Source organism: Urocitellus parryii, chromosome 7 (assembly GCF_045843805.1).
Source record: "Urocitellus parryii isolate mUroPar1 chromosome 7, mUroPar1.hap1, whole genome shotgun sequence".
Lineage (NCBI taxonomy): Eukaryota > Metazoa > Chordata > Mammalia > Rodentia > Sciuridae > Urocitellus > Urocitellus parryii.
The window spans coordinates 133,321,755-133,393,201 of record NC_135537.1 but is presented as its reverse complement, the minus strand read 5'-3'; the positions used below and the strand labels follow the sequence as shown (position 1 = coordinate 133,393,201).

General features: G+C 49.0%; 1 protein-coding gene across 2 annotated transcripts; it reads right to left on the bottom strand.

Annotated features, from left to right (window-relative positions):
- Positions 1-19,291: 19,291 nt before the first annotated feature.
- Wscd1 (WSC domain containing 1) lies at positions 19,292-63,918 on the bottom strand. Of its 2 annotated transcripts, none has more exons than XM_026393946.2 (9): positions 63,856-63,918; positions 52,815-53,516; positions 45,912-46,026; positions 44,234-44,418; positions 39,843-39,964; positions 27,031-27,190; positions 26,002-26,166; positions 22,764-22,964; positions 19,292-20,291 (listed from the first exon to the last, which is right to left on the bottom strand). In XM_026393946.2, the coding sequence occupies exons 2-9, from the start codon at positions 53,230-53,232 to the stop codon at positions 19,939-19,941; spliced, it is 1,719 nt and encodes a 572-aa protein (XP_026249731.2). In that variant the 5' UTR covers positions 53,233-53,516; positions 63,856-63,918; the 3' UTR covers positions 19,292-19,938. The 2 variants fall into 2 exon arrangements, with proteins under 2 accessions (XP_026249731.2, XP_026249730.2); XM_026393945.2 differs by lacking the exon at positions 63,856-63,918 and adding an exon at positions 62,526-62,779.
- Between the last annotated feature and the right edge of the window lie 7,529 nt (positions 63,919-71,447).

The window sequence follows — 71,447 nt, the reverse complement described above, 5'->3', positions numbered from 1 at the left end:
TGATTGATTTGAATGCTTTATAAACATTCTAATGAAAATCTATTCTTCCTGGTCCTTTGTCTTATGACAATGGAAAGAGAGATCAGAAGGAATCTGCCCAGCATGCCATTCCTCTTGGCGTAAAGTCAGCTTGGACTAAGTTCTGCCGATTGCTAGCCTAGCCATGCTCGGCTGAGCACACCAGGATTTAACAAGGTCTGAATTGTTTCAAGGAGTGTTTTTAGCAAGTTGTAAATGTATTTCACCAAGTCCCATTGCTGAATATAATTGATGCAGCTGATGAAAAGCAATCACGATCCTGTGAATCATTTCTGCCTGTTTACAAGTGCATTTCGTTCCCCATCTTCCAGAAGGATGCACAAAGCACACTTTAAAGGAAAATGTATTTGATATTGACATATGGTAAGACTGTCTTGCATTGCACTTCTTCACTGGCTGATGTGATCTGTGCAAAAGAAAAAGACAAGCTCATAATTACTATAGATTTTTTTTAACATACTCACAGATAATTGCTTTTAAGTATAAACAAGGGCTTTTGCAAGAATGATCATTTTATCTCCACTTGGCTTGCTTTAGGGTAAGAAATATGGCAGGTATCTTGGGGTGTAAATATTTGTGTATATGGCTTTCTCTGTCATGGAAAGGGGTGAAATGTATCTCTTTCAAAAGTATAACTACCCCTTACCTGGCCTCAGTGCCTTTGCTAAGATTTAACACAAGTAGTCATTTGTTGAATGTATGAACAAATGAGTGGAAGAAGAAATAAACCTTCTGGAATAAGTATTTTAAAACCTTGAAGGGAAGGTTTTCCTTGTTTGTAATGATGGTTGAAGTTCTCTAACTCGCTGTATTAATAGTTGGTCTTGCTAGGGTTCAAGTACTTGAAGAAGCAAGATGGATTAGTTAGCTGATTCTGCTGATTCTGCAGAAATGCTACCCAAAAAACCAACCCCAAACTCAGTGGCTTAAAATAAGTATGCCTTTTTTTTTAATGGTTTACAGTATAGCTGATCTAGCTGGGCTCGGCTTTTTTAGTGTTTACAGTATGGCTGATCTAGCTGGGCTCAGCTGGGTGGATTTGCTTCATACTACAGGTTGGCTGACAGGGCTCCAGGCTATAGGACAGACTTGGGTCTAGTCACATGTTTCTTCTGGGACCCAGTCTGAAGAAGCAGCATCTCCCTGGCACATAATCTCATGGTGGATTACCAGAGTATAGAAAGAGAAAATTCAATTACACAAGAACCTTTGAAATCTCTGATTGCATCGATTCACTAACATCTCATTAGCTCAAACAAGTCCTACAGTCAACCCAAAAGTCAAGAAGGAGGGAAGGATGCTCTTTAGACCACTGGACCATGGAAAGGGCATGCAAGTAAAATCCTATTAAAAGCAGTGAAGAGCTGCGAGAGGTAGCACATGCCTGTAATCCCAATGGCTCCAGAGGCTGAGACAGGAGGATCATGAGTTCAAAGTCAGCCTCAGCAAAAGCAAAAGAAAGGCTGCTAAGCAGTCCATGAGACCCTGTCTATAAATAAAATACAAAAGTAGAGCTGGGGATGTGGTTCAGGGGTTGAATGTCTCTGAGTTCAATCCCCAGTACCAAAAAAAAAAGCAGTGAAGAATTGGAAACAAAATTTCAGTCAACCACAAAGAAAGCCATAGAGATAAACAGCCGGGGACAGAAAAGTGAGATAAGCAGAGAGAATAAGCAGACATTGCAGGGTAAAGAGAGAAGGAAAGTACACTGCGTCTAGGTGACTGAGTTGGACTTTGTGTCCCATGAAAGGTTGGGAAACACCATGGTAGACTTAGTCCAAGCCATCACAAAACTTGTCCAATGTAAAAAGCTGATATAATTTCCTAAGAGTTATTAGGTCTGTTAATGAGAATAAAGACCAAAAACACTAAGCAGAGGTGTGGACTGCAGGCATTGACTAGATCCATGCACCCGCTCTGTGGCTCAGCCTGTCTAGCCCCACTCACTCCTCATGCTACTGCCCCTGACCTCTGCCCTCTGGCTCTCATTCAGCCAGTAATGGTTTTCTCCATGCCAAATCCAATGGACACTTCCCAAACCTTCTCTTATTTTAATTGTCTATACCTTGTGACACTGTCACCTACTTTCTTCCTGAATTTTCCCGTTCTCTTGGATTCTGCTTTGTGATCCTCATTTGCATTCCCCTCCTGCCTCCCTGAGCAGTTCTTCTCAGCATCTTTTCTAGGCTCATTCAGAATTTCAAGAAGGAAAATGCTGGTGACTGAGTTAGAGAAAAAAAAAAGAAGTATTTGGCAGTAAATGGTCCAAAAGTCTTTGCCTTGGAAGCAACTAGAGCCTCCTGCGAATGATGCCTGCTGTGATAGAGACGAGGGATGGTGAGCTCATCTGGGACGGATAGCCACATTGAAACAGTGACCCCCTCCATCCCCTGATAATAAGTACAGAGATAAGTTCAAGCCAGTGTTGGCCACATCATCATTTCTTCCCTTCCCTTCTGGGTAGGTGGGGGGTAGGCTGGAAGCCTAAATCACCTGGATCTCTACATAGCCCCAGCACAGGGTCTGGCAAGGGGGCGTGCCACACTGATTGTGTCCATTCATCTTTATTGTATAGGTAGAAGGGAAGGCATGCTCAGCCTTGAGCTAAAAAATTTTTTTTAAATGTTTCCCCCACTTCATAGCAACCTTCAACTTTTATCCACTCCATCTTTCCCTTGTCTGCACCATGCCAAAATCATTGCCATGTCAGTCTGAGTGAGCCCACTTCTGCTTCAGCTCCTCAAAGTGACCATTTACCTTCCTACACACCACCCATCCCTTCGTACTTCACAGTTAAGCTCAGATTCCACTTCTCCCATCATGCCTTCCCGGATTCCCCAGCAGGAAGCAACCACATCACCTCTGAACTCTCTTAGCCCTGCTCTGCATCTCTCGCTGTTGACCCTGTATCACCCCCCATTCCCATTTCTGCCTACTGCTTATAGACCTACTTCCTTAATTGATTGCCATTTCCATGCAGTGAGGAGTTTGTTTCAAGTTTTGATTTACTCCAGTGTTTTGCCAATGGGTTTGAATAGAGCAAGGTCTCAATAAATCATGGAGCAATGAATTGGGGTAGGGATGGTAATCTGCAGGGGGGTGGGGGTGGTGGTGGTGGGAATCTGATATGTTCTTAAAAAGTTCTATCCCAAACTATAGTTGCAGAAAAGAGAAGAGTAAAAACCTTTTTTTTTAAATTGAATCCATCTCTTCTTTACAGGATTATTTTGTGGTCCCTTTCATTGGGCCAATTACATTTATGAAGATGAATTATGACAGGCGAGAACCCACTTGCATGTATTACTGTGTGCTAACTATGTAATTAGGGCCTGCGTCTAGGAAAGGAGTTTGTTAGATATTTCTATAAGGAAAAAAAACCCACATTATGATCCATAAAAAACAATGAGCAATGATAATTTCATTTTTATTGGTCATTTAAAAGCATTCGCTGATAATTCTCCCCATGCTTAATAGGCATATGTTTGCTTCTTTCAGAGTACACCCATAAACTTGTCGCAAAAAGCACTCTTACATAATCGTTCAGTCTGGTTTCCATCATGAAAGACTTTCAAAGACAGAAAGTGTGGAGTTTTGTTGAGGGCATTTAAACATGGGACACCAGTAAATCCTGAATCAGCAGGTCTTTCCAGACAGTCTGGCTGGGCCAGGCCCAGTGCTAACTACTGCATTATTCTCAAGCTCAGGGAGTTTCACACCTGAGAGGCTTTATCCCCTGGTTTGCATTTGAATTAGGAAAGGATGAGCCAGTAGCCCTCCCTTTTCATGGATAATCCAGAGGATGCTGGAAGTCCTTTCAGGGGACCTGGACCCCAAGGCTAGGCCAAAGGATAATAAATGGTAACTACATGAATGAATGAACAGAGGCTGTATGTGTGAATGAATGGTTAGATGGATAATGGATAAATGGATGGGTGGATGGATGGATGGATGGACAGATGACCAGATGGGTGAATTCAGTTGAATCAGATGAAACTTCTCCATCTTATGCTTTGAGATTTTGGCAGACACTTCAGACCCCACTGCCACTGGTTCTCAGCTTTTTTGGAGAGAGGACCAGATTCTTGAACACCCCACAAGATAGTTAACAGCCTCCAGAGCTGTCTCTTGAGTTCAAAAAGAAAAATACTTTCATGTATTTCCAAAAACACTTTAGGAAATTATTTCAATTTTCCTAACTGAAAATTAAATCCTCTGTATGAAATGCATTTTCTTTTCCTTCATGCCCCTTTTTTGGCCATGTAACTCTTTTCTCTGGCCCCTCATTGACCGCTGGCCTCAAGGTCAACTTTCCTATCATGTGCAAGGCCAGCAAGCCATCAAGAATGAAAATTAGGATTAAGGAGCTAATTAGCAGCCCCTCAGAGGGAAGAACCTAGTTCAGTGACCTTCGGAACATGCTGGTTTCTCTCCAGAAATGAAATCCATCCATTTACTTGTGCTTTGGAAAACTGACAAACTGTCAAGAATGTGGAGTGTGTAAGTATGTGTGCATACATGTATGATTATGTATGTGTCCATGCGGCCTGTGTGCGTGTTCATGTGTCCGTATGTGTATGTGTAAGGTAGAAATTGTGTCTCCTTTTGCGTATGTGCATACACATTTACACACTTGTGTATATTCAAGTATAGTAAATATATATGTGTGTGTGTGTGTGTGTGTGTGTGTGTACAGGTTTGTGTGTTTGGGAAATGTGGGAACAAATGTGTTTATGTCTTTAGGTGTGAGATAAAAGTATGTGTACGTAAGTGTGAGTGTGCATGTGAAGTTTTGTACATGTATGAATGTTTGTGTGTGTCTAAGAAAGTGTGTTTATGTGTGTGGTGCCCCTGAGTGTCCCTGTTTTCCTATGTCCCTAAATCTTCTCTAGGAGGGGCAAGAGGGAAGAAGGGATCTTGGGGATGCTGCAGGGCTCTCTCCCTCTTCAGAATACTGGGAAGGCTGGGCGACCACCAGCAGGTGGGTGGGCAGCACCCTGTCTGTCTCTGGCTGAGGCCCAGGTGATGTGTCCTTTCCCTGAATTAGCACATCTGCTCTCCCAGCACCACAGCTTCTCTGGGACAGACACTTGGTTAAGGGCTGAATCTCTTCCATTTTCTCTTCCATGCCCTCAGTTCTGTCTGTACCTGTGACTACTGAAGCCTGTGTCCACCTACCGTGGCCTGCTCATTCTCCACCCTTTCTCTTGTTTCCTACATTCACTTGGCTTTCTCCTGCCTGTTCTGCTCTCTAGCACTAAGTGGCAGCCTTAGGATTAGTGTTTGCCCCAGAGAACTACCTGAGGAGGTATAAATGAGCCTGGTCACCTACCTGCACTGGCCTGGGTGCAGTTCTAAGGCCCTGTCCTCCTGAAGATAGTCAGAGTTTGTCCTGGACCCTGAATGGTGTTTTGTATCTCTTGGAAATGTGTTAGGAAGGACACCCATTGGTGTGGCTTCTATCATAAGAATGCCATGCAGGTTTTCCTGAGCGGGAGGAAGGCAACCACTGACTGGTAGAAGAGAAAGCTATCATTGCTTGGATTCTAGGGAATGCTTTATTTGAGTCATTGGACTAATTTTAGTCAATGGACTGGATGATTTTTCTGGAACCATATGACTTTCCCCCCACCTTACTACTCATTTAATTATTAATGTGTTTACTCTTTCATTCAACAGACATTTAATGGGCACCATATAAAGCCAGTGGGTCAGTGTGGTTAGGTTGGGAATTGCCATTTTTCCTCAGAAAACCCATTTCCTTATCTGTTAATCTGCCTCATGAGATTCTTCTGGGGATTGAGTAAAATCGCTTTTTAAATCCTCCATAAATGTTCACTATTATTACTGAGGTTGATGTCCCTGTTGCTACTACTTGGAGACAATTGACAAGTGGGATGCTGTAGAAAAAGGAGCGTGACACAGCCCCTGCTGTAAGGAGCTCACATCACAGTCCAGTCACAAAGGCAGATAGGAAGAATCACCAAAGATGGCTCCCAGCAGAAGGATGGGGAGATGGAACTGTGGGGATTGAAGAGGAGAAGCCCATCAATTCTGCCTGGGAGAATAGCAAAGACTCTCTAGAGGCGGTAGGCCCATTCAAATTGGCCTTGAAGGCTATTTAAGACTCGAATAGTCAGAGAGGGAAAAAGACATTCCAAGCAGATGAAAGAGCTATCATATACAGTGACTGAAGCATAAATGGAGGATTACAGCCATGGAAAAGAGGGTTGTATGGGCAGGATGCAGAGGGCCCTGAAAGCCAAGCCAAACCCTTTGGGTTTTATTCTTCTGTCCCTGGAAGTGATTTCAGCATCTTAAGCAAGGAAACAATTGGATCTGACCATGGCCAAGGGTAAAAACTTGCCATTCTAAAAATAAATGCGTTTACTCAAGACTGAGAAATATTGGCAGGAATAAGTGGCCAGATCTCCAATTCTTTTGCCTGTGTGGATTTGTTTCCTGCCACAGGCAAAAGGGCCAAGAAGAATGATGTCACAGGGACTGTGGGATGCTTCATGACCAGAGTAGGCACGAAGCAGGGGAGACAAAGGAGAAAGCATTCAGCACCACACCAAGATTTCTCCAAACTCTGCAGTGAGTACCTAGAGACCTGGGGAATTGTAGATTGGTGCATAGGGACTAATAATGGAGTGAACTGGAGCTAGATGGGCTTGGTTTTCAATCTGTCTCTCTCTGAACTGTACCTGTGTGATCTTGGGGGAAAACAGCTTTACCTTTTTGGAAGCCTGGTTTTCTTATCTGCAAAATAGAAATAATAATGGCGCCTATATCACATGGCTCTAGGGAGAGAGTACATAGAAGGATCATCAGGCAGGAAGTGCTTGTTAAATGGTAACTGTTGGGAACAGCTCTGGAGACTTTGAAAAGGCTCAGTACATAAACCTTCCTAACCTCACATCTCCCCTTGCCCCCTCAGTGCTTATTGCCAAAATTGTGTCCTGACCAGGCTGTGATTTGTCCCAGGATGAGCTAGAAGAGAGTGGGAATAAAAAAAAAAAAAAAAAAAACACGCAGATCCCTTCCTGGGAGGATTTATAGTGATAAAACCCAAGCAGATCATGTTTTTACCACTTCTTCTAAGAGGGTAAGAAATGTATCATGCATCTTTTTTTTCCAGGACCTTTGAAATTTTAGCTCTAAGTGTAAAACACATCAATGAATTTCCCCATGAATATTTATTGAACTAGCACTTTTAATACAAAGCTCTTTGAAAAGTGAACCTCTAAGGAAAATGCATCTCATGCAGCCATTGATCTTAAAATATTTACTATGAATATGCTCATACTAGAAATTTTACATACTATTTTTTATTATTTGTTCTGGATGAAATCACAGGGATTTGGCCTCAATGTTTCTTACAAGCTGAGCAGTATTGGCAAGATGATCTTCTGGACCACGTTCAACTTTCTTTCTAGCCCTGGATTTGTTAAGTTTCTAGCAAATTTTCCCAAGATGTCTCTGAGATTCACAAACACGTGGTGAAGGGGGACTAACTCACACCTTCTAACAGGTGAGCTCAGAAACAGGCAATTAGAGAATCATGAATACTTTAGCTAGAAGGGAGGTCACTTTGTCCAATGCCCCTTCTCATAGATGAAGATACTCTTAAAGATGCTTTCAAATTGCATGCCATTTTTCAACCCTTCTGTTGGATTGGAAAAAATTGAAAAGAGTAATAACTCCTGAAGTCTGTAAAGATGCAGAAGAATAAGCATTCATATTTCATGGAAATATGAATTTCAATGAGACTCATATTTTCTTTGCTGGTGGAAATGTGAATTGCTACAGATGCTTTGGAGAGCAGATCAGAAATATTGATTAACATTAAAACTATGCACGCCCTTTGAATCAGAAATTTTACTTCTGGAAATCTATCCTATAGAATTCAAAACATGAAATATTATAAATGTCCATGTAGAGTGATGCTTGTTGTGTCATAGTTTGTAGGGATGCTTGTTTTAGCATCTAGAAATAGCCTGGATCTTCATTAAAAGGAAAATGTATGAATAAATTGTTTCCCGAGTTTGTGGACTAGTGGTCTCTAGGCACTTTTGATTGCCCACTTAATAATAACATCTCCCTTCAAAATACAGATATTTATTTGCATGTATTAATATCTTAAGCATAAGATAAATAATATAAATTTTTAAAAGATGAGATAAACAGAGATAGACCCTTGAATATTTTTCCTTGTGCAGTGGGGTATATTTTCCCTTTTTAGAGATCCCTACTGGATAATATTATGCTGCCTTCTAAAGAGATGAATACAGTGCATAATTTACCATAAAGACATTTAAAAACAAACAACTTCAAAGAAAAAAATCTGTGCATTGTATGATCACTTTTTTTTTAACAAAAAAAAGAAAAAAATGATGGTACTCTACATTTTATATCCATACAATATTGGGGGCCTGGAAAGGAAAGTAGAAAAAGGAGAGAAATTGAGGAAAAATATGTAAAATAAATACTAGAAAAATGGGAAAGCAATCATGATGTATCATGTCAAAAAAGAGTGAAAGTCGTTTATTCACTTATGTAGGTTAAAAAGTAAATGAGCCTGAAAAGGGGCCAGAAGATAGCATAGACAACTGAGGAAAGTGATTTGATCAGGTGCAGAACTTTCCTCTTAGATTGTGGTTGTCCTTATAACATTCATATTGACAAACACTGTCTCGTTCTCTCTGGATTATTTACCGATTGGTCTTCCTTTTCTCAGCACAGTGATGCCATCTGTTGCTCTCTGCAGAGACCTCAGCATGCCCATGTGCCTGCTCCATGGGCCCCTCATTCACATGTCTTCATTCCACACACCCGGCAGACAGGTCAGGAGCTCTCAGGCTCAAATCCCAGTGACCAAAAGAGAGATTCAGATTCGTACTGCCTCGGCTTAGGTCATGGGACTCCAATGGTCCATTGATCTCTAGCCAGCGAGAAAAAGTCATGAGGTCATATTCAGGTGTCAGCTCCACTACCATGTTTGAGTGACAGTTCTCAGGGAGGAGATGGTGTCTTCCAAAGATGCACAGCCAGTTAGTGGTTGTGGACCCCGAGTCTCCCTGATCTCAGGTTGGATGTTCTTTCCATTCCTTGGAGTTGCATTATTCTCTACTCCTAAGGACTGGTCTTGTTGAGTGACTTATGGGGTTAGAACGAGCTAGAGATATCAAAATAGTGCATCTCTGGGAAAATGGGAGAGTAAATTACATTCTGGGAAAGCAGAATATAACTATAGATGAGGAGATCTCTGGTTTAAGTCCATCTGTTGTTTTTTTTTTTTTTTTTTTTTTTGCAACTGAAAATCTGCATAAAACATTTTGCATATGGCGTCTACAGGTCAGTCAGACCTGAGAGTTTGCAGGCTGGCATCCAGTGCATAGAAGATTCTCTTTGTAGCCCCAAGCCTTAGATTGACCTTGAGCAGCAAAGCAAAACTCAGACCTCTAGGGGTCAAGGACAGAGAGTCGGTGGGAGAACAGGTCTTGGCAGAGGACCTGGCTGTTCCCTGTGGAGCAAAAGTTGGAGTGATCCCTGCTCAGTGCTCCGAGGGGCGGGAAGCAGCACCAGGTCCGGGTGACTTCCCAGCTCAGAACTCAACGGTGCCAGAGATGGCCTCACTGCCCTTGGCTACTGGCCGTTTGAGGGGAAAATTGAATTCTAATCCTAACATCCTTTGTACATCTGGAAATTTGTCATATTAATTAAATGCTAACAAGGCGAGTGAGATTAAATGGATAGTTTCCTTAAAGATTACACTTCACCACCCAAGGTCAGGTAGAAATTGTAAGTAATGTAGTGGTGTAGACAGTTCACTCCAGCTGAATAAATGTCACAGTGAAAGCAAGGAGTCGTTCCGTTTTCTATATTTGAACATCTCATTAGAGTCTATGTCATTTGAAGACATATTGGGTGGCAGAAAGGTGACATTTAAGGTCTCTCATGGTAAGCCAAGCCCTTAATTATCTGATGGAGGTTAATGTGGCCATGGAACAGGGAAAGCCTGGGCATAGGAGGGAATAAAGGATTCTGTGAAGAACAGGTTTCTTGGGTGAGTCATGGAGTGAGCCGTTCCATTAGGATATCTGGCCAGAGTTTTCCTACCTTGCCGGTTGTTCAACAGGCTGCATGTGGGGACCAGAACAGCGCTCTTGGTGTGAAGAACTGAGGGCCACAATTGTCAGAAAGGAGACTGGCAATGATGCAGGCGGAAGTCCAGTGCACTACAGGTCTGGAGAAGCTTTGCTGGGGTCGGGGAAGGCTGTGATGTGGCTGCTTGCAGGCTGGGGGAGTGTAGCCGCTAGCTGCAGGGTAGATGGCAACTCTAGCAGAAGAGACCCTCAATGGGCATATGGAAGGCAGCTAGGAAAATCCCTGATGCCCCCTGCCTTTGAGGATTCATCTTGATTCACGCCCTCCTCTGGATGTGGGCTGGACTGAGTGACTTGCTACCAACAAACACAACAGTGACATCACTTCCAAGATTAGGTTACAAAAGCCTGTGACTTCTATCTCGCTGACACTCTCTCTAGCTCTTGGCATTTGCTCAGTTCGATGAGGCAAGCTGCCATGTTGGGAGATGCCCTGTGGAGAGACCCAGATGGCAAGGCACTGAGGGTGGCTTCTGACCAACAGCCAGCAAGAGATAAGGACCTCAGTCCAATAGCCCACCAGGAATAGGATCCTGCAGCTCTGTGACATGAATTTGGGAGTCAGTGTCCCCAAGTCAAGCTTTCCAATGAGACTGCAGCAGCCCAGCCCAACTCCTTGACCGCAGCCTGAGAAGAGTCCCTGAGCTGGTGGGCCCTGTGCCTGGACTCTACCTACAGAAACTCTCAGTTAATAAATGTTTCTTTTAATTGTAGGATAACTTGTTACACATAAGTGGTTTGAGAATGTTTGATGCTCCTCGGGTGGGAGGCCCCAGGCTGGCCAGTAGGTAGGTTTCTTGCAGTGTCTCTGTGTTCTCACCCTTGCTCCATCCCATAGAAAGCAAGGCTCTTTCTGCACCAAACCTGGGAGTGGGGTCTGTGTTTCACTTTTGAGCCTAATACAGAAGGATGGTTTATGTTAAAACAAATAAACAAACAACAAATTTCACGATAGACTTAATAATTAGCTTTACGTAAGGAGCTACAGAGCCAGGGGAGGTAGAGAATCTGTTTTTCCCATCCTTAACCCAGGGCAGATCAGAACAGTGCCCATCTACAGTAGAGACTCTGATATAAGCCAAGGTTTGGATTGCAACACTAAACTATTGTTCTGAACATCCCCAAACAGGGATTTTGACAGATATCCTGCCAATTTGTATCCTGTTCTTCTCCAAGGGTTGGGAGCAGATGGTTGACTAAGAACTGGAGTGGTGGCTCAGAACAACTCTCCAGGAGAATTTGGTGGCTGCCATATTTCTTCACCGTTTGTACCTGCAGCACCAAATAGTTATAGCTGAACTCAGTCCCTGAGCTAGTCGATAAACAACAGCTGATGGAAAAACACAACCAAGTGTCTTCAGCCACATTTCCTAAATAGAAAAAGCATGGTATTTATGTCCCAGGATAATATAATTTTCTTGGAAAACTTTAAAAGCCAGGTGATTTGGAATTCTCCAACTCTCCTATTTTGCTGACCTTTCTTATGCCTCCTGTACACCAGCCCCGACCTTAATAACTATTTACCCAGGTAAATATACAACACCTTACTGTCTCTGCCAACACTGACTTAAAATTCTAATGAAGGAAATGTATAAATATAGTTTTTCAAGCAGATAAAAAATATTGGGAAATTGTTCATTAAATTTTTTAAATGATCAAGGATGAAAAGAACAACAAAAATATTTTCAGGGCTTTTTCTTTTGCTCAGGACACTATTCATTCAGGAGATGGGAAAACATAATCAATACTGGGAAACCAATCTTTGTGACATGAAATTCTGTCTGCTCTGATATCATTGTTGAGGGCCTATTTGGAGAAGGTACAATAATCATTTCTTTTCATGGAATTATGTGGATGAGATCAGTGATATTTTAGAATGACCAAGCCAGATGAGGATTCGGACAATTCTTATTTTAATTTTTTTTCTTTTTTTTTTTTTTTTAGTGAAGAAATTGAGATCAGGGAGGGACACTTGCCTAAGGTCACCTAGTAAGTTACACTTCCAGAAGAGAATCCAGTTCTTCTTGCTCTAATCCGGCATTCAGAGCATTGAAGATCTGATTTTTATGCACAAAGACCTTGTGATAGGTTAATCACCAAGGATGTGTTTTTCATGATGGTAGGTAAGGCAAGTACTCCCTTGTACCCTGAATCAAATCTATACAATGACATAATCATGCTTGGAAATGAGGAGGTAGGGGGCACTAGAGTGAACCCCAAACTGAGCAAAATTAGGAGAAAGCCAGAACTAAGGACACAGGTGGGAATTCTGCCTCAGAAATATCGCTGCCTTCTGCAGAGAGTTGACAGAATTTGGGAGCATGGAGTGGCCCAGGATAATTAACTTGGTTATTAATTAAGGCACCCTACTTAAGACAGCTGGGATGATTGACACCTGTATAATTTTCCTCACCTTTCATCAATATACAGTCATATTTTTTTTTAATTTAAAGCATTCAAAACATAGAAGAGACGGCAACAAAGGGAAAAATTTACACTCAAGGAAACTGAGCTAACAGAGCAAGCAGCACAGAACATTAACAGAAGAATATTCAGGAACCTCGGAGAGATAAGGAAGGGTATTTACTTATGAAACAAGTTCTGATTGTTACAAAAAATCTACTAGCAGTCTCAGGAATAAAAAAAAAATCTCATTATAGAAATAAAAATATGGGTTGGAGACTGGAATGTACACAGCAAAGAGCAAATTATGATACTTGACTATCAAAGTGAAAAATTCTCTAAGAACCCAGAACAAAGGGATTGAGAGATGGAAAGTATGAGAAAAGAGCTGCTATGTGGAAACTGGAGGTTGTTTTAAGTTGTTCAATATGTGCTCATTTGTTATGCAGCAAGAGAAAACGAGTGCAGGTGATTCTGGTGAGGTACCATTCCAACCTTTGGCAATGCCACGGCACAATTGGTTGGCTGAACGCTGGAGAAGTATCTGAACTTTGTTCTACTTCTCTGCTCTCCTTGATCTCCTCCAACACACCAAATATGTGCTCTGCCTTCCAAGAGTGGGAGTGGATTACTATGCCATATTCCACAGTTGACTGTGGGAAGGTTAGATATCCAAGTGACTTAATTCCAAAGGCCAGGTGACTGGGCTCTGGTCCCTTGTAATACTTTGACTGGCTGGCATCTGATTCAAAGGGCATTTGTCTGTTGGCAACTGGAGCTCACACCAGACTGCCAGTGCACCTGGAAACATACACTTGCTCTTGGACTCAGCTCCATCAGAGATGTTTGCCTCCTAATATCTTGGAATGATAGGACTTTAGGCCACCTGTGATGTTTGTGACTCAGGATGAAAACTCTGGAAAAGTACAATTATTTGGATAAGTTTCCCCTCAAGTCCAGCCCACAGCACTGTTGGGAGGTGGTGGAAACTATAAGAGGTGGGGTCTTCTGGTCATTGTGGGCCTGACTTCAGAGGGGGCTATTAGCACCCAAGTCCTTCTCCTTCTCTTTTGTTCCTGGCTATGAGATGAAGGGGCTTGTTCTGCCACACACCTCTGCCATGGTGTGCCACCTCATCATAGTCCCCGGAGCAACAGGTCCAACCTACCATAGACTGAAACTTCCAAAACCATGAGTCAAAATAAACCTTTCCTTTTTAAAGGTCATCTCGTGTGTTTTGTCTCAGTAACAGAAAGCGGACTAACTGCAAGCTATGGTCTGTCTCTTTGACTTCACTTCTGATCAGGATTCCAAGTACTGAGGATGCTTGATAAATGACCTTTAAAAGTGAACTCGGGGGCTGAGGATGTGGCTCAAGCGGTAGCGCGCTCGCCTGGCATGCGCGGAGCACTGGGTTCGGTCCTCAGCATGACATAAAAATAAAATAAAGATGTTGTGTCCACCGAAAACTAAAAATTAAATATTAAAAAATTCTCTCTCTCTCTTTCTCTCTTAAAAAAAAAGTGAATTCAAGGGCCCACCAAAAAGTATTTAGGCAAAGAATTAGCAGTGAAATTAATGGGGTCATTTCCAAATGAGCTGAACATTCACATTGGTCTCATTTCCAGCAACTTTGTGAAGAGTTACAGGGATGCATAGTGACAGGGACAATCAGGTGGTCTAATAGAGCCAATATTCCAGTCCTAGCTCCATCGCTCATTCTTATAGCATCACCTTGTACAAGACCCTCTCCATGCTGAGTCTCGTTTTTATAACCTGTAAAATAAAGTGCTAAACTTTGGCCAACTCAATCTCAAAAACTAAATTTTTTCTTCTCTCCCAGTGGGAATAATAATGTCTACCTCACCGAGACACGTGTGGAATGATCATACCATGGAACTCTGTGACCCATAGGGACACTATTGACTGTTCACTGATCATCAGGGGCCACACCTTTAAGGTATGGATTTGTCACCATGATACCTGAATATGGGGGGAAAAATAGATGTCTCAGATACTGAAGATACCCTGGAAAGTTAATTCATTCAGTTTGTGGTTTTGCTGAAATTCTTTTCACTTTTGATTAATATCAAGTTTCTTGATACTAGAGAAGCAATCTTGTTTACAATTTAAGGTGGATCTGCTCATATTTCCCATGGCAGAGGCCTGAGTTTTTCTACAATGTTCCTGAACCCTTGAAGTTCTCTAGAGGAGCCATGGTTGGCTATCTTCAGCCACAAATGCTGTAACTGGCAAATACACTTACTCAGATGTCCTGGGATCCTCATCGATCTCTCTCTATTGTACAGACCTCCACCTGGCATACAACATGACAGTCAATCCAATGAGACCTTGAAGATAGGGACCCCACATCACTAACTCTCTTTGTTCCTCCAATTTCTGGCACCCAGTGGGGTTAGAGAGGGAAAGACAGGACGGGACTCCTTGGTGGCACCACGTCAGCTCTCCTCCGGTGACAATTCGACTCTGCCCCAAGCTTGCATGTTCCATTCAAAACAAAACTCAAAGTTGTGTGGTTCACTATAACTGCCCTCCTCAGAAGGCAGTGTGTTGCTGATCTGCTGCCATCAGTCTCTGCTATCCCCTACAACTCTTCACCCCCAATCCAAGAAGCATATCAAACTCCTTCCAACCCCACCATGTATCCTCCATGAAAGGGCTATACTGGAATAACCATGAAAGCTTGGCATCCCAGTCCTCTCCTCTGTCAAGCAAAGATAATGATCGAATAATAACCTCACCCATGGGTGGATAAAGATCGAATGAGACAAGTGATGATCGGGGCTGAGCACCCAGAGGAATTATTTCCTGAGGGTATCTGGGGTGACATCCACATACTGACTTAAAAGTCTGACATGTCTGGGCTGACTGAGCACGGCTTTTTATTGAGCATTTCACACCCAGCTCCATTCCTGTGAAAGGAACCTCCCAGTCCTACCGGCTCATGGCCGTCTGAGTTTCAGGTGTTACCTACATTAGCTACAGAGACAGAAAGTCAGTGCCTCAGGGCTTTTCAATCCCAGCTCTTTGTACATTGCTCTGGGTTGTGAACAACAGAAGCCCAACTCAACCCCACTCAAACAATAAAGAGACTTTATTGGATCATGTATCAAAGAAGTCCAGAGGTAGGGCCACTCTCAGGCAAGGTTTGACCCTGGACGTGAACAGGGTCACCAAGGACTGGTTTATTTCTGCTTCTTGGACTCTCCCTCCTGGACTGCCAGCTTCAGGCTGAGAGTGATTCCTCACCATGGCACCATTTCAACCCATGCTTCCTTCTTCCCATCCAGCAGGTTGCTACCCAACATTCCCAGAAACATCTTAGAATTCCCTCTGGTGGCACAGACTTAGCTCACCTGGCCACATCTGGACCTGTTCTTCAGCCAGGGAGATGGAATGTGCTGTTGGCTTACCCTAAGTCAAGTGTTCCTCCCCCAAAGAGACAGCTCTACCAGATCACATGGGGCCCCAGCATGAATGAGGAAATGGGGAATGGATACTGGGGATGCAACCAATATCTATCCTATCCCTTGGTTTGTGGGTGAGAGACTGAAATGGAACAGAGATGGTCTTGTTCAAGATGGCAGCAGAGCTGAGAGCCACAGCCCAGTCTGGCCATCACAGACTCTCTCCTATTCCCATCCCACTTTTCTCTTGTTCAGGCCAGTGCCAGGTCCACGATTGAGGACCAGTGTGAGGTCAGACCAACTGATTTCTCCCTAACCCTCATGAACGTCTTTGGAATCACTGACTTTCCAATGCCTTCACTAAGTTTCCAGGTCAGAAGAAAACAAACCTGGGCCCCCAAGGATTCTTGCCATCATAAGGGTCATCTTCAACACTTTCCTTCTCCCCCTGTGAGGCCTCCTCAGAACCAAGTAGCTCTTGCTACTTTTAAGAGGAAAAACTGCATTCTGATGTGCAAACATTATCGCATATTCATGCACTCAAAATCTAATTTTAGCTGCAAGAAGCTTCATTATAAGATGCTCACATAATTAAGCAGCTTTCTTCCCAGGATTTGGGAGTCTGTCTATTCTTCTCCCTCATTTACACATCACTGGGATTATCAGAATGTGTTTTAGTTTTTTAAAATTATATATTTTGGTTTTTCCAAATTGATCCACAACAGGAGATAAAATCCATGAAAATTACATGTTTTAACACAGGTTTGTGTCACTCCATAGCTTTGCTGTTGAAGATAGAATCTGAAGACAGTGTTTTTCTCTTCTGTTCTAATTGGACCCTGATGCATTTGCCACACTTCTGCCCAATAAACAGGTCAGCTTTTACCCTTGGCTGGTTGGGACCGTGTCTTCTTTATTGAGCTGTAGATCAGACTTAACTTGGAGTCAAATGAACTTTCCCAAAAGGATGAGCAAATCCCCCATCCTGTTAATGAGTTATACTTAGGATGAAGGCTACTGAGGACCAGCAGCTGCCGCAGGGTCTTTGTGCTTCCTTGTTCATCCAACATCCAGAAGCATCATCTATCAAGTGTCAGGTGCTTTGCTATTTGGAGTGATTCAGTGTGAATGGGATGGACCCAGCCATCATTGCTCTACTCACCTGCACTACTAGCTATGTGCACCATCTACCACAGGCCATGCGAGCTAGTGGCATGCCACCTGAAAGCAGATGATGCTTTGGGGCATATGGCAACAGTGAATGTACTAACTCAGGAGAAACCTCTGGGGCCTTTGCTCATCCCAGACTCCTGTGATGGAAGGAGAAACACAGAGGGTCATGCCCTGGCTACAGGCCCAGTTAAGTATTCTCACTCCATCTTTGCCCTTCCCAGCCTCCATGGATTCAGCCTTCTGGATGACTTGGGAGATGAAGGCCTGAGTCAGGGAGCCTACCTTGGGAGGAGGCCTGCATTCCTATTCCTCAGCAGTCTGATGCTATGCCTATTCCTTTTTGTGAGACTCCAGGTTGGCTCTGGGATGCACACGGGCCCAGGCAGCACGGAAAGTCCCGTGGGCCTCAACTCCTCCTGCAACCCAAGGGAAACAACCTCAGGAGGAACCCTCACAGAACCGATGGGCAGAGCCATCCTGAGCCAATAATGAATGACCTGGCTATTCCAAATATTCAGATAAACTGAGTGATGCTGAGAGAGGACCAAGAACAGCCTGGCATCAGGAAAGACCTGGAGACTACCAGGATGCCTCAAGCCCCCCTGATGGCCGGAAGGACAGCTCCCCTGGGTCCTGTACCCTGGCTTGTTCTTACTTGGAGACAGCGGGGCCAGGGAACAAAGACTTGGAGTGCTCCACTGCCCAGTGCTCCCAAACTCCTCATCCTGAACCTCCTCCTGATGCAGCTTGGCTCTGGCTAAGGGAGGTCTCCCCGATGGCTTTCCCAGGATAGGCCCAGCCCACCCAGGCTCCTCTCCCTGCCAAGGCCAGAGTGCAATCCCATCTCCACACTCCTGCAGGCACATGGACCACCCAGTGTCTTGCACCCAGTCACCAACCTCTCCTAAGCCCAAGACATGTGGCACAGGGTGAGCCATGCAGGTCATTAGCATCAGCAGCACTCTAGTCTCAGGCTGGCAGGGTACAACACTGAGTGGCTGTGAGGACAGAGTGCCCCACCTCCATCCTCACCACCCCTCTGCTCCCCACTGCAGATGTGGAAAGACACTCCCACCCCACGCTCAACCATCTGCCTATTTTGCATGCAGGCCAGGGCCGCACAGCCCCTGAGCCTTTGTAGCTGCTGCTCTCTGCCTAGTGGGCCCTTCCCCTGTCCTTTGTTGGGATAATTCCTACAGATTCCTCAAGACACTTCAAAGCAGCTATGAGGCACTCCCCAAAGACCCTGGGCACAAGGGCGGAGTCCTCTCTGAGTCACACAGCACACGTGCTCCTCTGTGACAGTGCTCTGTTCTCTTGTGGCAGGGCCTCCTCTGCCCCAATAGATAGTGAGATGGGCGGTTCAGGAGGCAAGAGGGGCCTTTGGCCTCCGCCTTCTCAAGTGGACAGCACACAGCAGGCGTCAGTGTGTCTGACTTCCTTTCCCTTTGGAGGAAACGGATGAACAAGTGGGAACAATGTCAGCCTCCCAGAAACAGACAGAGGGTGTGGTGAAGATGCTGTCACAATGCAACAGTGACAGGAAGTGTCAGGGGGGAGTGAGTGACAGGGAGGGCTCTGCCACCAGGGCTCAGGCAGAAGCTGTGCCACAGCCTCTCCTGCAAAGGTCACATAGCACACCATCCTTATGATCCCCAGAGAGAGCAGGAGTTTGTCAATACATGTGGGTAATCCGTTCCAGGGGTCCCCAAGATACACCCCTGAAGTCCCCATGCCTGCCCCCAGCCCCCTCTTGTTGGCACATGAACCCGCTGATCTCAGGCTCCCTTAGAGGCCCAGCCCTGCCCTGCCCTGCCCCCTGGCACTCACAACCTGTTTCCTGGGGCAGGATGAATCCCCAGCTTCCCCAGAGGCCGTGGAAGACGGGCAAGAGGGCCCCACTCCAAGACTCCAAGGCACACTGATTTGGGTGAACTGAAAGCGGGTGGCAGCTCAGGAGCTGTTGCAGCTGCCTGAGGTCAGTATGTGTGCCCTGGCCAGGGGAAGGGGTGGGATCTACCCTACTCACAGTGCCGCCAGCCCACCCACAGAGCAGAGAGAGGCAGGGCTACAGTTGGCGGTGCCTGGTAGTCACAGCACACACGTTTATGAGATGTCAGACATGTGGTCAGGTCTCCACGGCCCGACAGCAATGATCTGTAGGTCCACCTCCATCCCCATGGTCCATGCTGCTCAGAGCACTAATACCTGGCCCTCCTGGCGTTCCACAGTCCAGGGCCTGGCAGGCAAGTCAGTGCTGGGGCTGCACACAGGAAGCCTAGGCTTCTTAGAGGCCAGGATGCATGTATGTGCACATGGGTGTGTGAGACAGACAAACAGACGACCTCTGGTGGCACACACCCTGGCCCATCACGTCTGTGTACACATCTCTGGCTGCGTCTGCCAGGCTGGGGGTGTCTGGCGCACCCTGCACGGGTGGTTCAGTCACATCCAAACAGGCACTGTGAGCGTCATGTCTGTGTGTGTGAGAACAAAAGTGTCTGGCTTGCAGTGTGCCTGTTTTTGTTTGTCTGTCTTGTGAGGTGTGTCTGGACAGATGCCGTGTCCAGGTCTCCCTGCAAGGAGGGCAGCACCCGAGTGGGCCTCCCTGCTGGCTGCACAAGCAGCCATGTGTCCCAGGGGTCCTCCAGCCTGGGCCTCAGAGCAGTGGTGAGCCCCAAGGTGTGACAGTCTATTCTCAGCAGCAGACCAGCTGGGGCCCAGGCCTATCATCTGGGCACGTACTCCCTGGGCAGCCCCGCCCAGTTGTGATCACGCAGGGCCTGGTCTACTGTCCGGATGTAGCCATTGATCAAGTCCTTCATCTCGGGGGTGAAGGGCTCTGGGTCCTGAGGGTGTCGGCCACGCCTCCGGAAGCTGCCCTCCTTGTTGTTCTCCACGCAGAGCAGCCGCTCCTCACTGACGGACACGTTGAGGAAGGCCACCATCTCCCGCAGCGTGGGCACCAGGCTGCGCCGTAGCTCCTCGTAATGCACCACCAGCAGCCGCTTCCCATACTTGAGCCAGTCCAGGACGTGCGAGGACCACCACGAGGCGTAGCTGTTCACAAAGTCTGGCCACTCTAGGATGGGCACAGAAGGGACACAGTCAGGAGCTGCCCTGCCAGGGGTCGCTGACCCCACTCAAGAGAGAGAACTGGCCAGGATTTTCCACGGCCCACTGCCCAGGGCCCACCTTCCTGGGTCCCCGTGGGAGCAAGATCCTTTGGTGATCTTGCATGAATAAAGGGTTAATATCAAGCTGGGCTCTGAGGAAGGAGTCCCAGGTCTGCCTGAGGGATAGTGACCTTGGGTCTGCCTTCGCCCAGCAGCGTTTCCTTGGAAACATACCAAGTGAAGACAAATGGGGCCTGCTGTGTGCCAAGAACTGGTTATCTCTTCTATTGTACTATGAGCTCTTTGACTTCAGGGACTGTATCTGGGCAGGGAGGGATGTGGGTGGACCCTCAGGTCTCAGGTCATCATGACACAGCAACATTCCTTTTATGTATACATCAAAATACCTTCTACTGTCGTGTATAACTAAAAAAAAAAAAAAAGACTGATGGGGAACCCAAGCAGGGCATCTCTGTTCAGATGAACCACAAACACCTTGGCCTGTCTTTGGCTATTCTGCACATCCAACCTCAAGGAGAAAGAGGTAACCAGGTTTTTTTCTATTGCCCACTACCTAGGGCCAACTTGCCTGGATCCCCCATGAAGAAAGACTGGGGGGCTGGGGTTGCGGCTCAGCGATAGAGCACTTGCCTAGCAAGATTGAGGCACTAGGTTCGATCCTCAGCACCACATAAAAATAAATACATAAAATAAAGGTATTGTGTTCATCTACAACTAAAAAAAAAAAATTAAAAAAAAAGAATGACTCCTTTTTTGTGACTGAGCAGCATTGGGAAGCTGCTGGGCCTCCGGGTGAGTTGCAGCTCTGTGTCCTGTGCGGGGTCCTCCTGTGAAACTAGGTTAATGTGGTACCTGATGGATGCGTATGGTGTCTTGTGAATTTGTTTGCCAAAATTTGAACCCGTGCCGGGAAAGTAGCATATACAATGACACCCACAGAAGGAAGTGGCCTCAAACTTCTTCAGATGATTTATTCTATGAGATGCCCTTTTCCAGAAAATTAAGAAATTAATTTTTGGGGGGAGGGGCGCTAGGATACAAATTTCATCACCACGAAAATAATTTCCATAATTGGGTTACTGATACACCTCGAATTCTGGAGCTTGCTTTCTCTCATTTTTTCCCTATGACCCTATGATATAGGGTCTAACCTAGTTTCTAAGATGGGAAAACAGTTCTGAAGAGAAGGTATGTCGCTTGCCTAGGGTCAAACGGTTTGCAAGAGGCAGAGGAGGGATCCAGGCTCAGCCTGTGTAGGATCGACAGTTTCATTTCTGACGACATTTACATCATTTTACCATCAGACCGGCATCTCTACTCTTCAATGTCAGAGGCTGGACATTTTCAGGGCTCATCTGGAAAGTCCCTCAAGGCAGGGAAGAGATCCTAATCCCTTCAGCCTGGGCCCCAGGGCCTGGAATAGTACAATTTCAATAACTCTGAGTTGGCAGACTGACTCCATGAAAAACAAGTCATTCTGAATCTGGGTGCCAGGGACAGAAAGTTTGGAGTTTCCCCAAAATCATATGTTGATGCCTTCATCCCTCATATGATGGTATTTGAAGATGGGCTTTGGGAGGTGATTTGGGTGAGATGAGGTCATGAGGATGGAGTCCCTGCAATGAGCCTCCAGAGAGCTTTCCTCTCTGCACTGTGAGGACACAGGGAGGCAGTGGCCCTCTGCAAGCCAGGAAGAGTGGCCTCACCAGGCACTGAATGGGCAGGCACTCTGGCTTTGGACTTCCGGTCTCCAGAACTGTTGTTTCGGCTATCCAGTCTGTAGTACTGTCGTGGCAGCCCCAGCTGACGAAGATTCAGGGCTTGTGACCGGTCTCTGCCACCCACCACCCAGGCCCGCTGGTCAAGTCACTTAGCCACATTTTCAGGGCTCATCTGGAAAGTCAGATGGGTGGCTATTCCCCTCTAGGACACTGTGAAGAGTCATGGGGGACAGTATAGGAGGCGAGTGGCATGCTGGGCACTGACCACAGAATGGGCATGCACTTTATCTCACTGATCACTGAATCCCCATGAGCTGCGGGTCTTGGCCTCATTTTATAATGGAGGACCCTGGTCCTGAAAACGCAGAGGAGGGCACAGATCAGGCCCAGGTGGATCCAAAGCCAATGTTCTTCTTCCAGCTCTGTATGAGTCTTCAGAATATGAGTAGGGTTAGAAAGGGGGCTGCAGATAACCCCACTACCAGCTCAGAGTGGGTAGAGATTCTTGGATGTCCAGTTGGCATCCATATAAAAACACTGGGATGTATGTACTGAGCAGGCTCAGAGGGGACAGAGAGGTGGCCAGCTCAAGCCAGGCACAGCAGCAACAAGCCCTCAGGACTGTAGGTACTGATCCTGAATCCCTATGGGCATCCTGTCCATACCTTTGAGACCCCCACCTGAGCAACCACTTACCTTTGCTCTTCCAGTTGCGGTCAGGTGCATAGCCTAGGTGCCCGGCACATTTCCTGTTGAATTCGGCCACCAGGGACCTGTAGGGATTTCGGATGAGCAGGATGGCTGAGTCGAACATCTCAATCTCCCTCTTTCCACTCTCGTGGGTCTTCACGCAGATGGTGCGCCGGCTCCGCCAGTGGTCCTTCTCACCCTTGAACCCTGCCCAGGAGAAGCGCGAGAGCACAGGTAGAGAGAGGCACCTTTGCTCCCCCAGGGGGCGCCGTACGTACACGGCGGCAAAGGTCTGATGCAGGGAAAGGTCTTTCTGAGGGAAAGTCAGCATCAGGGGCAAGAGAGGACCATGGGTGGCACCGCAGGGGACCCGGAAAGGACCTATGGATGGGAATAGGAAAGGAATCTACAGGAGTAGCCCTATCCCAGGGAAGGAGGGAGCAGGAGGTGTTTAAGAGCCAAGAAGGATGCTAACTGCTTAAGAAATAAAGCAAGTCACCTCCTGTAGCCCCCAGGGCTCAGGAGGCAGAAGGCCTAACCACGTACCCTTATGGACTCTCAGATGCACACATACATATGGGGCTTTTCCTGGAGATAACTTCACATGAGCATTGTAAATAGCCTTTGGAGTTAATCAGAGCTGCAGGCAGAGCTGGATGAAGAGATTTAGGCTCAGAGTGGGTATATGATGAACCCAAGATCACACAGCACATGAAACCAGTGCCCTGGCTCTCACCACGTGCCTTTGTATATCTCTGTGAGGCCCTCAGCTTCCATCCACCTCCCCAGAGTCGGGGCAGGAATGCCATCAGGCTTAACTGCTTTGAGCAACTGTCGTCCCACCCTCTGACATTATGCCAGAGCCTGTAACAAGGTCCAGCCTTAGATGTCAGGAGATTCTTCAGCTTAGGACTCAAAGCAGGTCTGGTCAAGGTCTCGTCCACAGTGTTTGAGCCTGGCCCAGAAGAACCCAAGGCTCAATTTCTACAAATGGAGACTTACTCCCATTGACCAACCTCTCTGGGGCCACCTGGGTGCTCAGAGACTGAATGAAAACTGGCTGAGAAAACAAGACTCTACCAGTCCACCCACAGAGGGTCACATGATTGCCTGAGGGCTGTGGTATGCCCACTGGGTTGGCCTTTTCCTCTATGATATAGGGATAGGACAGCCCCTGTCTTTTAGCTTACACTTTAGTAGGTGAAATGGCCTAAGCACAGAGCATAAGGACTTATGGGGATAATAAAGAGTAGGGGAGAAGGGGAGATCAAAGAGCAGGATGTCATAGAAGGATTCCTAGAAAGATCTCACCTGAACTTATCTTGGGCTCTTAGAAACTAAATGAGTCCTTCCATCTGCACCTTCTTCATAAATGGCTGGGAAGCCCTTAAGTCTATAGTAAGCAGCAGAGGTTTCTCTGATGCTGGGGAAATGTAAATCTCCTGAATTTGGAAGTCTGGGTTTATCCATGAAAACCAACGCACGTTTCAAACTCTGCCTAGACACTCGACTGAATCAGTCAGGGTTACTCCAGGGGAATTGGGCTGGCTACTAACTAACCACACAGAGACAGAAAATACCTTTTTGGGGGGTTCAGTGATGGTTCCTCGACCTCAGCTTCCATAAAGGAGGCAGGAGAGGCAGGCAAAGAGAGAGAGAGAGCATGCCTGAAACCCTCTTTATTGGGGGAAAGACACTCGAGAAAGTTCCACCCAAATAAGGCAAGGAATTGGGTTTCAGGGGGTGACTTGATGATGTCTTGCAGTCATCAGATTGACTGACATCTTGGAAAGCCACACCCATCTCAGCTGCTGGGTGGGACCATAGGTAGAGAGAGCAAAAAGGACACACATGTGTCGCACAGCCCAGTCAGAACAGCAACATCAGTCCAGTCCCCTCAAATGCACATAGATCACACACAAGGCCCATGTGGCTCGCCACAAAACTCATCACTGCCTTGGGTCAAACAGCAAGAGCCTTTGCTTTGATTCGTTTTCTCAAAGTAGCTGGGAAATGCCACAAAAGGAAGCATCAAAACACCAGCTAAATAAGCTTGAGTTTCTGACAATCCTGAGACCCTGGGTTCCTTCCTTGGTGCTTTAGCCCATTCCATCAGCAGCTATTCTGCCTTATAGCTCAGACCACATTCACTTGCCACAACAGGTGGGCATTCGGGCATTTTGGTGCTGTCTTGTGAATTTTGAAGGTGTGCGTGTCATCACTCAGTGCTCTGAGGTCAGCGGCCACATCCAGTCCTAAAAGGCTCAAAAATCCACTGGGTATCTCTAAAGTATGTTCGACTCAATATCACACCCACCCTCGTCACTCGCTATTCCAGTCTTTGGGTCAGACAGTCATAGGGAGACCAAAACCTACGGTGCTTCCGTAAGGGGAGGCCTTCTAGAGGAACACTCAGGTCACAGCAGCCTGAGCAGAGGTGACAGGCCAGAGTGGGAAGGACCACAAACTTATCTGACCACTCCCTCCCCCATCTGCAGGTGGTCCTAGCACTCCTGGGGCTGGATGACAGGAGCAATTGTGGCTTTTCCCCAACCAGAGAGATTGTTATGATTCCAGAACCTTCTGCTAAGCTCAGGATGTTTCTGTTTCTCTAGGAGGTTACTGACAGTTATCATCTTTTTCCTAAACCAAACTCTGGTTAAGAAACCCAGCAAAAATGCCATAACACTTGACAACAGATAAAGACATTTTGCCAAATTTAGATGCCACTTGACTTGTCTGAGGCTCTTCATTCTTAAACAGCACACAGTCTTGAACCATTTAAGTTAATTTACTTGGCATAATGAGGCCTCTTATTTCTACAAGGAAAAGATTAGAAATCATAAAACTCTTCGAGATTTTTGGACCTATTTAAAGAGAATTGCATTTTGATGAGCTACCCCTTGCCTAAAAAAAAAAGGGAAATTCAAAAAATGTTTATAGAGAGGGAATCCAAACTGCGAGTCTGACCCTTTGAATCTGTCTCATGAAGTTCCACCCTAAGTGGTCCCTCGACTGGCGGCATGAGCCTTCCCTGGAAGCTGGTTAGAAATGCACATTCCCAGGCCTCCACCCAGACAAACGGAATCAAACTCTGGGGTGTGGCCCAGGAATCTGTATTCTAGAAAGGCAGTCAGGCGATCCCCATGCATGCTCAAGGTTGACAGGTACGGCTCTCATGCCCCAGGAGGGGACAGTCTAACCTCTGGGAGCTCCTTTGCCCCTCCCTGCAGCTTCGACTTGCCTTTGTTGTAGAGGGTCCCGTCAAAGTAGTAGCTCCCTGTATAGAAGCCGGTGGCGTGCTCGATCAGGTGCCTGGCCCACGTGTTGCCGGCTCCCGGGAAGCTCGACAAAGCCACAAACACCTTGGATTTGTTGGGCAGGAACCTCCTGTCCGTGCACCGAGTATCTGAAAGTCCAGAAGTCATCACAGGGTTACTCCCCTCCCTTCCAGTTTCCCCAGGATGAGATCTGATGATCCAAGATTTCCATTTAACAGATGGGAAAACCAGGGCCCAGTGAGGTAAAGGCATTTGCCACCTGAACCTTGGGTGCGCAGGTCTGCAGCTGGCCAAAGAAAGCCACATGACAAGGCTGCTCTATCGACTTTCACCCCACTTCATGTCTACGGCCACAGCCAAACTCTGGCTTGTAGCATTTCCCAGATGACTCCAGATTCTAATAGCAGAGCCGGGCTGAGCCATGTCACAGACCACAGGGAACCAGGGCTGGCCTCATTGAAGGCGAGCAATTCTTTGGAGCTCATCTTCCTTTTCTAGCATGTGACATGGCCAGGAGAAAGTCCCCAGACCCTCAGGCCCTCAGGGCTGTGCTAGTCTGAGCTGATGCTCCAGAAGTTGGGAATCTTCCTCTCCACCTGCTTGTCCCCTCTCAGTTCTTAAAGTCAGCTAGAGCAGATGTGATGCTCACACCAAGGACGATACCAGGGTCTAGAGGCCTTAGAGATGGAGCTCTCTTCTCCCCAAGCCCCCCAACCCCACCACCTGCCATTGATGTCCCTCTGGGCCTGCCCTTCTTCCCCACTCTTCTCATCCTCCTGTTACCCCATCATCCCCAGAGAGACTCAGATAAAGGACCAGGGGTTCCTGAAACTGAGCCCTGGCGTCCATCTCTCACTGGCTCAGATGCTGGAGACTCAACACACACACCTTCCCCACCCAGTTCTGGGGGGATCGTCAGCATCTCCAATCCTGGGAACTCTCCCCATCTCAGACCCAAAGCCACCACTCCCAGTGATGGCTGCGGATCTCACCTTGCACTGGCGTCTGGTAGACCTCGCAGTAACTCGCCAGCCTCTGCGCCTCGGGGACCTGGCCACACAGCGAGCTGTCCACAGCATCCCGCAGATTGAACTGTGGGGTGGGGTAAGCACAGTAGCATTCCCAGCCCCGGAGGACAGCCAAGGGGAACTCCTGCCGGGGAAGGAGAAGAGGAGGAACTGGGGTGAACATGAGGGCCCCGCCTTCCCGCTGCTCAGGCTCCAGGTGGGACAGATGTGGGGACCGTCTGATGCCTTGGTCAACAGGGGTGACTGTCCTCCTTCCATGAGCAGGTGCTGTGCTCAAATCCAGGGAGACAAACTCAACAAGACATGGCTTCTGCCCTCTAGGAGCTCTGAGTCAGCACAGTGTAAGTGTGCAGAGGGGTGGGTGAAGGGCAGGAAGCAGGAAGCAGGGCCCGGAAGTGAGCTTTGAGAGGTCCAGGTGTTTGCCAGGGGTGTGGGCAGGGGAAGGGCAATGCAGAGAGGGGGCTTCACATGAGCTCAGGGGTCACAGTCACACCTTGGTCCGTCATTTCCCGGAAAGAGACTGAAGCCAACCCTTGGGCTTGATGTCCCACTGCAGAGTGGGGACATATTTCCACACAGTCATTGTTTTCAAAGATGGAACAGGTGGGGAAACACAGTCCTTGTTCCTTGTCCAAGGTGGCCCATGTGACGGGGGTTTCCTGAAAAAGGAGGGACCCTTCTGGGTTAGGAGAGAAGAAATGCCACCCTGTGGGGACCCAGCCAGCTCCTGGCAGTCTCTCAGGGGGTTCTGGTTCCAATTTGGTGGGGCTGCACCATCCAGTGGAGTGGGCTGGTTCCTGAAGACTGGAAAGCTACTTACACACTTGCTGGGCAACTTGGGTAAGAAACTGAATCTCTCTGAATCTCACCATTGAGAAAAGGTAATAAAATCCATCTTGTAGGTATATGGTGATGGCTAGACGAGACAGGTACAAACTGCCCAGCACTGGGCCTGGTCCACAGGAGCTGCTTCACCGAGGAATAAACCATCCTTAGCCTCACCCCTTTGGGCACCTGCCACAGCTCACTCAAAAATGCATCTACCCACCTTTTCCACCTATTTTTTTTGAGCACCTACTATGCACCAGGCACTGGGTAGGGACATTTAGCCCCGTTTCATCTCCACTCCTTCCTGTGTCTTTCCACCAGAGATGCTGGGTCCCCTGGAGCGTGGAGGGATGAGGGAGCCGTCCGTGAGCGTGTGCAAGGGAGGAAGGCAGTGGGTGGAGGGAACTGCTCACTGCCGAGGGAATCGCTGCACAAACCTTTTTATTTATTTTTTTGCCCACAGCGAGAAATCTCATAAATAAATAAATAAAAGAAAATCGATAGCATTTACTATGCACGGCTTGCTAAAGCTGAGGATCTCAGCACCCCCATAAGACAATGCAGACAGGGAGGGCCAGGCAGAGCCCCCGGGGAAGTGGGAGGAAATGCTGCTGAGTGCTTCTTGAACCCCAGGTTGAATCCTCTCCCAGGCCCGGCAGCCCCTGGGAAAGGTCCCCCAAGTCCCTGTCCCTCACCCTTCCTTAAACCAAGGAGGCCTCTGCGCTCGCAGGGAGAGTACAAGAGGCTGAGGAGCCCCACGTCTCCACAGCTAGACTCCATGGCCACTTCCTTCCCAACGGAAAGCGCCATCTGGGACCTGACCCTCAACCAGAACCCCGCTGGCTTTGCTGCGAGCAAGTGTCCACTGTGATGTGAATTCATGAAAAGAGATCTCAAGAAGTGTGACCTCTGACCCCTCTCACAGAGACCTCGTTGAGAGCTGGGAATGGAGCTCAGTGGTGGAGGCCTGCCTGGCATGCACGGGCCCTGGGGTTCATTGCTAGTACCCCAAACAAAAACCAGTCGAAAAAACCCCAAAACAACAACAACACAACAAGCCCTTGTCCCACCTTGTCCCACATGGACACCTCATGCCCAGGGAGAAACCAGCGGCCCGGCTCCCAGGGTGCAACTTGAGAGCTCACACAGGGGCCTGGCTGTGCCCCCCCACCCTCCACTTCCATTCATATTAACTATAATGAGTGGAACTATGTCCCCCAAATTCAAGCCCTGAAGCTCTAACCCCAGTACCTCAAAATATGACCTTATTGAAAAGATGAGCTTCATGGAGATAATTAAGATGAAGCCTTTAGGAGGGGCCCTAATGCAATATGACGGGTGTCCCTGTGCAGAGAAGAGGTTAAGACAGACAGCATACAGACCTAGGGACAACTATCTGAGGACCCACTGGGAATCGACCACCTGCAGGCCAAGGAGAGAGGTCTCAGGAGAAACCTTCTGACACCTCCAGATCTCTGAAGGTAAATGTGTGTCATTTAAGCCACCCAACCTGTGTCACAGCAGCCTGTGCACACTCAAGACAATGGCCTTCTTGCTGTTCCTGACCACTCTGTTCCGGCTCCTACCTCAGGACATTTGCATTTGCTGGTCTATCCTCTTGGGATGTTCTCCAGATACCCTTGTGGCTCTCTCCCCCTCACCGTCTTCAAGTCACTGTCTCAGCGCCACCCCTTTACAAGTTGCAGTGCCCCTCCCATCTTCCTCAACATACCCTGCTCCCGTGCTCTGCTTTCTAATTTTGTTAAATAACCCCCCTGGTGTAGCGCTTAATCAGTTTTGGTGAATACACACCAGGATCGGCAGCATGTCCATCACACCAGAGGGTCCTCTGTCCCTTTGCCCTCATCCCTCTCTCATCCAAAGCAACCACTCCTCTGATTTCTATCACCACTGACCTGTTCTAAAACATCATACAAATAGAATCACCCAGTTCCTATTTTTGTGTGTCTGGCTTCTTTCATTTGGAAAAATATTTGTCAAATTCATCCCTGTTTTTTTTTTATGTGTCTATATGTGGGTCCTTTTCATTGGCACATAGTATTCTATGTGTAGACAGGACAGTGTGTTGATTCATCCACTTGTTGATGGACATCTGGGCTGTTTCCAGCTTCTAGCTATTGTGAATAAAGCTGCATTAAATATCCTCGTACAAGGCTTTTAGTGGATAGATGTTTTCATTTCTCATGGGTAAACACCTACGAAGCTTGCCTCATTTTTCTTTCCTGAGCTTATCAACACAACATACTATGTACTTTACATATTTATCTGGTTGACTGCCTGCCTCTACCCAGGAGGATGCAAGCAGGGAAAGGTTTCTTGTGAGCTTTGTATGCTTTGCTATATCTTCAGCACCTAAAGTAGTGTCTCTCCTGTGGCAGATACTCAATAAATGTTTGATGTATGAATGCATGAATGAATGGATGGATGAGTGGATAGATAGATGGATGGATGGATGGATGGATGGATGAATGGATGGATGGATGGATGGATGAATGGATGGATGGATGGATGGATGGATGAATGGATGGATGAATAGATGGATGGATGGATAGATGGATGGATGGATGGATGAATAGATGGATGAATGGATGGATGAATGGATGGATGAATGAATGGATGAATAGATGGATGGATGGATAGATGGATGATGGATAGATGGATGGATGGATGAATGGATAGATGAATAAATTTTTTTATTGAATAGATGAATAGATTGATAGATGAATAGATGGATGGATTGATAGATGAATAGATGGATGGATGGATGGATGGATAGATAGATGGATGAATGAATAGATGAATGGACAGATGGATGGATGGATGATGAATGGATGGATGGATCGATAGACACATGGATGAATGGCTAGATGAATGGATGAATGGATGGATGGATGGATGGATGGATGAATGACCAAACTCCTTTCCAGATCCCAAGCCCCTCAAACACCATTCCAACCACCTCGAACACTATCTTTCTGCTGGTTGTTGGGCCAGTAGCCTCACTGGGTGTGAAGGAGGAGACAAAAATCCTGCTACTACCAAGCAAAGCCTCCCCAAGCTCAGGAACCTCGGGGTTGGGGGCTGTGCTGTCTTGGGATTTCCGTTCAGAGGCAGGCGTGGGAAATCTGCTGGGCGCACGCGGGCTCCGTCTCCCTCCCCAGCAGCACCAGCACTGCCAACGCTGATGCCTCACAATCTTATATCCCAGGGCTGCAGAATGAGCTGCCCCCACCAGTGACCCGAGAACCTTTTTTTTGCTTCCCTGAGTGGATTAAACTGTCAAGTTTCCGGGTGTTTGTAGAGCGGCGGGAGAACTGCAGACAGTAATGTGGTTTTATTTACAACATAACCGCTTCAGCAACATCACTGGATTCTGAAAACACAGAACAATTTTCAGCCCCTTGGGGATTTCTAGGACATGATTTCCATAAAAATTAAATATTGATGAATCTTATCTCTCTGCCAACTTACATTCCCCCCCCCCCCCACCCCGCCACCATTCCAAGCTTCAGTGAGGAGAGAAAGGGCAGAGAGGAGGAGAAGAGGATTCGGAGAAAGGAAGGCAGATAAAGAAAGCAGGCGTGGGGTGGTTTCAAACAAACCCAAGAGGAGGCTTGAATGGAAGCACCTCGCCCATCCTGGACAGGGCAGAGACACACCTTGACACTGCACCTGCAGCTGGAGGCAGGGCAGGGGGCAGGATAGGAACTTATCTGGAGGTTTGGGGGATCTGCATCTGAGCCTGACAGGAGGGTGGGCTTTCGGCTTGGAGCCAGGTCATGAAACCATAAGGGCTGGGCTTTGTAGGAAGTGAGGATCCACGTGCAAAAGCTTGGCCCATGGCCAAGGGATCGAGGAATGGATATTCCATCACATGTGGAGCCAGGGTCCCAGCAGGCATGTCCAGGCCTTGCCTCCTCCAACTCCATCCTTCTCTGAGTAACATTCTCAGGATCTCCCAAACTGTGCAGAATTATAGAAATTTGAGAGAGCACAGAGGGGAAATGGAGGCAAAAAAGGCAGGTGACCCATAGCCCAAGATCTCCAGTCTGTCAGGTGAGTGGGCACAGAGTCAGCCTCCTGGATTCCAAGACCCGTGCTTTGCCCAATCACCGTGACTTGACTCCTTGGGGGCAAACCAAGGAGAGCAGGGCTGAGGATTCCCAGAGAAATATGTGAGCCCGTCTCTCATCTCCGGGGCCTTCGCTTCATTCCAGAGGCAGCTCTGAACATTTAAGATGTGGGAAGGAAAGAAGATGTCTGCAAGGGTAGCTGCAGGGATGAGGGATGCGGAGCGGACTTCTGCTGTCAGGAAAATGACAGGTTGAAGGAAAACGCATCCAGTGATGTTGTGACTGACATCAGGGCTGTGGGGCTCTGAGAGGTGGCTCTGGGAGGTGGAGACAGCCCAAGGCTTGCCATCAGGAACCTCAGGTCTGAATCCCGTATGTGGTCTCCAAAAAAGGCCACTGGGTATCTCTGAGCCTTGGTTTCATCATTTATAAAAGGGACAGGGTTTAGCGATGAGGGCTCTGGGGAACGCAGGCGTGCGTTTAAATTTAGGTGGGTTGAGTTGATATCTCCATTCCGAAGAGGGATTTGAGCATTGAAATGCTCTCAGGGTACTTTTCATACAGTAGATACTGAACAACTTGGATGGTCTGAGTCTGGGGGAGATTAAATGCATAGAGCCAGAAGCTTCGCCCTCACAACCCCAGTGTCTTCTCTTCTCCATGTCAAGAGCTGACTCCCCTTCCATGTGTCCAGCCTCACTCTAAACAGATACTGAGTCATCTGTCCTTTGGATATGGAGAAAAGGTTAAGTATGAAGGTTTGGGGCAAAGGTTAAAGAGTCTCCAGGTACCCTATGGGATTGTCCCCTTGGGTGGGTAGCTTTCTGAAAACCTGAACTCCCCCGGCAGCTGACCTGCCAATCCCACTTCCAAGGAACACCTTCCCATCAAAGCCACCCATTCATTGGACAAAAGTCCGCAAAACACTCTGTGATGGACCCATTCCACCATCGAGATCCCAGGGCACCTGGGTTTCCACTGACCTGGGAAAGGACCAGCTCTGCATCTTAGGCAGTTTCTCAAACATCCCCCCATAGAGCAAAAGAACCAAGGGAAGTTGAATGATAGCAATCATCATGATCCACATCTGGAACACTTGTTACTCAAGAACATAAATTACAGAGTCCCTTATCCTAATCTGGTGAGGCAGTTTCACCTCTGACAGTCCCACCTAGCAGATGAGAAAAACCAAGGTTCAGGGCAGGGATATGAACCCAGAATACTACAAGTCCAAATCCTCCTTTCTATCAACTTAAGGGTGAAGCTAAGAGACGTACTCCAAAAAAATGTATCAGAAGTCTGAGAAGCACATACCTAAAAACGTACATATCCTGAGTCCCAACGATTCCATATCTGCTAGCACAGTCCAAGGAAATAATAAATAAGGAGCATTTTAAAAAGGAAAGGAAAAGAAAAGAGGAAGTGAACTCAATGTCCACCAGGAGAGAGTGGAATGCATGCAGTCATGGGAGGCAAAGCATGAAAACATAAAAAATGTCCAGGACATAAAACACAAAGAAAAGGGAACAGATGTAAGGAGGGAAGAGTCAATGTCCATTACACAAATTCCCTATACTATACCTACAATAAAAGACCCAAAGGCTGTAAAATGTTAGCTGTTTTCTCTGAGGTGGTAAAGTTACGGATGAATTTTATTTTTATTTTTATGCTTCCAAATTTTCTAAAACAGATATTGCAAAACACAAACCAGTGTTCTTTTTTTTTTTTTTTCAAACCAGTGTTCTTAAAAGCACACACAAGGTTCAATATTGACAGCTTCTCTATGGACTCTTCCCAAGTATTACTTCAGCCACCTATTGGCGAGACAGTCTTTGGACAAGGGAAGATTCTTCATATCAAGGTACCAGTTCTGAAAACCCCACCCTGGGCAAAGATGTGAGATAGGGTGCCCACCCCCAGAGACCAAGCATCTATCCAGGATGGATTGCATCTGCCCAGATCTATGTGGACTTAGTGAGAGCAGCTACCTAGCAGAGAACAAGCAGGCTCCACATGAGTGCGTGCCTTTCCAGTTCACAGGTGGCCCTGTTAGCACCACCATTAAATGGCCAAAGAAAAAGCCCTTAAGAAATGTCAATGGGAAACCATCCAGGTGATTAATATTCTGCAAGCAAACCTAGACATCAAAAGAGGCTAAAAGAAGGTAAAAGAAAAATGTGATTCCCCTTTCTACCCACCCTCCTTCCTTTATCAACACAGCCACTGAGAACAAAGCTCAGGTCCCAAGGTATACTAGCTGGTGAAGCCTCCCTCCTTGGTGATCTGTCTGCAAAGGGTGTGAGATTTCACCTATCAGCCCCATTTTGGAATGCTCACTCCCACAAATGGTCTATGCGTTTGCTTGTGGACAAATATCAGGCTTCAAAATCAATGACCCCGGATCCGAACTGGTAGCAATGCAAATATCTACCTGCCCCTCTGCTCATTCGAACTTTGCATACCAACGAAGGAGCTGATAGGATCTTGAAGGCCAAAGAGGGTGAGCAGGTCTCCTCCCACCTCAATATGATCACCACCGGAAATTAGGCAGGATCATTTCAGGAGGCTTTAAAAACACATTCCACGGGTCCAGTCCCTCTCGCTGGCAGAGAATCAGATCATTAAGATGCTAATATTGCCCCAAATGTTCTTTTTTGTTGTTGTTGTTCAACTGCACTCCTGGAGCTCCCCAAATCTATTTTCACCCACAAGCAAAAAACAGAGTAGAGATTTTTATGGGGGGGGGCACAAAGAAGCCTCAGAGGGCAGCTCTAAAGTGGGGGTGCTGCAAGGAGGGCTCCCCCTCTTCTCCTGCTACCAAGCCCCACCTCTACATCTGTCACTCCCAGCAGCACTTCTACCCAGCTGGCCCCAATTAAGCCTCTGGTCCCCTCCCCTACCCCCAAGGAACATTCTGCTTCGAACATTTTCCCTCACGCGAGTCTTTGGAAAACATTTTCAATGGCTCTATTATAGACCACGGTATGACCCTGGCATAATTTAGCCATTCCCACCTCACAGGGTATCGGATCCTGCTTTTTTGGCCAAATGAGCATGAGATAAAGCTTCCACGGGGACTGCCCTGCAGCCTCCGTACCCCCGGCCTTCCTGGAGAAGAGGGCTTGGCCTTCAGAACAGGAAAGCACCCCAGACATCCCAGAATGCACCGCTTTCACCACCCTCGATGTTCAGGAGACCAAGGTCAGATGAATTTCCAATTGCTTTCACATCCCCAGACCTCAAGGCTAGAGGTAGAATTCAAACCTGGGGGAAAGTGGGCCAGGCCTGGGCATTGCTAACCAACACCTTCAAGCAAGCCATGGGACTCCACCAGGGTTGATTTCCCCCCGCCCAGGGCCCTTAGCCATGTCTGGAGTCTAAAATTGTCACAAGTGAGAGGAGAGTTGCGGTTAGTATCTGGTGGGCAGGGGCTAGGGAGACTGTTTAAGTATCCTCTAATGCACAGGCAGATCCTGAAACAAAGAATTCTCCAACCTGAAATGTCAGTCTTTCCCCCACCCTGCCTAGGGTGAAGCAAAGCCCCCACCAGGAATCTGCAGAGCTCAGGAGCTGCCAGCCCAGAAGGTTTGAGTCTATGTTATAGCAACATCCAAAGGCTAGACAAGGGAGCAGGGATAGCTGGTCCGGGAACTAAAGGCTGATGCTGCTGGGTCAGCGGTCATTGTCATGGGATGCTCGATATCTGGGTACCATTCATGCCCTTCCTGGAATCCCTCACTTTATAGCCAGGTCATCAGTTGACTTCTGTGGCAGCTTTGTCAAGGCCTCTCTAAGGAATGCTGCCTTCCAAAGGGATCCACGGGAAACTCCCCTTCTCCTCTGGCCAGATGTTTCCCCCACCCCCCACATGCCTCCTCATCCCCCCAGCTGATGCCCACGTCTCACGTGGATTCTGCTCCTGCAGCATCTCTCCGATCGACTTCCTCCTTCATCAGCTCTACCCCTCTCCGTGTTCCAGAATAACCTTCCAGCAGTTGTGCAGTTTCATGGGGGTCTTATGACTCCTTCTCTGCCACACCCTCAGGAACTCCCTCTCTTTTTCCCCCCTGAAAAAAAGTCTGAACTTCAAAGCAGACATCTCAAGTCCTCTGCAACTTGTCCCCACCCTACGTTTCACACCACCCCCAGGTAGCCCTCCACTCTGGCAGGACTGGGCAGCTTCCTTGCCACCTTGATCCTGCTCCACAGGTGCCACCTCTCACAAGGCACTCCCTGCTCCACTCACCCAACCTGCTGACCTTGCCCAACTGCTCCAGCTCCAACCTCCCTAAAAGGGGCTATCCTCCTCCCTTCTAAGCCTCCCTCTCAGCTTCCTTCACCTGCTTCAAGCACTGGCCTTACCCTGCCAGGAGTGAGTCCCCCGAGTTCCCATCCCAGCCCCTCCTTAGACATGAGCCAGGTGTGATGAGTGGGGCCAGTGATCACTGATCACTAGACTCTGCGGGCACCCAGCATCTGGCTTCGCCCACTATAAATATCAGCGTATGTGTTTTGCCAAATTTCACTCCACGTGCGTTTACTAAGATGGGCTTTCAACTCTCAAACTGGAAATAGTGACTCTTCCTACAGCTGCAAAATCCTGCAGCTCTAAACAATGGGACCCGAGGAAACACCCACCCTCCCATCCGACAATACAGATGGGCCGGATGAGGGAGACGCTGTCACATGGAATCCAATGCTGCAGGCACAGAGGGCACAGGCCTCTTTGGAGATGCCTTTCCCTATGGTCTGACCAGAATGATTCCCAGCCACATGTGCCAGAGCTGAGCAGGTAACTCGTTCTTGAAATGTATCACGGAGGGGAACTGGACAAGCTGCTAAGGTCTCAAATGGCTTAAGATCCCCAAGAGCCTGTGGGTATCTTTTGGCACAGGCTCCGCTGTGAAATTGTAGCAACCTGGATTTGTGCCAGTAAATAGGAAGGAAGGCTGAAAATAGAAGTTGAAGAGTTCTAGATCTTGAAATTCTTGCCTGTGACCACAAGGCAGGACCTTCTCGGTTCTAAAGGGCTGGCCAATCAGTGGTGCACCTGGGGCATCTGCCTAGGATTGGAATCCACCCTTCCCATAGATGAGGGTTACCAGGGTGGCACGGTTCTCCTCACTCATCACTAGAAGGGAGATACAATTAGTATAACCTTTGCTAAGGGCAACCTGGCAACTCTGACTACAATGAAAGACACATTCTTGAACTCTCCTAGGGTTGTTTTTTTTTCCTTACAGATTCACTCAGACAAAATGACCCCAGGATAGCCAATGCTGTGTTGTTTATAAGAGCAAAAGACTAGAAATAACCTAAATGTTTAACAGGCAGGGATGGGTTAAATAAATTATAGGCCATCTGTGTAATGAGGAAAAAAGAAGATTGAGAAATCACTTTCTCTGCTGATATGGAACCATCCTGAAGATGGATAGTCCAGTGGAATGGGTTTGATGCAGAATTGTGTTCGGGACTCTATACCATCCAGGGGGTTCGTAATGACATTGAAGAGGATGCAATTGCTTGAATATTCCGTCTCGGAAAGCAGACAGCTGTGGGCTGCCTGGGAGGATGGACGTGAGCGGAAGGACTCAGGAGTAAGGAGCTTCCCGCCAGGCCCTCTGGTATCTTTTCATTGTGTTACATGTGAACAGATTATCCACTCAAAGCCATCTGAAGTGCTCAGGGCACACAGCCATGGTGACAGCCCATTCCCTCTCCTGTTTCTTCTCATATTTTCTGCCACTTATTCAGAGTGGCAGCGAGGCCCTGGTGTCAGGAGACAGGGCTGTGAAGCTAGTTGCTCGGTGCCTAGGTGTGGACACTCCCACCTTGCAAGCCTGCGCTGCCTCTGGCAGCAAACAGAAAGGAGAATGTCTCCCTGGCAGAGCCCCTGGGAGGACTGAGGCAGATGACTCATGCCCAGCACCCAGCCCTCAGCAGGAGCCCTGCAGGGCTGCTGATGGAGGGAGCCAGCCTCAGCCTGTGTGACCAGCTCCTTGATCCCAGTGGAGGATTCTCTCTGGGGAACTACTCAGAACTGCAGATGTGAGGTTCACCTTGAGGGGGTGGTTTGTTCCCCTGAGGGTACAGGCAGGAGCTGACAGCTGAGCATGCATCCCGATTGCCTCCCCCAGAGGTCTGCCTCCCGCAGGTCTGCAGGCCGGATGTCTGCAAATCAATAAACTGCCCGGGTGCAGGGCTGGGTATATTGTGTCCTGCGGACTCTGATCCCCAAGGCATCCTCAGCAGTGGCTTTGGAAATGCTGGTGACTCAGTAGAGCTGCTTCAAAGGATGCACTCGAGCAAGAAAGAAGCCCCAGTGGAAGCTTTGTTCTCCATGCAGCCTTAGAGGAAAGCTCTGCAGGCAACTGAGGAACACAGGAAGCAGGAAGAAGGCAGCTCCCAGGGCGTGTGGGGTGGGGTGCAGCAGAGGATGTGCTCATATAGGCCCGAGGACATCTGCTTCACTGAAGCCTCTCCCCCGTACCCACTGAACCATCAGCTGACGGAGGAGCTGGCTGACGTCAAGCCCGGGCTCTACCGCTTACTGGCTAGGTGACCTTGAGCAGACTACTCGGGCTCTCTGCCTCAGTTTCCTCACCTGCAAAATGGAGCTGACCTCAGTCCTCACCCTATAGGATTCTTAGAAGGAGGAAAGGAGTTAGCCACATAAAGTGCTTGGGATGGTACCTGGCATGAAATACGTGATCAGTAAATGTCACCTTCTCTTGATCATCATTGTCACCATCATCGTCATAATGAAGGCCCTTGTGAGGTTTGGATATGAGGTGTCCCCCAAAGCTCATGTGCAAGAATGTTCAGAGGTGAAATGATTGTATGAGAGTTGTAACCTTATCAGGGGATCAATACACCAATATGGGTTAACCCAGGGCAGCTGTAGGCAGGTCAGGTGGAGCTGGAAAAGGTAGGTCACTGGGCTGTGCCCTTGGGGCTTTTATTTTGTCCCTGGTGAGCAAAGCCCTCTCTCTGCCTCCTTGAGCCACCTTCCTCCACCACGCCTCTGCTCCATGCTGTGCTGTCTCACTTTGGGCCTAGAGCTATGGAGTTGGCCATCTATGGACTGAGACCTCTGAAATCAGGAGTCCCAAATAGACTTTCCCTCCTCTACGTTGTTGAGAAAGTCGCTCAACACAGCCTTCTTCTCTCCTTAGTCCTGTTCTATTATGTAGTCAAGTACCACAGCCCTGTCAAGACTACTGAAACCCAGCACACCCAGGTAGCCCCGGACCCCAGCCCAAGACCTCATTGTTCCCTGGACACTGTCTGCTGGGTCTCCCAGCCTTTTGTCACACACTTCTGGCCCTGCCTTTTGCAAGCCCCCTGTGCCCTTGTTCAACTCCTTCTACTCCTGAGCTAGCATGCAATGTGGGGACAGTGGCCTTGGGTGCTTGGCCCAGTGCTAGCAGAATCACCCTCCATTCCACAGTCTGGATCCAACTAAAGGAGCAGGTGTGACCATGACCCCTGCAGTCAGATTTGCAGCCCAACATCATCAGTGCAAACAACAGAAAATCCATCAGCTATCCCCAAGTCCCAAGCCAGCATCTTCACGCATCCAAACCAAGTCAATTTAACATCTGACACTTGTGCAGAGCTCCCATCCAGAAAGGCACATTCCTTCCAGCTTTATAGCCTTCACAGACAATTCCCTACCTGGCCTCAAACAACTGGCGTCCTCTGTGCATCAGGTGGCTGGCCTGCCTCCCTCCTGTACCCTCCCACCTGGTCCAGCGCAGACAAGGGCAGCTCAGCACGGGCACCTGCCCTTTCTTCGCAGACCACCACACATGCTGGATCCTTAAAGGGCTGACAGATTATCACGGATCTTACTTTCTGGGAACAAAATCCTGAGCACATCTCCACGGTCACATTGGCCTCCACCAGGGAGGTGGGGAAGGTTTGCGTGACGTTCTCTGGCAGTCGGAAGCACCCTCGGTAGGTAGCAGTCCGCCCTGAGAGGAAGGAAATGGGTTTGTGGTGAGAAATGGTGTCCACGGGTGCTGGTGCCTGTCACAAGGGCAAATGTTGACTTTGGATCTTGAGAAAGGTGTAGACATGCTCAGGAGGGGGCAGAACTCAAGTCAGGCAGAGAGACAGTCCTGGAGAGGGTGCAGTCAAGATCCTGAAGGAAACCAGGCATAGGACCTTGGTCGTCCAGGGTCACTGACAAGGGACCATTTGGCTGAAATTGCTAAGCTCAGGGTTTGCTTCTACCAGATCTCTGCAGATGGTGTCCATCTGTCTTTCCTTTCTTCTCTCCTTTCTTTCCTGGGTTGGGCAATTACTATGTGTCAGAGTCCATGACAGGTGACCTGAGAAGCTGATATTCTGGAAAACTCTATGCCCTCTGAATATAGGCATTAAAAAGAAAAGTAGACTTGGAAGTTCGCAATCCTGCTGTGCTGCTGGGACCACAAGGCTGCTCTGCTTCTGAGCAAGTTTTGCCTCCCTCTGATCTTGAACTCCCACCCGAATTCTAGGAATACTCCTGACACCTGTGTCACCAAGGAAGCTTCCTGCCAAGTTGTTCTCTAGACCTTCTGGTGGAAAAGCCCAGCTCCCTCGTTGGCTCCCTTGGTGCTGAACAAACCTTCTGGAATGTTCCGGCACCAACTGTTCTTATTTCTTCCAAACTCATCCGAGTTTCTCTAGGAAACATCCTGTTTCTCATCCCACACTCCCTTGAACAAAAGGTCTCCCAGGGCTCAGTCTCTCTACCAGGCGGCTCTGCCCGTCACACCTCCTGACCAGCATCAGCATCCCTTTCACTGGCATTGACCATGGCAGAGAGCACTTTCCGTGCAAAACTGCCGAAGCAGGATCAAACCCTGGATCTGGAAGCCCATCCTGGCTGACCATAGCACCCGTGGTTGGAAAGTCAGGACTTAGACCTAGTCAGGCACGAATGCAGGAAAGCAGCCTGTTGCAGAGAAAACAGAGGGACTCAGAGTCCCCAAGGCCTGGGTTCATGGGCAGTCACTGCTCCTGACTAGCTCTGCAACCCTCCTGTGTCACCGGCTCAGAGACTCTGTTTTCTCCTACGTGCCACCAAGCTGGGGCTGGCTATGAGGAGCACAGTGCACCACATGGCCAACTTGGATCTTCCCACACCCACGTACCTGCCCTGGGTGTGTCCAAGCAGAGGGTGAGGACATACACGGGACCCACAAGACTGTCCTGTGGCATGGCTGGTCCCCAAGGAACCAACCTGTAGATGCACAGGGTGGCACAGGGACAAGGCAAGGGGAATGTCAGTAGGACAGGAAAACAGAGAGAGGATAGAGTGACCTGCATCCTAGAGAGTCCCCAGGTCACAGAGAGGGAAGCAAAGGGCATCTGCATCTGGCATCCTGAGTGGCCTTCAGCCAGCTGACCCTGACAGAGCAGGCTCCCAGGAAGAGCTGAGCAGACAAGGTACATGAGGGGACGGCATCGACTGTGACAGGAGAACAACACATGGGCTGCCGGAGGGGGTCAGACCAGCTGTCCCCAGGTACCCCAGATGCGACTGTGAGCAGTCAGGTCATTGCCTAGAGCTGCCTGTTCCACAGCTTCTCCCTTTGCTCTCCAGGTGAGACCCCAAGGGCCATCAAGGGGAAGTCATTAAGGAGCTCTCAGGACTGAACCCTGAGTCTGACCTGGAAGCTGGTCCATGAGTCTTGTTAGCCAGAAACTGCTGCAAGTTACAATGGGGGGGGTCACCTGGTCACCTATGAGAGAGATCCTGTCAGCCTGTCCTCTTGAGAAGGGAGCGGGAAGGCAAGGGTCAACCACACAGGGCTTCACAGCCTGCCCGAAGGGGAGGTGTGGACACCATTTTCCACATGAACCATGACAGCAGGTCTGGCAGACTTGAGGTCTGGGGCTGGCCCAAATGACGGGGCCATCTGCCCCTTAGCCAGTGGACAAGAGAAGTACAACACCTGTCTCTGAGAGTCAGTGACAGCAGAGAGGAGAGTGGGTGGCACATCCTAGAGTCCACGTACAGGCCTGGTCCTGCTGGGGGTCAGAGGTGAAGGGTAAGGGGTCAGGCTAACGTTTGAATCCAAAGAAATAAAAGATCCAAGAAACCAGCCTCGGGCAGCCTAGTCCTCAGGGAGCCCATGTGGCTGTCCAGGTGACGGCAAACCTCTGTGCCAGGTCAAGGCCTGGAGCAGGGTAGGTGGCAGTAAGCACCTGTGGAGGTAATGGCCTCTTTGCTGGACCCTGAAGCTGAAGAGCATGTTGTCAGTTTCCCCATCCTGTGCCCATGGCTTTGTCTGGCCCTCCTGGCTTCCAGACATGTCCTGTCTGAATGCAAGGAGCACCTGAGTATCCCCAGCTGTCAGGGACAAACACTGGGCTGCTGTCCCTACACTCTGATCCATACAAGGTGGCCAGGGCTGACCTTTAGGTGCACTGTGGTTCTCAGTGATGGGCATCTGAATTGCTTGGAAAACTCAATTGTTGCTAGAGAATCCTCCCAGTAACCCCTCCACAGACTTAGAGTTTGACTTGACACCTCCTTTCCTGAGTTCTGTCCATTCCTGGACTGATCCATCGACCTCATGGAACCATGGACAGAGGCAAGACCATGGACAGAAGCAGACCATGTCTGGATGCTGGGTTGTGCCACCATGATCTGTAGTTCCACCCTGACCAGTGGTAACGTAAGTCTCCGTCCATGCTGTGGGAGAGGCTCACTTCTTTCCGGCCTGGCCCTTCCAGTCACAGGAAGAATGACTCCCAGAGCCAGGTGCAGTGGAACACGCCTGTCATCCCAGCGGCTCAGGAGGCTGAGGCAGGAAGATCGCAAGTTCAAAGCCAGCCTCAGCAACTTAGTGAGGCCCTAAGCAACTCAGTGAGACCCCGTCTCTAAATAAAATACCAAATAGGGCTGGGGATGTGTGTGGCTCAGTGGTTGAGTGCTCCTGAGTTCAATCCCTGGTACCAAAAAAAAAAAAAAAAAAAAGAATCACCCCCAGCACATGTGAATGTGCACAACCCTGTTATATTTTATAGAGGAACCTTTTGTAATCTGGTTAAGTAAATCTGAGGCCCATCATCTTGTAATAAGGACAACCTTGAGTTTCAAATTTATCTAATTGGGGCCCCTCAGGTGTCATCTCTAATTGACAGCACTCTCCTTGAAATTCTTGTTTGGAGTTATCAGCTTATTCTACCTTATGGTTGATTATTTTCTCTTGAGTTCTGTAATTTTGAATTGTAAATTCATCTTCAGTGAGAATTTACCTGTGGGAATTCTGAGTGATGGTCCAGCTCGCTCTCTCTCTCTCTCTCTCTCTCTCTCTCTCTCTCTCTCTCTCTCTCTCTTTTGCATTTGTCTCTCCCAGATACTCCATGCATCCCAGAACCAACTTTTAGAATTTTTAGGAACACACAGTATAAATTTGAATCCCAGAACTTGTAAAAATGTATAAGGACTAATTTGTAGAAAAAGTTGAATTTCAACTGAAGTTCAAATAAAATAGAGAAGCCTCCTTTCTATCTCCCTGAACTGGTGGGTGACTTATTATTAATTATTTTTTCATCGAAATTTCCACTGGTTTATACTTCAGTGAAATTGAGTTCCACTTGATGCAGAGGTTTTAATCCACTTCCCTGTTGAATGATAGGCCCAAGGCCTCATTTCCTGCTCTGCTTAAGCAGGAAAAACCTAGGCCTAAGGTTTACCAAGACTGATGACCCAGGGCCCTGAGACCCAGGGCTGCACAACATCATCCCCTCCTCCGACCACCGTGGTTCTTCATTTCCTCTTCTTTGTGGACCCATGGATTGTCTTACTTTCCTGCTAGTGAAGCTGTCCATTTAAAATGATATTGGCTAACTTTACCCAACATTTCCAAATGTTTTCTAGCTAGGGAATTTTGATATTCTCTGTTCTTCCTATTACTAGAAATCTCAGTCTCCTCAGTGGCAGTTTACAAAATAGATAGAACCAAGTGAGGGTAAGGGGGCTGTCTAAAGTCACACAGCATGTGTGAGGCATATCTAGGCCTCCTTATCCTTCCCTCCTGCAAGGCATGTCTCAGTCACGAAAGTCAAGCAGTTGAGTCTTCAATGGGCCCTGACACCTACCATGACATAGCACCATATAATGAAGATGAGAGAGAAGGGAGGACACAGGATCTGTCCCACATAGTGAGGTTGAGAGGCTTCAGGTAGGGGATAGCTGGAGCACATGGGACATGCACAGTTCAGGGAGAGGCGGGCACACTCACGCTTCCTGGAGCTGGACAGCAATGCGTCCACACGATACACGGAGAGCCGGTCCACAGCCCCGCACACGGTGCCCTTCTCCCCCTTGCACTCCTGGTTGCACTCCGTTAGCCCGACGCGCAGGGCTGGCAGCCGGTTCCCGCAGTAGCAGTCCGCACCGGCCTCCAAGCCTGCGTAGACGTAGGACCTGCAGGGAGACGGAGACTGGGTGAGTCCAGACCTTGGCTCAGAGCCCTAACTGCAGAAAGGTCCAGGTCAGGCATCCACAGCTGGGCCTTGGGCCAGGATAAGGGTTGGACGTGAAGCCGAGGTTAGGTCTGGGTGAGGAGGCAGGGGGGATGGCCCACAGCCTGTGGCTAGCCTTAGGAGTCAGTCTTCATCCAGAATTAAAAGTCATATAGGTAAGTCTGGGGGACCATTTTCCCTTTGTAATAAGTGATTAGCCCCATTGTTCTGACCTCAGCTCTGAGCTTTAGTGACCTCATGTTATAAGATACATGGGGCTGGATCAGCCAAGGGCTGGAAACCCAGTTCTCAGCAGGGAACAGAGAGAGCCCTGATATGGAGTGCTTGCCCTTTTCTGTGGTGTAAATACTCTCACTGAAGACAATGTCAAGCTAGCAATGTTACAGTTGCACAACTCAAAAACTTTAAGTGTGTCCCAGGCCCAAAGCACCTGCCGCTTGTCATATTATAAAGGGGCCGTCTGCCCAGCCCTTGGCTCCGGTCATTTCTCTACCTACTTTCTCCCCGTTGTAATTGCAGCTGTAAACAAAAAGAGATGGGAAATGGAATGTATTAAAAGTTTCACATGGGATTGCAACTACCGAAAGTGGTCATGTTTTCAAACTCCCCTCTCAGTGGATCCTGGTATAAAAAAAGCCCCAGACTAAAAATCCAGACAGAAGCATCTAGTTCTCGTTTGGCCACTTAGTAGCTCTGAGATGCTGAACATCACTTCCTACCTCCAAGTCTCAGTTTCTTTCATTGTTAAGAAACTAAAATGAGATGCTGCCATCTTCAGTTTCAGCTTTATCTAAGCTGCAAAGTGCATGCAATGCAGGAGGGTCTTGTCCTGCCTTTACTCAGCCTCAGTATCTCCATGTGAAAAAGGGGACAAATTAATTTGCTACCTAACAGAGCATTGTGGGACTCTGTGTGACATCAAAATTGTAAGAGGATCTAAGGTGATAGAAATAGATGACAGTGTCCTCTCATGCTGTCTTGCCTGTCCTCTACCCGTGCACATGAACACATGCACAGTGGACCCTTGCTTGGGACATGACAAATGTCTGCTAACTATTAAGAGAGCTAGCAGTATCTGAAAAAGCAAAACTTGTTATAAATGCAAATAGAAACACTTTTGCTAATGGAGCTGGAAAGGTCCTTGGAGAAATCTAGATTAAAACGTCTCATTTTATTTTTAAAAGGTGGGTAAACGGAGGCTCATGGAACGAAAAAAAAAAAATCTCACCAAAGTCACACAGCAAGTCCCTGGCACAGCTGGATTAGAAACCAGGTCTCTGGACACTGGCCCTCCTGCACCTTTCTTCTGGATGATGGGGATCTGATCTCATCGATTGAGGCCTAAATATATTGGTAGCCATAGCATCACTCTTCTGGGACTCTTTTCTGACCTTATCTCCAGGGGACTCAATAGCACGGGGTCCCAGCACTTACCGCTCAGCGCATGCGTCCTGGCAGTGGGTGACGGTCATCTTCCTCAAGTCATAAAACACTACCCCCTTCAGAGTTCTCTCCTGGCCTTCGTCACGGAAGCAGCCAAGGTAGGTTCCTGTGGGAGGGAGGATAAGATCAGGGAGGGAGGGGTCCAAACCGTGGGGCTCAGGCTTAGGAAAAGCCAGGGAGTCTCCAGCCCTGCCTGGCTCAGTCACCTCTCCAGGGAAGAGCGGAGGATGAGGGCTGCAGCTCAATGCCCGCTCAGTGCAGGAGCCAAGTGGGCATCTGGACAGCTCCAGCTTGTTCACTGCCTGCCCCTTTTTAGTAAACGGCCCACTGTCCACCAGGGCAGCCCTGTGATGAGCTCGGCTCATGCTGAGTACTGCTTTCTCCACTACCCACATGTGGATTTGTTTTTATTCATTATTATGATTTTAATTATACATTATAGCGTGATAATTCAATAGACATATAGGACGTATCGTATAAATCAGGGTAGTGGGCATTTCCATCTCATTAAACTTTTTAAAAATTATTGACTTGCAATGTAACTGGATAGTTTAATGACCTCCCATGGCCACTACCCCCTCCTCCTCCTCCTTAATCTCTCTAGGCTCAGTAAGGCCCCTCTGCCTCCACAAGGTCTCAAGAGAAAGTTTTGCTGCTTCCATGTGAGGCCAGAGAGAAGACAGGACTCCTGGAAAATCTGATGTCAGGTTACATAAGGAAGAGCTTTCCAACAGGCCAAGAAATTTAAAAAAAAAAAAATCCACTGTCCTCTGCTGGTGCAAGCAGCGTCTGTTAAGGGGGTAATAAGATAGGTGTCCTGTGTGGCAATCAATGGGACCAACTGACCACGGAGCCTTCTCTGGTCACTCCGGCACATCCCTGGATGGGGACACTGGGGGACAGCTCCATGAGGGGACACTAGGGGACAGCTCCATGAGGGGACACTGGGGGACAGCTCCACTGGTGGGTGGGAGTCTGTGACAGCCTATTCTGTTCCCCTGAGGGAAGGAGAAGCTCCCAGAGATGCACAGAGCAACACAGTGATCACAAACACCATGCAAACGTGGCACTGGGCAGGTAAATGTCACGCACACCACCGTGTTTTGAAGGAACAGAATGCTGGGAGTTTGCAAACACGCCATCGCACGGTCCCCAAGCTGTGAATGCACACCCACAATAGCTGTGCTGAGATCTGGATGGGGCACCTGTGATAAAGAAGCTGCACCTCTCCCTGCATCCTGCTCCTCTCCCGTGCCACTGGCAGCAGGCACCACCACCTCCAGGGGAATGAGGCTCTCCGGAAGCTGCACACCCAAGGCCTCTCAGCAGCCTGCTGGCTTCCTGATGGAAAGTCCTGATGGTCTACTGCTTCACGGGCTCCCCGAGAGCAGGAGAGACTCATTTTTATTCTTGGCCAAGGAGCTAGTCCAAAGCAGGGACTCAGGAGCCCTGTGCTAAGTGATCTGGAGAAATGGGTCCACCAACCTCATGCTTGAGGCCTGAAGCCCAAAGTGGCTTTTCTGTCCATCTCTGATCTGGCTGAAACACTTCAACTGGGCCTCAGTTTCCCCAACTGTCAAATGGATAGACACCCACCCTCGCCGCCTCCCCTTGTTCAAGCTCATTTCTCCTGCCCCACTCCATTGCTGCTCCCCTGACACATCCACCCTGTTCTCCCTGCTTGTCCTGAAGACCAAGGTCACACACCTGTCCACTCCAGCCCACTGCAACATGTCTCTTCTTAGGATTCTTACAAGTTATACCTGGAAAACTCATCGGTTAGCCAAGTTCTTATCATTAACTGTTGCCCTTCACCATCTTGGAAGTCTGTGGGTCTTGTCTCTACTGAGACAGCTCTCCTGGAGGGCTGGGGCCAGACCTTTACCCCGCTGGTGACCCACCCTGACTCAGCAGGGTTAGGCCCAGCATCAACGTCAACACCCAATTCTGAACAGTGGATTACGGCTCCTAAAAACCCACGTATGTTCCCTATGGGTGCAAGAACAGGAGCTGACAGCTCAGATCCAGGGAGGGATGGTCCTGCTGACGGCACCAAGGTGCAATTCTTGAGGCTCTAGTTTAAGAGATAGGAAGCAGAGAATGACCAAAGCGAGAGTAGACTGCACTCCTCACCATGCCAGGATCAAAGAGCCTTAGGGTCAGAGGACACAGGGCTGAGGAAGAAGCTGACAGCCATCTTCAATGTCTGCCAAAGTGTCTGGCCATCTTCCAAGCCAGGAGCCTCCCACGGTCACTCCAAGCAGGCCATCCCCTGGCACCGGGCACTGCCTGCTTTCCTGAGACCCAGGCCCCACAAGCTTCTCTGTCCTATCAGCCTCAGGACGATTGCAACCATCATGCTTCACTGCAGAGAACTTTCTCCCAGGACAGTGCGCATGAATTTCCCTCCTCTGCCCACCTACTTAGCAAAAGAAAGCTCGTATCTGAGAAATTTTGATGTGTTGCCCAGCAAAGAAAAATGTCCATTAAAGCTTTCAATTAAAAATCCAAAACATGAGCTCAGGGAATGTTAAACATTTATCACTGCAGCTGGGACATTAGCCACAAGGTTTTAAAAGTGGCCCGTCTCAAGACTTTCCAAGGCTGAGGTTCCAAGGTTTCTGGGCAACCGGATGGAAACAGCCTTGGGCAACGGGTTGACTTAGGTTCAAATCCCTGCTCCACCAGTACCTGGCTGTGTGACCTGGGATGTGCAGCTTCCCCTCTCTGAATCTCAGCTTTCCCATCTGTAAAATAGGCATGGGGTGCCAATTCCACAGGCTGGTTTTGAAGACTGCAGAAGATAACACATATGAATGGTCAAATGTAAGGCCTGAACTACCCAGGTTTCTAGATCATTATTAATAATCAAAATTTCTCAATGACTTTACTTTCCTGAAACTCATATTCTTTGCCATGAAAACGGTGAGGGCACCATCAGAAGGCTATGATTAAATTAAATGAGAAAACAGATGTATGCCTGTATAGAGCTGTGCCTGGTACTTGACAGATGTTCAAGTAAGCAACAGCTATTATCATTCTGATCCTCCCCTCTAACCTGGGACCTAACGTGACAATGGATCCGTAAATATTAGCCAAATAATGAGCATGCCATTAAAAGAGGAGGGGGGAAAATCTGGTTCCCAGCAGTCAGACTCCAGTTCTTCTTCAAACAAGGAGTGGCTAGCAGTTACCAGCTGGCCGGTTATGGACCTGATCAATGTGGAGAGGAAGCCCTGGCCTCAGATGCAGATGGCCACTCTGGTTTGTGAAGAGTAGGTGAGCTCTTTCATCCCCGAAACACCACAAATGTTTTCCTCTAACTCGCCGACAGAGGCAAGAATGTGCAGGAAAGAAGAGAACTTTCGAGGGATGCGCTGGGACCCATCCTGCCGCGGATTTATTACTTTCGGCTGAAATGGAGGCGATGCATTATTGTCTGTGACTCTGCATCTGTTCATTTGCACATCAAAATGGACAAGCCGTGAGGCTATTAACGATGGCTTTGGAGATATTGGAATGTCTTTGGAAATTACTATCAATAAAAAACAAACTGGCTATGGAGAAGTTACTATTTTTTCCCCCAGTAAACTTACTGACATTTTATTCCATTATGGATGTTGTCCAAGGTATAATGAAATGCTCAGTGATTGATGGAGCCTCCTGCAGCTTCCGCGCCTTGCAGGATCCCCTTTCAGGAGGATGGCGGGATGCCCAGGCCGCAAAGAGATGCTTGCTTTGTCTGTGGCCCCAGCAGCTGTCCAGAGGGCTGCACTGTGGCCACTCTCCATGAGTGAGGCCCGCCTGGCTCTGCAGGCCCTCCCGAGCCCTACAACGGAAAGGAGCAGGGGGGCTCCCAGAGAGCCTTGGGGCCAGTGCCCTGGCTTCCCCTGCTTTTACTGAAGACCTCCCGCCAAGGGACAACAGAGACGATTTTGTTATTCTGCAGGGAGAGCAAATTCGTCCTGAAACTGTGGGGCATATTCAAAATATTTAACAACCCATGGTGCGGGGCAGACCATTCAAAATTGTCACCATCCTGCTGGAACTGGATTCCGAATACCCCCTGTGGTCCCAGGAATTAATCCTTTCTTTGCTGAATAATGAGGAGGTTTGATGGTCACTGGGGAGGCAGCCAGAGTACAGAGGGCACCCCAGAGGCTCTGGGCAGTAACTATCAATAGGTATGGAAGTATTTCAATTTTTTTTTAGCTCTCAATAAGACCATGCTGTTAGATAACAGTTGAATATCAGTCCTGCTTATATCTAGCCACAATTTCTTCAGCTTTTATTACTAGAAGTAAGTTAAAGGATGCTTATTGGTTCTCTTGAATATACATATTCTATACCCAGGGTCACAGCTGGTCATCCTGAGCCCTCTTTTCTGATGGTCAATATGCACCAGGAATTAAACCCAGGGGCATTTAACCACTGAGCCACATTCTCAGACCTTTTTTTTTTTTTTTTTTTTTTTTTTTTGAGACAGGCTCTGGTTAAGTTGCTGAAGCTGGCTTTGAACTTGTGATCCTTCTGCCTCAGCCTCCCTTAGTTACTAGGATTCCAGTTGTATGCCACCACACCAGGATAGAGGTCACTTTTGTCTAATGAGTCTGCAAGCCCTTTGCCATGCCTCTATCGTACCTGGGTCATGCTGTGCAGTAATCACTTGGGCACAAGTCTGATTCCACCACCAGACTGGCCTCTCAAGGGCACAGTGAAAAACACATGTGTAGGGCTCGGCATGTGGCTCAAGCGGTAACACGCTCGCCTGGCATGCACGGGGCACTGGGACCACCGAAAACTGAAAAACAAATATCAAAAAATTCTCTCTCTCTCTTTAAAAAAACAAACAAACACATGTGTAGATCCATATAGCAGATCCTCAGTGAGAACAGTGAGAAATGAAAAGAGGAATTAAGGCCAATTTGCAGGGTCAATAGATGGCAATACCAAGAAAGGAACCCAGGTCTATTTTCATAACTTGTGCTCTTGGGGCTGGGGATGTGGCTCAAGCAGTAACGCGCTCGCCTGGAATGCATGAGGCCCGGGTTCGATCCTCAGCACCACATACAAAGATGTGTCTGCCGAAAACTAAAAAATAAATATTTTTTAAAAAAATTCTCTCTCTCTCTCAAAAAAAAAAAAAAACTTGTGCTTTTATCATGACTTCCTCTCAAGAAGTCTATGTTGCCTTCTGTGGGTCATTTACACCTTAGTCTAAACAATTTGCATCAGTGAAAACTGCATAGAGACAGTTTCTTGGTGTGTTTGGGTGAGTTTACAGAAAGCACACCTGTGCAAAATAAGCTAATGAGAAACCATCAGCTATTTCTTTCTTCTAATGTGAAGAAATCCTATAGCAAGGACTAGGAACTAGATGATTTCTGAGAAAACTTCTTTCCTCTAGTTTTCATTCTTTGGGGCTACCAGAATCATCTTCCTAAGGCAAGAGAAGCTTGGGCTCCTTTCCTTCCCTTGGACCCCTTTCTCTTCCTTGGACTCTTCTCACCATCCTCAGATCCCAGCACCACCACCCCCACCCACACACACAAGAATACAGCTTAACTCCAAGGCCTGGCACTCATAGCTCTCCTAACTCAGATTTGGTGCCCACCCTGACCTATCTCCTTCTACACGCTTCCATATAGGACCCAATGTTCCAACTACACCTTTTACAGTCAAGAAAGCAGTTCTTCTTGTGACTTAGGGCACAGGACCAAACGAGGAGGTGACAGGAATGCTGAGGAACTGACTGAGCCCCGTCACCATTCAAGAGCAACTTCAGCACTTACTGGGTACTCACCAAGCACCCAACAATTGACTGAGCCCTCCACAGACAATCTGCATAACTCAGTGTCTCCAGGTGGGAAACCCAGCCTTGTAACCATGACCAATCCTGCTGTGCCTCCCCTGTCTCTCAGGCCTGCTGCTTCCAGGTCACCATGAGCTGTGTGATCTATTCTGACTCCAGACCCTTCCGAGCTGGTCAAGCTCTGGTTGCCCAGTAGTAACCTGCTCAGTAATGTACCTTTATGGCTGCTTCTCTTCTTGGTCTCTTTCCCACTCTCCCACTAGTGTTTGCTGGGATCACACCCCAAATCTACTGTGTGCATCTGAATCCTGGTCTCAGGGTTTGCTTCCAGGGAACCCAAGCAAAGAGAATGACCTTGGTGACTTAATGAACTTCCCTGTGCCTCAATTTCTTCATCAGAACATTTGGAGATAATTCTAGTATCTATACCTAGTAGATATACAGATGCACAGGAAACACTATATAAATTAGTTTTACTAAATAGCAAAAGCTGCGAGTGAGAGGACCAAAGGATATACTGAGCCCCCTCTCTTAGTGGCTCTTGGCTGAAGCCTGCATCAAAATGACCCCAGAGAGAGAGAGTGCTGATACATGGATGGCCGGCCTCACTGAGTGTGGGAATACCTGAGCATCTGCACTGGGAACAGATTTCCAGGTGCCTGGTGCTGCAGGCGTGGGACCTGCTGCTCTATACTAACAGGCGCAATCCTCACAATAAACCTGGGGTGGGTGTCTATCTCCATTTCAAGGGGGATCCAGAGAAGTTAAGTTGATCTGCCCAAGGTCACCCAGCAAGGTACAACTGAGCCAATAGAGAAAGTTATTCTGAACCGAGAGTTGGAGCTTTGGGTTCACCCATCTCGACCTTGAGCCCTATGAAATCCCTGCTGGTGAGTGAGCGAAACGCTAAAGGACTTCACATCACAGCTCCTCTCTGTCTCGGGCTCTGTGGGAGTAAAGGAGGGATCTGGGAAGCCCATAAGCCGGTAGGACCTATTTCTCCAGCTGCCTTAGCAACAGAGAAAGGGAACAGAGCAGGGCTCCTGGGAGCGGCCCCCCAAGATTCTCAGCTGAGCACCTACCTCTGCTGAGCGCGGCCGGCCTGGGGGCCTCGGGGCCCAGGGTGGGCGACCCCTGGTGGTGAAACCAGCGGCGCCGCAGCTGGCGCAGCTCGGTGTTGCGGTTCCTCCGGGGCCAGCGCAGGGGGACCGGCGGCGACCGAGCCAGGGGACTCCGCAGCGCGTCCTCGTGGAGCAGCGGATCCGGGCTGACACGGGGATCGCGCAGGGCTCTGCCGTCGGGCAGGCCCACGCCCAGCGCCACGGTGGCCACCGGCAGAGCCTGCAGGGTGCCGGGCGCCCGGGGGCCCGGGGGGAGGGCCACTCGGGCCCGCTGCAGGAGCAGCAGGCTGCCGGTCATCAAGTAGGCGGCCGTGAGGAAGAAGAGCAGGAACTGCGTTCTGCGGAGAAACTTCTGGAGTCGGAAGAAAGGTTTGGCCATGCCCCTGGGCAGCTGGGCTCCCGGTTGGGGCCTGGGGACGGCTCCTAGCGCGCGGGCAGGAGGGAGGCTGGAGCCTCCGGAGGCGTCATTCTCGCATCCTGGCTCCCAGCACCTGCCCGTGCTCTCCTGGGGCTACGGTTTCTGCACCGTTTCCAGCAGGTGTTCAAATGGCGCCATCACTTATCTCCAGCAGCCACAGGGCCCCGAGGCTGCAGCTTCTGTGCGGATGGCACCATCTTCCCCATCGCTGAGCGCTACCAACCCTCCTCTCCTGGCTTGGAAACCTGGAAAAATGGAGAAAGGGCACTTAGATACAATAGGAGGATCTGCCACCACGTTCCCTGGGGTCCAGGATACTCCCAACCCTGGGATTGACTTATCAAAAGGGCTATGGGTATGGCAGAAACCCTGGACAGAGGGGTTCAGACCTCAGCTCTGCCATTGGCCAGCTGTGTGATTGCTTAACCTCTCTGGGTCTCAGCTTCTTCCTCTGTGAAATGGGGATACACTCTGCTCTTGAGGAGCAGTGAAGATCCAGAGATAACAGCAGTAGCAATAAACAGCAGGAGGAAACACAACAGCGGCTTTTTACTGAGTCCTTACGTGCCAAGCACTCGGCAAAATTCATTGTGCATTATCTCATTTAACCTTGCATCCATCCAATAGAGGGGATATTGTAACATCCTCACTTTACAGGTGAGGAAATGGGCAAATAGAGCAGAGCAATTTTCCTAAAGTCACACAGTCGGCAAACACAAGTGCCAAGCCTTTGATCAGTCTCTATTCAGATCCTATCCTCTCAACTACTACACGGTCCAACCTGTGATGAGTCACCGTCATATAAAGTGCACCTAGCCTGGGTAGGTGCATACAGCAGGTACTCGATACATGCATGCATTCAGCTGACTTCCAGGGGTACGATGGGACTGTGAACTATGTTCTGGAAGAGCTCCTGCCGAGCTGGTCACTGCCTTTCACAAAGAAGGGGGCCCAGGGGAGGGAGTGTGTTTCAGTTGGCTTCCTTCCAGGGCCAAAGGGTGGGGACAGCACCAGAGGCCAGGGCACGGGGTGTGGAGAAGGTGGAGGGGCCATTGAGCAGCCCTCCATGGTGCCTTCCACTCCCAGGGACGCGGGCACTCCCGAAGGGCTTTGATTCCCTCGGCGGTTCCTCTGAAGTGCTCTGTTAGGGTTGGCCGAGGGCTCTGCAGCTGCCCAGCCAGGCTGGGCTGCGTGTGAGGAAGGCCCTTAGCACAAGGACAGGCTTGTCCCAGAAGAAAGGCCCCCAGAAGCCTGACTAAGCCACTGCCCATAACTAACATGGCCTGGGACTCCTGCCAGGTCCGCCAGGGCCCCTCAATGGCCTATCTGTGTGCCTGGGACAGTCAGCCGGCGTGAGCAGAGAGACATTGTCTGGGCTCCAAGGCCTGCATTCCAGGCCCCCCCGGGAGGCTGGGGGCTCAGGGAAACTTCAAAGGGGCCCAGACCAGCCTGGCCCTTCCTGATGGAGTGGTGAGGGCCGCCAGATCGGGGTAATCAGCAAATGGAGGTGGGATCACCCTGAGTCAGGAAACCATTCCCATGGCCCGGGAGCCTTTCCTTTCTCTTTAAGCTGGTGCGTCTGCCAGGCCCACCCCACCCAGTCTCTCTCGTCAAATTTGTAAAACCAGAGAGAAAATCCCCCCAAATCCTGACTGATCTCTCTGCCTCCAGCTTTGGCCCCTCCAATCCATCTTCCACAAGGCCGCCAGGGTGATCCTCCTAACTCGCAAATCTCATCATGGCACTCCCCTGTTTAAAACCCCTTTCAATAGCTCCCAGAGGCTTTGGGGATAAACTCCAAGCTCCTTAGCATGACATACAAGGCCCCCTTCATGATCCAGCCTGTCCAGCCTCATCTTCTGCCAAGCCTTTTTCTTCCACTTCCGCTTCCCCATCTCTCTCTCTCTCTCTCTCTCTCTCACACACACACACACACACACACACACACACACACACACACAATCACCTTCCAGCAGAGCCTCAGTAGCCACAGCACACCGAGCCCCAGTGCCTTTGCACATGCCGCCTGTTTTCTCTTCCCTCTATGTCTGGAGAATCCCTGCATTTTCCCAGGGATCAGCCCAGAAGTCACCTCCTCCAAGCAGCTTTCCCTGCGCATCACCCACCTACCGGTAGAGTTTCTTTGGTCTTCTCACAGCCTGTGCTGACCCCTATCCCAGTACTCACCATCCTGTGACAATTAGCATTGTTCCTGTGTTTTTCCATCAACCTCAGTGATGGAAAGCCATCTCCTATTTATTTTTTGTAACTCTGGTCCCCAGCCAGAAGCCTGGCACAGTGTAACTGCTCAGTGATCCTGTTTATGAATAAAATTTTTATACTAAGAAGCCAGATGAATGGAGAGACTACCAGAAACCTGTTCCTGTAGGATCCTGGAGCAGTCTAAGCTCACATTCCACCTACCCAGAGCCAGAGATGAAGGCTGAAAAGGTGGGAGAGATGGAATGTTGCGTGGGTCATCAAAGGATGCCACTTTGCAGAGTTGAGGTCACATGCATATGAACTAGAGTACCTGAGCCTTTTATCCGATATAATGCCACAGACAGGGCTTTCCAGATGTGTTTGCAAAAGGTTCTGGTGAAAGGAGGTTGGGATCACTGAAAAATCCCACACAACTAAAATAAAAGGCTAGAGGTGGTACCTTGGCTGTGCGTGGAGAGGAAGTTCCTGGGGCGATGGAGCAGAAAAGTGGGCAATGGCTCTACGATTCAAATTCTGAAGGCCAGGTACGGCATGAACTGCACGTGCATTTTAGAGGTAGGATTTGGATACAGGGCACTAAGTAGGACCGGGGTGCTGTGGGGCCCCAGAACTAATCAGGATTCACCCTCACTCAGTTCCCCAAGACCCTACAACGCCTTCCCTGGCACTCCCCCACCCCACAGGGTCTCCTCCTAGCCTGGGGAAGAGGCTTCTGGGCACTATGAGGTGGACAGGGTGCTTGCTAAAGGTGGGCTATGAAGATGTTCTGCCAAAAGCATCAGAAGCTTGTTCCCTTACCCCAGACTTCAGCCATCCTTGACCAACAATATTTGCCAATGGTCCCTCACTCTGCCACGCTCACCTCTCCACAGGGATACAGCCCCTTCGGACACGGATCATGCCTAATAGACCTCCACACCCCCAAACCCCAACTCACAGCTAGCAGGGCAGTGATGGTAAATGGTGGTTGAGTGACTTACTTCCAAAGCGGGGGCTCACAGGTGAGCCACAGTGAAACCAGCAGATACCTGGGCAAGTGTCTGGCCACTACCTGTCTGCGTCAGGCCTGGGAGGCTATCGGCGGTGCCCAGTGCATCCCAGAGCCAGCGGGCCCTCCGGGGGAGCACATCTACCCAGGACAGGGCCTCAGGCTTCTCATTTGTTCAATGGGGTATTGCTATGGGACTGAAGGAGGGGAGTGGATGTGACACTTCTGTTACCTACAGACTATGCAATGCTCTGGTTATGAATGCAAAAGAGGTGAACAAGGCCAGGCTTGGTGGCACATGCCTGCAATCTCAGTGGCTCAGGAGGCTGAGACAGGAGGATCACGAGTTCAAAGCCAGCCCCAGCAATGGTGAGATGCTAAGTGATTCAGTGAGACCTTGTCTCTAAATAAAATACAAAATAGGGCTGGGGATGTGGCTCAGTGGTCGAGTGCCCCTGAGTTCAGTCCCCAGTACCAAAAAAAAAAAAAAAAAAAAAAAAAAAAGGCAAACAAGGAGCATTGGAGGACAGGCCTATAGCAGCTCTGTCACCGGCAGAATCAGTCTCAAGTAGCAGGCAATCTCCTTGTTAGCCCCCTGCTCCCTGAGATTGGGCCCGATATCCCACTCTAGCTTGAAGCTGATCTCAGCTAAGACTGCCGTTAGCAACCGCTTTATTTCTCAATGCCATCACTTATGAAGCCCTTGCAGCATTAATAAATAGGCTACATGGGTTGTGTACTTCACCGGCACCATCTCGTTTCCTCCCTGCCGCTTGCCAAGACAGAGGCTCTGCTTCCCCACATTTGAGAGCTCAGATCTGTCCCTGAATGTCAACCAGGTGAAGCTCAGGGCCTAAGGGCAGTCATGCAGGGCCAGCCTACAGGCCCAGCCCACCCACTCCCAGAACCCACCTGGCTACCACTGAGCTCCCTGCCTGTTTTCTCCCCCTCGGTCCTGGCTTTGCCCAGGCAAGATTTATTCTTGAAAGGAGTTTAGTGTGCCTCCGTCAGCACCTTTTTGAAATCATGCCAGGCCAAAGCTCCTGGAGATGATGCGACACATGGCATCTCCTGAGCCAAACCTTCCAGACACAGCCATGTGGGTAAGTGTTCCAGCCTTCTGGGCCTGGCTGAGAGACAGCCTCAGAGTCTCTCCCCTCTTCTGGAAGTCTCCATCCTTCTTCCCCAAGGCCCGCCTTCCAGGTGCACTCCCGTTTGTAACCATGCAAAGTGCTTCAGTGGGAGGTTGGTGGGTTCTCTCCAACTCCCCCCACTGCCTGAGGCTCAGCCCTGCTGGGAAGGGACATCCAGAATGGACGAAAAGGCACACTTGTCATCCCATTAGTGTCTTCTAGAGGTCTCAGGTTACTCAAGCATGGCCTAAGGAGGGACACCCTGAGCAAGTGGGTCTCCTTTCTGATCCCCAAGAAGGAGGAGGTGAGGGACAGGTGTTGGGGATACCTACCTCCCAGTTAAGCTGGGAGTTACAGACTGAGGGGTGGCAGCAGGAAGAGAAGACAGTACAAGAGTCAGTCTCTGCAGCTGGCTGACCAGTGGCCACTGGAGTTCAGGCATGTGACCACCTCTCCTTTCAACTGTCTGCCCAGAGATGACACTCCTGACACCCCCGCTCCCCCTGCAGGATCTCAGCCATGGTGGCCACTGCAGCAATGCTCAGAGCTCTTAAGACTCAGAGCTCTGAGCAGGACAGGGACACTGAAGACAAAGAACATGGCCCAGCCTGTTGTTCTCCACACAAGAAAATGGGGGCACCCATGTCCCAACAGCTCAGAGTCCCCAGCCTCAGTGACCAGCAGCCAGGGAGTCTTCAGCCTTGGGACCTCAGTAAAGCCATGTATGGGAGCCTCCAGCTGGGTTCAGGGGCCCTTGGTTACTTTCCCCTCTCCATCCCCTGCCTCAGCACCTGCTCAAGCTCACTGCCTGTCATCAGACCTCATCTCCTCTCTAAGAGACTGTCCCCTTCCAGCAGCCTAAGAAAATGATCTTTCTGATGTAAAGATCATACTGCTACTGCCTAGAGTGGGTGCCCCGGGCTTGAATAAATAAATCTAAGCTCCTTAGCCCAGTATTCAGTGGCCTTGCCTGACTATTCCTTCTAGAACCCTGGGTCCCAACCAGTGTTGTGTCCCTGGCCAGGTACCACCTGCCTCCCCCCAACCTCCTCCTCCCTGGGACCCAGATTTTCTGAGTCCCACCTGCTCTAGGCTCCTGCTCCCTGCCTAAGAAGCTTCAAGCCCTTTTCAGCATGCTCTCCCCATAGCCACCTCTGACTGTGCCTCATCTCAGAGCTCTGAAATACTTTCTAGCCACCAAGGCTCAGCCCCCATGCCACCTCTTCCATGAGGCTCCCCTGGTCCCCAGAGCAGAGCCATTCCCCAGTGCTGATGGTGAGCTGGATACTGCCCTGTGCCTGGGTTTTGTGTTCTCCCTTGAGTTAGGCTTCCTGCTGTCATCCCAGCTTCCTCCCCATCCTGCCCAGATCCTTGCAGACACAGAGGTGCCTCTGTCCTCTGTGTATGAAGCCCTCACTCCAGGGTCCACACCCCTGGGTCTTAAAGGCTGAGAAAAGGAACAAGGAACCTATTAAATATAAACCTGCTGGACCCTGGAAAGGGACAAGTTCTAGGAAACGGATATGGCATGGGGTCCCTGTCTTTGAAGAGGCAAATCTTTGATCTTCTGAACTTTAAAACTTAAAAAGAAAGGGTTCAAAATTTTTTAAAATGTTGCTTTAAAAAGATGCAAAACATAATAGTCAATAAGTGTAACCACTCCTCTTGTTGTATAGGTATCAAACATCAAGTTGCACCCCCCTTAGTGTATACAGTTATGCTTTGTCAATCACAAATAATAAAAACATAAAAATAAATTATAGTAAGGCCCAAATGTTTAATGCCAACTTGGAAAACCCCTTCAGTAAACCTACTGCTGAAGTTCATATAAATAATAAATATTTTATACCACACTAAAGAGCGCAAGGCACTTTCATGTACTCTCAAGTGCGTTGAATGAATGAGCAGAACAGTAAATGAGTAATCCTCCTATAAACTTACAAAGTTATTATATTATGAATTAGGATCCCCATTATATAGATGCAGAATCTGAGACAGAAAGCAAACCAATTAATTGAAACAAAGAAACAGCTTTTGCTAGACTGAACTCAAGTTTTCCGATTCCAAGTGTGTGGTATGATCTGCTGGATCATAGGGCCTTCATTTGCTCAATACCAGATGGGGAGACTTTCAAGCACCGTGGTAGAGGCTGATAATGGTTGTGGGGGCTGGGGACTGGCATTTGTTTCCCTGTTTGGGTTGATTGATTTGGAGTTCAGTCCACTCTTCAAACCAGCAATCATAATCTCTTCTGAACTATTGCTGAACTATTCCTCTAATAATATCCTAATTTATTCATTTGTGTTTCTTCCACCAGGTGGTGAATCCTTAAAGACTGTCTTGGGTCTAGCTCAGAGGGTAGCAGGTAAACAGGTGTTTGAGTGACTTGGATCAATATGGACCAGGGAATGGAACACTGAGTCAAAGTCAGGCTTGCTCTTCTCTGGCTCCATTCTCACCCCTGGGATAGGGGCTTGTGCTGTTGAATGGGGGCCAAGAAACCCTGGGCATTCCTGTCCTCAGAAGCCCCCTATCCCCTCATGCCAAGGGGGTTCACATCCCCAGGACTTTCTAAGGAAAGGGAAGCCAAATGGAGGGAAGGAGGTCTCAACACCCACCAAGAGGTGCACCGAATTGTATGGCTTACAAAATAAATCCAGCTCATTCCTTCACACACTTCTCACAGTCATGCAAGGAGATGGTGTAGAAGTAGAGCTCCTCCCTGACCACATTCCCCTCAAAGTGGCACACCTGTGATAATTTTGTAGGCCATAAATCAACATGGTTATTATAAAAGCCGAGAGGAGGGAAGATTAGGGGAAGCAATGAGAAGGTGAAACTATGAGGCCCAGGGAGAAGATAGTGGAAGGCCATGCTCACCCACTCCTTCCCCAAATGAGCAGCGACAGCCTCTAGCCCAGCCTGGCCCCAGATATTAGGACCCAGCTCTGGCCCTGCTGTTTCTCAGGATTACCACTCACATTTTATGAATAAAGCCCTAAAGGCATAAATTCGGAGCTACCCCAAAGTCCTTGGACTTGAACTCTTTGAAGCTCCAGGGGGAGGATCTGATCTCAACAAGACTGACCAGGGTCGAAGCCAGATGAGAATGTCCACAAAGAGAAATACACCTTCTTGAGAGGCTAGACTCTGTCTGGGCCTGGAGGCTCTGAATTTGGAGGCTCTCAGTCACATTTTTAAGCTGACTCTACAAGGAACCCAGCTCTGCGAATCACTGACTTGCTCTGCAGTGCTTGGGCTGAACCAGCTGGGCTGGAGACTCAGGCTTAACAGGAGGCCAACTGGTGACCCATAACATCCCCTCTGCCTGGTGAGATCAGCCTTCTGCTCAATCTAGGCTTCTCTTCACTTCTGATCAGATGGGCAGCAGGCCACAAGATAGCACCATTGAGAGCTCCATCACCCACCGAAAAGAAGGACCCCCTCACCCCCAAAATAAGGTCTTCCAGAGGAGCTGTGGGAACCATCCTGTTGAGATCTGAAGGGTCTGCAGATGAGGGCCAAGAGGCTTCTGGTGGGGAGGATGAGGCAGTCAGGCTCAGCCCACCAGCCTGTTGGCCTGCCAAGTTAGCTTCCGCCACTGCACTCTGGAAAGGTCCTGCTCTTCTTTACAGAAACCCTGAGCTCTTGCAGCCCTCAAAGCACCTTCTCCACTCAACTGCTACGGGCCATGCCGACTGTGTGTGGTGGTGGTGGTGGTGGGGAGCATGCTTAGGAGAAATAAATGTCTTCCTACCCCAAAGAAACCTTCCCCCTGCCCTCCTCTAGCACTTGCAGCCAAGTAGTGGGAGGCTGCAGTCAGAGTAGGGCCAGCCAGCTTGAGGCCTTCTCTAATTCTTTAACTACCCACTAGCCCTCACTTCCTGTGTCGGATAACCCAGTAATTCTCTGGAGAAAATGCCCCTACTCCTGATCCCAACCATGGGTCCCAACATGGGTTGGCCCAAAATGCCTCCCTCTTCCAGCAACAGGAGGGTTGCTAGCATCTAGGGTCACCGAAGTACGGTGGAGTCCTGAGTCTGTCCATTTGGGAGCATCTGGGACCCCAGAATGATCAGAGACTGGATCACAGGGCAGGGCTGTGGTCCCGAAACCCCCACATCAGCCCTCCTAGGAGTCAGAAGAAGGGCCAGAGGTCCCAGTCCCTGCCCCCACCTCCCCACCAGTGAGCCAGCCAGGACCAGGTATCTTCTGTGGGGCTCATATGCTCAAGTAAAGCAGTCATGGGGGGTTATCCTGAGACAGGTGATCCAAACCAAGGATGCTTCTGAGTATCAAAGAAAAACGGAATAAACAGCGTCCAGTCGTGAGTCTCCGTCCACACCTAGGAAGATGCAAAGCTCTCTGCTGGGTAATTTTCCGGACAAAATACATACGTTTCGATTGATTTTTGCCTTTGCTTCGGTCTCTGTTCAAGTTCACCAAGAAACGGGGCTGGGGGCGGTGGGGGGGGGGACCTCCGATGACCGGAAGCCTGGCTTGGTAGCGGAACGAGAGGGAGCTGCTTCTGCTGAACGTCCCCGTCTAGGAGGGAGACAGTGCGCACCCCAAATCTTGCCCTTGCCCCCTCCCTGGGCCCGAACCGCGGAGCCCTCCTGGGAAACGGACGGTCTCTCCGGACCCTGGCGGGGGACCCGGCTTGTGCAACTGGCTAAAGCACCAGGGGCTCAGCCCGATTGTTTCCAAGCGCTCCCCACACACGCACACGCTCCCGCTCCCCAGCCCCCCGGAAAGGCACCCTGCGAAAACCCGCCCCGAAGCCCGAGCAGGTGCAGCCCCGGCGCGCTCCCAGTCCGGGCTACAAAAACTTGTTTGCCCACGGCTGGGGGAAATCCGACTTGCAGCACGCGCGGGGTTCCCGGCTGAGGCACCCGGGAGACAGGACTCACCCCGCGATCGCCGCCGGCTGGGGCGTCCGCACCGCCGGCCACGCGCCCGCCTCCCGGGGCGCAGAGCCCGCAGCCCCGCAGTGCCCGGAGCAGAGGCGCCCCTGGCGCCCGCACGCCCCCGGCGCCCGCAGCAAGCTGACCGACTTCTCCCGGCACGGCCCCGCCGCTCTGCAATCCGGAGCTGCGGCTGTCCCGGCTAAGCCGCGGCGGAGCGGGCGACGGAGCCGGCGACGGAGCGGGCGTGCGGGCGCGGAGCTGGTTGCGGGCGCGGAGCGGGCGGCGGGCGGCGAGCGGGCGAGCGGGCGCCCGGCTCTGCACATGCTCACTCGCGCGGCCCGGGGACAGCGGCCGGCAGCCGCCGGGTCCTAGAGGCGCCGGCGCTTGTGCCCGCCGCTCAGCTCGCAGGAGGGGTCTCGGTTTCGCGGGCGGGGGTCCACACCTGCCCTGGCCCGCGAGATAACGCACACGCTACGAGCCACACACGCCACTGCCAAGCAAAGACCCTGACACTCACTGATACATACACACTCAGCCACAGCCTTGCGTCGGAGCCTCTGTTGGCTCTAATACACACATCATGGTACTCACAGGACACACACACACACACACACACACACACAAACACACTGTGCACCGTCACCCAGAGGAGCACGCCTCCACAACTCACTCAGATGCAGACACGGTGACAGACACACACCATCGGATACAAATACACACTGAATCACAGATAGATACACTGACACCCACACTCACACATACGCACACACTCTGGGCTCTGCTCTACTCACACAGAAACAAGCTAGGACACTGTAACAGGCGTGCACACACACATAGAATCACGCAGTTTGTAGTGCTCTCTTACAAATACACAGAGTCAGGCACAAGCTGGATCACTGTCCCATGCAGAGCTGGACACTGATCACCACATCTACAGGCATAGACACGGGCACAGACCCACACGAACACTCAGAAACAAGCACATGCTACAACACACCCGCCCACAGAATCTGAAACAGTTCCACACAGAATGATAGCCCCATAGACAAATCACTGACACCATCTGCCTATGCATTCAGGGCTCTGCCATTAGCTTATTATTACACTGCCCCACACTGACACACAGTGACAGACCCACTCACTCCTTGATATAGTTACCCACAGAAGCAATGCCACACACTGAATGGAGTCCATTAGCAGACGCACTTGTATAGAGGGACATACTGGGCATTGCCTCACAGACACACACATACGGACAGATGTGGAACACTCGCATAGTTCTTTAGACAACCTTCTCTTCAGATAAAGGCTGGATCCGCTCTTAAGGAATTACCCCCATTAAGGAGTCCCCGACGGCTCCCCAGGGCGGGCTGTTAAGATGCTCCCAGAGTCTGAGGACAGTAGAGGTAGAGAAGCAGGTGGCGTGGCTCTTAACTCCGGCTTCCTGAAAGGGAGTTTCATGCCTCCAACTCCCACTAGGGGCAGAGCTGCTCAGCCAGGCTTAGAGCAGGCTTTCAACAGGTGCAGGGCAGCAGGAGAGGATTAGATGGGACTAGTGGGAGCTGGCTTGGTGCAGATCAGTGACATCCAGAGAGGGAAGAGACTGCTGAAGTTTGCACAGCTAATCAAGCCAAATCAAGAATTAGGACAGTGTCCATGGCCTGGGAATGAAGGTTTTCTGGAGTCTTTGGAGGACCTGGGTGAGGATACAGTGACAAATTCTATGCTATCCCAACATTCCAGGCTTGCAGAAATGTACACACCCCTCCCCGCCATAAGTATCCATATCCTTTACAGACAAATTTGTATCACTGTAATCAATAACACTAACTGTGCTTTACAACACTTTTTGGGTTTTCAAAGCCCTCTCTATGACCAGCTACATAATTTGCAGGGCCCAGTGCAAAATAAAAATGTGGGCTCCATGTTCAAAAATTATCATGAATTTCAAGAGATGAAACTGCAGTCTCCTGTGCCTTGCAAAGTCTCATGCCTATGAAGCCAGCCCTGGCCATTTTATTCCCATTGTTCCACTTAAAACTCCCAATAAACTGTCTTGGTGTATCCACTTAACAGATGAAACTCTTGACACCCAAAGTTAGATGATGGCCCGAGGCTTGCATCAAAGACAGCCCAGGGGAACTGAAGCCCAGTTTCTCTGGGAGGTCAGATGCAGCCCCACAGCTGCTACTTGGCTGAGGAGACCACCTTGGACAGCTACCTGGGCCATAGGACTCAAGCTGAGGAGTCCATGGGTTTGCCACCAGGGAAAGAGAGAAGTCTCAAGGACAGAACCTGATGTCCCACTGCACCTGCATTGCAAAGTCCTCCAGTGAAGCACCTGCACAGATCTCTGTGTGGAAGACAGGTAGGTGTACCTGCTGACTGTAAGGAGGGATGTTGAGAGAGGAGACACATGAAGGGACCCATGGGGTATTGAGAAAGGAAAGGCAGCTTAGGTGTCAAAATGGTCAGGAGCATTTCAGCATTGGGATGAATCCCTCTTCCCTGGCAATGGTGACAGGTAAGAGGGTGTGAGGGTGTCAGGGCCAGGCCTGATAACAGAGTTGCTCCCAAGCCACCCAACTCCCTGACCCCATCTCTTCTCCACATAGCCAGGAAGTCAGTTGCATATTACCCCTGTCCATATCCCAAAAGCACTTGTGGGAAGAGATTCTAATGTCACCAGGGCTTCTACAGTGGTTCCACCATGGTGCTGATGTATGTCCAGTTACAAATGGGTAATGTACCCCTCACTGTCTTCCTGGCAAGTCTGGGTCTAAGAATCAGATGGGTATGATCTTACCTCGCGTCCATCTCTCTGTTTGGCTCTTGACTTCATCATTTCATCTCATGGTGGACCTTGATCATTGGATCTCAAGAATTTACACTACCTCCTAACTTTAGGTCATCTGCTGGCTGCCCTGCCCATCTTCCTTCCTTCCTTTCTTCTTTCCTTCCTTCCTTCCTTCCTTCCTTCCTTCCTTCCTTCCTTCCTTCCCTCCTTCCTTTCTTCCAGCCATCTTCCATCTATTCACTGAGCAAGCACCCACTGTGTGTCATATTTTGCCACAAACATAGGAAACTCTTGATGGGAAGAACCAGAACCCTTAAGGAGTTCCCAGAGTAGAGAACTGGTCATAAAACAGACCCAAAGTCTGAGCTGATGAGTGCATAAATAAAACAGCATCTGCCACAGAGCAAGCACGTATTTTAGTAAATATTACATGGAGGGGTTCTTCCAAAGGCTTTGCTGAAATCCAGATGTCTCATACATTGCAAAGTCCTCTTACCTGTCACCATTGCTAGGGAAGAGGGATTCATCCCAATGCTGATCCACCAGGCTCAGGGTACCTTCTCTTTCTCTAAATGCCACCTCCCCAAGGGGCCTTCCCTGGCATTCCAGCTACAGCACCCACCCTGCTGTCCAGTTCTCAGTCCTCAGGACACTTGTCCCCCCACCAGCACCTTGTGCATGTACTGGTTTATTGTCTGTCTTCTCCTCCTCAGTCCTCTGAGGCCCCACATATCCAGGGAACTTTCCTTTTCATTTAGAGCTATATCCTTAGCTTATTCTTGGCACATAGGCATGCTCACTAAACATTTATTAAATAAATAATTGATTTTTAAGATGCAATGTGTCTAGCATGAAATATTTTTTAATGAACCCAGGCAGATTCCCAATGGATCCCATGTTTCTTTTCAAGAACTCCAAAAGTCTGCTTGCTCTTGCTCTGGTCACAAAATAGATCCCTGTTGTATGGAGCCATCATCTTATTGTCCATAGGATTCTATTGGCCACCAGGGTGACCCTGAGAGAGAGTGTGGGTTTCACTTCACCCCACCACAAGTCCCTATCCCCCCTGCCAGGGACTTGTGGTGGGGTGAAGAAGCACATGGCCCATCAGCATGTGGAGTGGGGCTGCATCTGAGCACCTCCATCTTTACCCACACAGCTCTTGGCTGCTGCTCCTCTACTACCCTGTCCTGCAGGGTAACACAGACTTGACCATCCTAGAATATTCTGGGAGGTTACTTTTCACTCTGTGTGTCATCTGAGCATCTGTCATTCAGAGACCAAGAGAATCTTTGGCAGCATCTCAGAAGGGGAGAAGCAGTTTCCTCTTTCTTCCTTTGCATTTTTTCCAGAGTGCTGTGAACTCTTTGATGTCTGCTCCATGCAGTCAGACCTGAGGCTGGGTTCAGCGCTTTGCTGGGCTGTGTATTTACTTGCTCTCTCCTGTGAGTGCTGCAGCGACTTAAATATGCCTCTGTAAAGATGCCAGTGACACAGATGGTAATTGCAACCCCCTGCTGAGCTGGGCCTGCAGACACCAAGGTGATGATGGGGTGGGTGTGATGCAGAGCAGAGAATCTGTACCTACCTGGGATAGCAGAAACTCCCTGAGCACTGGACTGATCTGGGAGCAGCTGGACTCCAGAAGCATGGGCCAGAGGCACTCAGAAAGTATTAGGAATTTAGAGGCAGAGGCATAAGGTGTGTGTGTGGGGGGGGGGCAGGGGGGAAACAGTGAAGAAATCTGAGTTTCTTTTTTAAACAAACCTGGCTAGGCTGTGTGGCCTCATGCAAAATTTACTTATCATAATCCTGGTTTGCCTCTCTGTCAAATGGTCAGTTTGATCACTCTGGAAGAGCTTCTTTAAGGGAGGCAGGAGAATAAGAGGAAAGTGCTTTGGGGGTCCAGTCTGTTTCTCTGGTTGGACAAATTATGCCATTTCTCCCCCAGGCAGTTTTGTTTTTGTTGTTTGGGTTTGGGGAGTTTTTGGTCTTGTTTTGCTTTTCCTGCCTGCTAATACAAGGTCCATTCTGCAGTCCATGAATCAAGGTTCAACTTTCAAGTCTTATTATTTAACAAACACTTTTTTTTGTAAGACTGTAGCCCCACCATAGATAGTGATTCCTCTGATGGATCTGGGCAAAGTGAATTGAAAACCTTCTGGAGTAGATTTGTTATTCTAGATATCACAAAGAACATTTGTATTCAGGGGAAAAGGTCAAAATATTAACACTAACAAAAGAGTTAAGTTGATTCCAACTCTCATGGGTGATTTTGAGAGGGGTTCAAGACTTCAGTGGAGGAAGTAACTGCAGATTTGGTGGAAATAGCAAGAATTAGAAGGTGTGACTGAATTGCCGCAATCTCATGATAAAACTTGAACAGATGAGGAGCTGCTTCTTCGGGATGAACAAAGATAGTGGTTTCTTGAGACAGGACCTACCGTGGTGAAGATGCTGTGAATGTTATTGAAATGACAACGAAGGATTTAGAATGTTACATAAGCTCAGCGGAAAAAGCAGGGTTTGAGAGGATGGAGTCCCGTTTTGGAAGAAGTTCTACTGTGGGTAAAATGCTTGCAATCTGTACAAGTGGAAAAATGAGAATTCATACCCCATTTGAATCAAATGTATGATATGTAAAGATCATTGTATTGTCTTGAGCAAGTAATAAAAAAAATGTTAAGATGTCATTTCTCACATCCTTGCAAAATAGGGAAAGTGTTTCATTTCCAGGGCATTGTTTCTAGCACAGAGATTGTAATAAACAATAACCATGATCTAGCCCTGGCATAGGGTCTGACATGGCAGGTGGCTAGAATAAGGGTTGTTGTACTGGGAATTGTAACTGCCCGATCCCCCACCACTGCCATTGGCACCAACTTGGCAATTGGCTGGGACTGAGGAACAGAAAGCTTTGAAGAACGGCCAAGTGTGCAGAACTGGGTTGGGGTAGATGTGAAGCCCGTGGAATCAGCCATCGGTGGGAAGGGGTGAGGGGGACAAGTAAGCCATGGTGCAGAGGGACGGCAGAAGAGGCCCCTGCTATGTTCCCTCTGCCAACCTGTGTGCACCAGCTGGCAGACACAGATGAGGGCAAAGCACCTCATCTTTGCCCCATTTTTTATGAATTTCTCTGTTTGTCACTCATCCAAGACCTTGAACTTGAAAGTCATTTAAATCAAGCTCCGGGAGAACCTCAAGTGAATACATAGCATTGATACCAGGGGGCATGAGTTCACTTAAATAAACTTTTCACGTTGGAATAAACTTAAATTTGCAGACAAGTTGCAAAGAGAACAGCATTCTCATTAGTTTTCCCCATGGGTAACATCTTATGGTACTTTTGTCAAAACCAAGACATTGGCTGACATTGGTACACTGCCGTTAATTACACTCTAGACAGAAGGTGTGTCTCTTCTGGTCTGTGGAGGTTTCTTATTTCTTCCCTTGTTTTTCATGACTTTGACAGTCTCAAGAAGCACTGGCCAGACAGAATGCCCAGTAGGCTCATTTCAAACAACCAGACATCCCAAACTTTTTGAAACTGGTGGCATCACGGGACTACAGATGCTATCTCTCAGGGAGTGAGACCTGTTGGCTGACCTCCAGGGAGGGAGAGCTGGTCGGGGGCAGGGGGAGGAGAAGCTGCCGTGGTAGAAATTCCAACAGAATGGGGGCTGGCCGATGGCTAGTGGTTGAAAGAAAATTTTGGAAAAAAGTCAGTGGCAAATTCAAATGTGCTTCTGAAAGATTATCGGAGGTGCACCTGTTACACAAGGGCCACTCATTTTTACCTATGCCGTTCCTCATCCTAGGTGTCTTGAGGGCACAGGAAGGGTCACTTTGAGAGATGGTTGGCTTTTCCTCAGCCTTCACTTGCAGCTCTGCCCCTTCACCCTAGATGGACAGGTTCATCCATTTAAAAGCCACTCCCGCCCTTACATCAAAAACAGCACATTGGTGTCAGTGTGCACAATAAATATGCCATAAATGTTCTTTTCGAGGCAAATTGATACTTTGTTTAGAAATACTTTTAAGTAAGAAAAACAGTTTTAGTCCATTCTAATTCCTTTCCTCACCCTTTCTTTCTGAGGGTCTTGATCAGGGCACCTAAACTCAGCTGCCTTATTCTTTGTGTCACTTTGGGATCATAAGGTGACAAGCTAACCCTCAAGGGGCAGAGCACAAAGAATAAGGAAGCCTGAGTCCTCCATAGCAGCCCTGAGCTGCTGTCCCAATGGAAGTACAGCGTTTTCTGAACACTTATCAGAAAATAAGGCGTTTTTGTATAGGGGAAAAAATCCTACTCACCTGGGTGCCTTCATGTGATTTTTTTTCCTGCTACAAATTTCCCTCCAATATTCAGCATAGGACCAGTAGATTCCTGACAAATGTCCGCTGACAAGTGCATGGAACCCTTTAGAAGTCATACTTCCATATGGGGGGTCTTCTGCCTTCTGGAAGGATCAGTATACAAGCAAATGGATGATAAGAGGTGGATGAAAGGACCAGGTTTTGTGCAGATGGGCATAAGGGGCAGTAGGTACCCAGGGGCTGGATGGGCAAGAGTAGGTGTGAATATATAGACCGTGTGCTGAGAAAACAGGAAGCTTATTGGTCTTCACAGTTGCTGATACCCAGCACCTAAAAGACAGTCTGCAGCCAGCAGATCCTCAATAACTATCGATTGATTGAATTAATGACTGGTTTGATAGCAAAGAAGCAAGTGTGGATGGATGAATGAGGAGATAAAGGAGAAAATGGGTGACACATGGATGGCTAGACTTCTGGGTGAATGGATAGGTGAATACTGGGGTATCATATTCATTTCCTGTTACTGCATAAGAAATTACCACAATCTTAGTGGCTTAAAATGATTCACATTTATTATCTGAGTCCCTGTACACCAGAATTCTGGGCATAGCTTAGCTGGGTCTTCTGCTCAGGGACTCATCCGGCTGCAGGTGAAGATCAGCAGAGCTGCTTTCTCACGTGGAGTCTCCACTGGGAAGAATCAGTTCCAAGCTGATTTGGTTTTTTTGCAGAACTCATTTCCATTCAGCTGGATGACTGACACCCTGGTTCCTTACTAATTAGTGACTGGGAGGCCACCTTCAGTTCCTAGAAGTCATCCACAGTTCCCTGCAACAGGGCTACATTCACAGGAATGGCATCTTATCATATTTGCCTATTTTCCTGGTAAGAAGCAAGCCACAGGTTCCCCTGCCTGCATTCCAGGGGAACACTGATTTCTTAATGGTGGGCTGATTGGGGACACCCAGAGGGGTGTTCCACACAGGATTTAAAGATCCTCTTTTGACACTGCCAACTTCTTAAAGGCCCCTATCTCACCTGCTCTTCCACAGCCCACCCAAGAGAGCAACGTTCCTCTTGTGTACCTTGAGCACCCACCTCACAGCTTTTGGCAGAAAATATTGGGATATCAAAAGGAGTGGCAGGAGCATGGCCCTGTCCTTCAGCATGCCTTGTCTCTGAGCTTCAAATAGCACCTAGATTTCCCAGAATGTCCCTGGCTCCTCAGTTGGGTATTTGGAGTCTGCCCTGAGCAGAGAGCCTTCCAGATGCCCACCATCTTCATCCAATCTCATAGGCCTCATTCTATTTTGAGTTCTGTGCACAGTGTGTCCACACATCAGTGCAGCTGCAGGCCAAGCACCTCCTACCTCTCTCTCCAATGATCCTCTTCCCTGTGCCTCCTAACCCCCACCTCTAGAGAATTGCTCTTCCAAGTCTCCAATTTCACTGATGAGGCTGACGCGTTCATAACCCTCCTCACCCCTCACCTTAGGACTGTCTGTGTCTTTAGACTTCCTGTGTCCCTCACCCCCTCTAAAAAGAATCTTTCCCAGACATTCCAGACCCTGCTTCTTCCCTCCTTCCTCTGTCCAGCCATTTGTGTCACAATCTGTCCCTCCTTTCCCCTAGCCCCTGCTCTTCCTTGCATCTCCACAAAATGGAGGCCTTCCACCAGTACACCTGTCCATGTGACCACCCACTCCTCTTCCTCCTCATCTGAAACATCTAGTCATGCTCTGGCCTGGCTGCCTTCATTCCTTCCACTACCTCCAAGTCTGCCCCTCACCTGCACCACTTGTTTGAAAGAG

Bases quoted from the DNA above. Each gene is read 5' to 3' on its own strand.
- Wscd1 (XM_026393946.2), bottom strand. From the start codon at position 53,232: ATGGCCAAACCTTTCTTCCGACTCCAGAAGTTTCTCCGCAGAACGCAG. The intron at 26,167-27,030 runs GTGAGATCCGCA...CTGGACTTTCAG, and splicing joins CTACCAGACGCCAGTGCAAG to ATACTCGGTGCACGGACAGG. The intron at 20,292-22,763 runs GTAAGTGGTTGC...TGCCCATCCTAG, and splicing joins CCGCAACTGGAAGAGCAAAG to AGTGGCCAGACTTTGTGAAC.